Genomic DNA, 54,023 nt, shown 5'->3' on the forward strand with positions numbered 1-54,023 from the left:
TATATATTAATCTGTATTAATTTGAAAATCAATAAAAAAGATTGAAAAAGAAAAAGAACCCGCTCTGTTAACACGGCACATCCCCCAGTGTGAGGGAGATATTGAAAGTCACGTGACAATGAACCCTTCAAATTTCATTTTCAAAATTATTTGTGGAAGTAACTGTTGTCTATCGTCTCCAGTGATGCCGTCACTCTCAACGGAATTTCTAACACTAACTTTAAGTTTTCCTGGATTAGTACCTCTGCTTCAATATTAATTGTGCTGTGCTTTTTGCTTCCTCCAGCGAACATGCTGACGGCTGTGATCCTGTACCGGGGAAACTGCTGTCTCTCCAGAGGAATCGTGCGTTATATGGTGGCGATGGCGATCGCCGACCTGCTCGTGATCATCTTTCACGTGTTACTCCAAAAAATCTACATTTACTATTTCCCTAAATCCTTTCTGTCTCGCAGCAGAGTGTGCCCTTCTCACATTTACATGCGGATCGTCACCCTAGACTATTCGGTCTGGTTAACCGTGTCCTTCACCTTTGACCGTTTTGTCAGCATTTGCTCTCCGAAGCAGAGACTCAAATATTGCACGGATAGGACGGCCGCCATGGTTATTTTGTCCTTAAGCGCGTTGAGCTGCCTAAAGTACATCCCTTTTCATTTTATGTACGAACCAGTCTTCAACATAGATAACGTGAACTGGGGGTGTCGGCCCAAAGCCGCCTACTTCACCTCCATTTGGTGGGTGGTATTCTCGTGGATGTGCACCATCTCTACCTCCTTACTTCCAAACGTTCTAATACTGTTCCTGAACGGGCTCACGGTCAGGAACATCGTAGCGGTCAGCAGGGTACGCCGGCGCCTGAAGGGACAGAGTGGCAAGGACAGTGAGATGGAGAATCGCCGCAAGTCCATCGTCTTACTCTTCACCGTGTCTGGCTCTTACATACTGCTGTGGACAACGGAAACTGTGGCTTTCATCTGTACTCGAGTCACTGTCAATTTCGTGGGCGGCGATCACACAAGCCCCTCTTACATCGCCAATGAGGTGGGAGTCTTACTCATGCTCCTCAGCTCCTGCGTCAACACTTGCATCTATGGAATGACCCAGAGCAGGTTCAGACAGGAGGTGAAGAACACGCTTAAATTTGCAACTCCCTTTACTTGTAAATCCATGAAACTGGCGCTGCAGAGTGCCTAGAACTGGAGGACGAATATGACGTTTCCGTTCCAACCATTCGTTCAAATTATCACGATCTCCTATGTCCTTTGTCCCAGCCAACTGGTCGCATTGAAGAGGAATCCGATTTTATATCGTTCTACAGATCATTCTGAAATGGGGCCTTATACCTTCTTCCCATATTCTGTTTAAAATTCAATGAAGCGTGATTTTGTTGCTGTTTTATTATATTTCCTAATAAGTAAAGAGATATGTTCTGTGCATCTTGCTTTCTCAAACCCATCTGTGCTATAACTTTAGCGGTCAATGAGCAAGCATGCGAAGGCCCCTCGTAACACCCCACCATTCATCCTCTTGCCCTTATTCATACTTGTCGGTCCTGAGTGTGCGCTGTACTGAAATGAAAACATTGCATTGAGTAGTCCGCATTAAAATATATACATTTTCGATAAAACATGTAGTTGGATTAAAATCACTGAAACTGACACCATTCCCTGTTTCTTTAGAATTGCGCCCAGTGTGTCAACATTATTAGTATATGATGACTGACTGAGTGCTTCATAATCTTGGCTATTATAGGGGTTCAGGAAACTAGTGCACAGATTCTATCGCGTTCGCGCTGAGGATACTGTTCAGTTTATTTATGTTGAACGCTTTTATATGCAATATTAAATCATCCCTTCTGCTTTATGTCTTCCAGCCAGTCTTATATAGGCTTGCAGAACCAACACACACACACACACACACACACACACACACGCACACACAAAATGAGCGGGTAAGTGAATTTTCTGTAGCCTAGTAATTTTCAACGTTGCGCACTGTTCAATTACTGTTTCGCCCGCTGCTTACGCTCGCTACACCTGATGTCATCGCTTTGATTTAGGCGTATTCCCAGTTTGCTCTGGGGAGAGTATCGCCGACACGATGAACTGAATTGCCCCATTTTGTGACGTGAGTATTGAATGATTAAACTGAATATTTATTTTTTTCTGCCTTGTAATGACTTAGGTTCCTTCTCACGCCTGTTTTAAACATCATTGCCTTTTGACCTGTGTTGCCAGGCGTTCCGCACCTATACGCTCTTTCTGGTCTGCATTATTTCCCAGAAAGCAGTATATTGATGCTAGCTTCCTCGTTGACATGAGACATGCTGATCATGGACGTAATCCTGAACATATTTCAGACACACTCCCCTCATTGCCTCTAATACTACGGTATGAATGTGCATTTCTGTGTAATTAAATTCGCCCATTATCTTGACTGTAAGTCTCTTTAGATTCGCTGCAAACGTGTACAGCAAGATCCTTCCTACTAATTGCAGTCCAAGAGAGTAGACCCTTCTGTGAATCACACACGTATTGGCTTCTGTCTAAGCAATCGATTCTGTCCCTTCACACCTCAGGACATCTACTCCCTGTACCGCTGCAATATTCCCCACATCAACGCTGCTAGCTCACCGCCTACCCTGCTTTGCCTCTTCTGAACACATTGTATACAGGAATATTTTGAACGCAGTCCCTCCTGGTTTCAGGCAGGTCTCAATTATTGCCACAATATGGTAATCCAATTTTATTAATTGCAATAGCAGCTCATCAGCCTTGTTGAATACACTTCTTGTATTTCCGTGCTCCACTTCAACTCTCTCTCAGGTTTTTGGAGCTATTGGCGGTGTTTGTCTTTCCGAGTGATCAACCCCCGCTAATTCAGTTTAACCCTCCTTCCTCAGCATGTGAACCTTCCTCTGAGCACAATAGAGTCAACTTGCATGAGCAAGTACCAATCCCAAATTTCGAATCCCTCAGTATACTGAAAAAATTCATTCGGCACTCTCTCTCTAGCCCCAGATACATCTGCGCTATCCTCCTATTTCGACACATACCGTTGAACAGCACTGGGAGTAAACCGATGGTTTTTTTTAACTTCGTCATCCAGATAAGTCACTCATATGGCTATTGGTGAGCTGCCCTCACCGGGGGAATCCTGTCCCTCAACAGAAGTGATGATTCTTAGGGGGTAACATCCCCTGAGGGTTCTCATCCCCTTAAAGAATGGTAGGTGGCCAGGATTGGTGCTCGGACATTTGCACGCTGTTAAATGAATTATGTATGTGCGCGTGAATGTAAGATCACCCTTGATACATAAATCGGTGTTGTTGATTGAGAGAACAGTTGCCTTCGACTTTGAAGAACGAGTAGCTCCGGCAGGGTAATGGCAGCTTGAATTTACTTCTGATGTATGTGTGATGATGCACTTTAAGTGGACGAATACGGCTATCTGGATTACGGCACAGTATTAAATACGAAATGAATGGTGGAATATTAGGAAGCAGCGATGAACAGAGGGGACCTTGGTATACATGTACATGGATCCCTCCAAGCAGCAAGAGACACAAATGAATCGGCAGCACGGGTAGTTATGAAAGTAGACAGGATAGTTTTTTTCATTCACGGGGGCGTATAAGATGAGGACTAGGAGCATATGGTACATTAATATTTAAAGCGAGTTACACCATAGATGGAGTTCTGTGTGCAGTTCTGGGCGTCGCACCGTCGATAAAGTAATTTCACCTGAGGCATTGGAGATACACCAAGGTATTACCTGGGATGGATTGTATCATCAGTGAGGAGAGTTGGATAAGTTTTCTATGTTTTCCTTGGAGAGGAGGAGGCTAAGGGAACCTGAATGAAATATAGAACATTAGGATGGGTTAAGATCAGAAGTGGCAGAGGTCAGAATCGTTTATGACCAGCCGGCATAGATTAAGGTGAAAGGTTGGCGATTTAAGGAAGATTTGAGGACCTTTCTCCATTGACAGTGTGATTTGAGTCCGGGTCACCTTCCCTGAGGGGCTGGTAAAAGCATATTGGCTGACAACCTTTAACAGGTATTAAGATAAGTACTTGAAGGAAATCTGTAGGGAATAAAGAGGGTATTATATATATCTCTGTGTGTGTGTGTGTGTGTGTGTGTGTGTGTGTGTGTGTGTGTGTGTGTGTGTGTGTGTGTGTGTGTCTGTGTCTGTGTCTGTGTCTGTGTCTGTGTGTGTGTCTGTGTGTTACCGCGGAGACGGTTATGGAGGCAAAGGAATTAAGGGAAATGAATCGTGATATAATACAACATATCCAAAGTGCAAGTGGAGGTGCTGGCGGTCGTAAACCATAGTAAGATGGATGAAAACTTGGGTCCTCATCTGGTGTATCCCGGAACATTTTGGAGAGCTAGGGAGGAAATTACAGGAGCTCTGGCAGGGATATTTGCATCACTTTAGCCATGAGTGAGTTACCGGACCACAGGAGGGTGGCCATTGCTATGAAATTACTAAGGGCTTCAAAGACAAACCAGGGATCTACAGTCCGTTGAGCCTAAAATCAGGGTGGGAAAATTATTGAAGGGGATTCTGAGAAACAGGATCTAGGATTATTTCGAAAGGCAAGTAATTGATTGGGAGTAGTAAGAATGGCTTTGTGCCAGGGACGTTGTGTCTGAAGGATGAAATCTGATCCCTCACTGCTGTTCTGCCAGTGAAAATGATAATGGCTGAACTGTTCCAGACATCATCTCTGTGCCACATCCCCATGGCCCTCAATTCCCCGATTTTTGAATGAATCTTCTGCTTCCCCTTTAAATAGGCACAATGAACTTGACCGTCATCCACAACCAATGTAGAAAATTCCAGAGATTCACCACCCTCTGCCAGAAGCAATTCCTGCCCACTTCAGTTTTAAACGACATCTCACGCCCATCACATGTGTTTCACACTTCGCTTCATAGAGTTCAATGTTAAGAATTTGGCATTGGATTAGAAGCAACAGTTGAGCAAACCATTGCCAAATGTCACATTCCACTTTATGTTGTTACAAATGAGATGAAGAACGATTATATTTCATATTTCCCTCTGTTAGAATACTCCAAGATCCACTATGTCGACTGCTATATCAATGAAGCCACTCCGTCCCAGGACAACACCATAAGATTGCACTTGTTTCGAAATGCGGGTCAGCAATGAGCCGGCGGACTCCCATCTTTTTGAATCGAGTATCCCTCTATGGAGAGATAGGTGAGATTAATTCACTTTGCGGAAACAAGTATTTTTTGCTGAAGATCCTTCGACTAATACTGTTTCGTCACTCGCAGGTTCCACTGGAGGATTGACGCAGGTATTAATAAGGATCGGAGTCGCGCTGGTTGATGTATTGTGACCGTCGGTTTGCTGCTGTCACCTCGGCTCTTCCAGCATGGGACGTGCTCCAATTCTGCTTGTCAATGAGATAACCTACCCGATCCTGGCGGCGTTTGGCATCCCAGGTAAGCGCTTATGAGACCATTTTTTGCTCTGTTTAAACGCAACAATTCTCTGATAGATTTTATCTCCTTCGCTAAACAACAAACCTGCAGTGCGATTAATACAGCTAAAATATCAGAAACCCCATTACCGGAGCATCACCATGCATAAATAAAATGACAGGAAACTTACCAGAAAATATTTGCACAGATGCACAAAAGCTTCGGCAACGGGGGTGGCTTGAAAGAATCTTTGAAAAAAAAGAATGAATCATAGTTAAGGTGAAATGAAATTTCCAGTGCATGAACGTTTGGAATGATTTAATTGGCGGGCTTCTGTTGATACCGGAATTGAAGAATAATGGCGGTCTCACGTCTGTAGGGCGGGAGGAAGTGACAGGGGTTGCAATAACGAAGGCGAAAGAGGGATTTGCAATGGGAGCGATAACACGATCTTGGAATCGAGCACGTAGAAAGCGTTGCGCGGATCAGGTAGTGACCAACAGAGACTGAAGGACACAAGTGATAATGGTGCCAGCTGAGGGAGGGTGAAGGCAACTTAATGTGAGTCGATATGCCTTTTGAACGTTTATATGTCTCTTTCTCTATACCCTTCCTCCAGGCAGATTAACCCCCGATAACAAACCTTCACCCTGTCTCAGCCGGCACAATCAAACTTAGTGTTTTCAGTTACTGTCTCTCCCATTAGATACATCTTTGATCTCTCTCATGTCAACACTTCTCCGTATCACAAAACAAATCAAATTTCCGACTATTTCCAGTTCTTATGAAACTTCAATAGCCTGAAATATTAATACCCTCCCCCTACTTCGTAGATGCTAACAGAATTGACAGGTATTTCCAACATTAACTGTTTGGATTTCCAATTTCCCGATTCTGTCGCGTTTTCTTTTACTTTTCATTTCAATAAATTGCCAACCGAAACGATTCTTCCTACGCGAAATAGAAGTTGAATCAACGTGGTGAAATACGCCATAAATGCTCTAAAATTGAGAAATATAATGTTTCCGAAAACAGCCAGCCAGGCGGCGTCTGTGGAAGGAGAAAGAGAGTCCACTTTTCAGGTCTAAGACCATTCATCAAATCTCTGATGTTCATCATCAGTCTTCCTGAAGATTCGTGATCCTAAAACGAAGAATATTTACACGAATACTGCCTGACCTGCTGAGTGTTTTCAGAATGTTCTGTATTTAATTTTCTGGGGAAAAGAAACAGACTGAAAGTTTCGGGATGTTCAGCTTGAGTCAAAAGTTCACACGCATTTTGCAATTATGAACTTCTGATACAATCTCTCGCACTAAAGCCCGCTCCGTTAACACAGCGCGTCCGTCAGTGTAAGGGAGGTAATAAAAGCCACGTGACAATGAACCCTTTCAACTTCATTTTCAAAATTATTCGTGGAAGTAACTGTTGTGTATCGTCTCCATTGAGACCGTCACCCTCAACGGAATGTCTAACACTAACTCCAAGCTTTCTGTCTTGGTACTTCTGTTTAAATATTAATTCTGCTGTGCTTTGTGTTTCCTCCAGCGAACGTGCTGACGGCTGCGATTATGTACCGGGGAAAGTGCGGTCTCTCCAGAGGAATCACGCGTTACATGATGGCGATGGCGATCTCCGACCTGCTCGTGATCATCTTTCACGTGCTAATCAAAAAGCTGTACATTGACTATTACCCTAACTCATTTCTGTCCCGCAGCACAGTGTGTCCTTCTAATATTTACCTGCGGATCGTCACTCTAGACTATTCGGTCTGGTTAACCGTGTCCTTCACCTTTGACCGTTTTGTCAGCATTTGTTGTCAGAAGCTGAGACTTGCATATTGCACGGAGAGGACGGCAGCCGTGGTTATTTTGTCCTTGTGCGCGTTGAGCTGCCTAAAGTTCATCCCCTTTCATTTTATGTACGAACCACTCAGCAGTAAAGATAACTTGAACTGGGGGTGTCGGCCCAAAGCGGCCTTCTTCAGTTCGATTTGGTGGGTAGTTTTCTCTTGGATGTGCAGCATTTCGGTCTCCTTACTTCCATTCGGTCTAATCCTGATCCTTAACGGGCTGACGGTCAGGAACATCGTAGCGGCCAGCAGAGTACGTCGGCACCTGAAGGGACAGGGTGGCAAGGACAGTGAGGTGGAGAATCGGCGCAAGTCCATCGTCTTACTATTCTCTGTGTCTGGCACTTACATACTGCTGTGGACAACATCAACTGTGGTTTTCATCTGTACTCGAGTCACTGTTAGTTTCGTGGACGGGGACTACACAAACCCTTCTTCCATCGCGCATGAGGTGGGGGTCTTACTCATGATCCTCAGCTCCTGCGCCAACACGTGCATCTATGGAATGACCCAGAGTAGGTTCAGACAGGAGGTGAAGAACGCGCTTAAATGTTCAACTGCATTTATTAGTAAACCCATGAAACTGGCGCTGCAGAGGGCCTAGAACTGGAGGACCAATATGAGCTTTCCGTTCCACCATTCATTTACAAGAGCACGGTCTCCTGTGCTCTTGGTTCCAGCCGACAGGACGCATTGAACAGGAATCTACGTGGAATCAGATTTTACTTCGGTCTACAGATTATTCTGAATTGAGGCCTTATACCTTCTTCTTATATTGTGTTTAAAAACAATGAAGAGTGATTTCGTTACTGTTGTACTATACTTCCCAATAAGTAAAGAGATATGTCCCGTGAATGTTGCTTTCCACAAACCCATCCGTTCTATCACGTTAGCTGTCGATGAACAGGCATGCTAAGGCCCCTCGCAGCACCCTACCGTTCGTCCGCTATCCTTTCTTCATACTTGTCGGAACTGAGCGTGTGCTGTACTGAAATGAAAACATTGCAGTGAATAGTCTGCACTAAAATGGATATATTTTCTATAAAAGGTGTAGTTGGATTAAAATCGCTGAAACTGAAATAATTCCCTGTTTCTTTAGAATTGCGTCCCGTGTGTCACCATTATTAGTTCATGGTGACTGACTGAGTGCTTCATAGTCTATGCTGCTAAAGGGGTTCAGGAAACTAGTGCACTGATTCTATCGTTTTCGCGTTAAGGATCCTGATCAGTGTTTTAAAGATAAATGTTTTTAAATGCAATATTAATTCATCCCTTCTTCTTTATGTCTTCTTGGCAGTGTTATATTATAGAATATACAGAAAATATAGGCTGTACACACATGTTTACTTATAATTTGTCTTGTGTCTAAGATGGTGCTGGCTACTTCTCCTTCTTTACGAAGGAAAGGGAAAGTCCGCGCTCGGGAAGAGTAAGGGAACTCACGGGTGACTGAGCACAATGACCTAAGTGCGACCCGGTGCCTAGTAATAAATGTTTGTACTGCAGAAATGACTAGAGTATGTAGTGATTAGTTTAGAGATTAACTGTAGCAAGGTACAAGTATGTTGTGATTAGATTAGGGAATATCTGTGAGAAGAACTATGGCGAGGTACAAGCATGTTGTGAGTAGATTAAAGAAAGATTTATGAAGACAATTGTGGCAGACTGCAGGGAGTTGAGGAACGAGCGTCTGTAAATCAGATGTCTCTGCGTTGCTGAAACTGACATGATTGGTAATGCCAACTGGATTAGGAAGGGGCCATAGAAAGAACTGTAAACCATTGTTCACGGGCGTTCAGTGACCATCTCTCTGACAGCCACAGCCTTTGTTAGCAAATAAAGCTTTAACTTCTTGAAGAATCTTCTGCGTCTCCTGATTTTATCGAACCTCGGTAATCCATGACAAATTTGGCGCAGCGAGCAGAGTCGGAAAGAGACCCGTAATAAAAGAGCGACAAATCAAGGACACTCCCGGTCCTTCTTCCCACAGGACTAGCAGAGTAAAGGTGAGCGTTTTTGCTGTTAATTCGGACTAAAACTCTGTTAGGTGTGGGAGGTCTCCGGGACACAGAAGTGTTAAACGATTGTCGAAGGGTCTCTCCGATCCAAAGAATCTCGTAAAAATTGAAATTAAAGGAGATTCAGAGGATTGATCAAGAAAACTGCGCAGTGGGGTGAGTAGAGATAAGACGATAGAAATTGATTAATGTAAAATTCCACGTGGTGTTGGTAAGTCCCTGTGGATACCGCCTCTCGGGTGACCTGAACGGGCAGGGCAAAAAAAAGTCCTCGTGGGTACAGCCTTTGGAAACGTGAGAGTCTGAACGGACGAGGTTTAAAGGAAAGTTCTGCGGATCCCGCCCTAGGCAGAGGTCTGCACAGGCAGAACAAAAGAGGTAGGAATAATTTGATGAATTGAATAAAATTAAATAATACAAAAGCCGGCAGACTGGGTAGTAAAATTATAAGGTTAGGCGTAGAGTAATATAATAGAAATAGTGATACTAATAAGAAATAATCAGATAATTAAGTTGTGAATCTCTGAGAAATACTCCTTCAGACAACATGACGGCGAAAGGGAAGAAGTGGAGTGGGATTATACCCATTACTGATAAAGGGAGGAGGACAGCCACAGTACATTCCCTGGGGGACCCAGGACCTGGAAGGCCTGGAAAGTGCACTACCCAGCATACATGGGGGAGCGGGAAAATTAATTAGAACCTTTGAGGACGAGACTAGAGGACGATTATTAGCAATGGGTGACTTGAAGGCCCTACTGGTGAAGGGAGAGGGAACCTCAAAACTGAGACAGCTGATGTTTTCGGCTGGCTTAAAAGATGTGACGGATGTGACGGACAATCCAATGGTTGACGGTGATTATTTTGACCCAGTGAGACAGATGGTATGGCAAGCCCTCAGAAAATGTTACCCACCTGAAGTTGACCCCAACGATCTAAAAGGGGATCCACTGGGAGATACTGAAAAACCCAGCAGCTTATTTAGAAATCCAGTTCAATAAGTGGAGACTGGAAACAGAGCAAGAGGTGGAAGGCAATCAGTTAACGACCACGATGTTTCAGGCTGCTGTTGTGGATGCAATGCCCCCCCCCCAAGTCAAACCAGACTTGAGGAGGTGGTAGGGCTGACGTCAATGTCCTACCAAGAATTCAGGGGCCACGTAGTCCATGCAGTCGAAAAGTAGAGAAAAGACACAAAAAGGCTGATTGAGCAACAGGAGGAGGTGCAAAGAAAGCTGACACAGACGCAGCTCGAGGAGCTTAAAAAGAAAGAAAGAGAAAGAGGCAAAAGATGTTGCCAATAACAACTGAGCAGATGCTGAAAACCGAAATGAAAGAAGCGCCAACCTACGGAGGAGCCTGTTATACTGCCAGACAGGGGCCAGGAAGTCCCATGCCAATACTAAACGTCTTTAGGGGAGCGTTTCCTCAAACGCCATATCGGGGAAAAACAAATTTAGGCAACAGCCCAGACAGGACTGGAGCTCCCAAGGAAGGGGGCAGAGAGGTAATGGGCAAAAAGGGCCAGTGAAAAAGCAGGTAGAAAGGGGGACAGGAGGATTGTGTTGGGGATGTAATCAGCCAGAGCACATCAGGAGAGACTACCCGTACAAACCCTGGCCCTCCACGTTTCAGCAGGAATTGATGAGTAGAGAGCAACAGTTTCATCAAGGATCAGCCCCCGCAGGTCCAACAGGACCTGTGAACCACTATGGAAGGTGCTAAGGGTTCCCAGAGAACCCGGGTGGTAAGGGACAGTACCCAATGATAACACGGGAGGCGGAAGAGGAACGTATTGTTCAGATTATTTTAGAAGGGCAATTAACACCAATGATGATAGATACTGGAGCCACGTACACTTGTGTACAACCGCAATACGCCTTCCACTTTCACATGTCAGGAAATTTATTAAAACTGTAGGGTTCTCGGGAAAAGCACAGTTAACACGATTTACAGCTCCAGTGAGTTTAAGGATGGGGAACAACCGATTCTTGCCGATTTTAATGTCCAAAGGAACCCCAATCAATTTGTTAGGCAGAGATGCACTTTTAAAACTGGGATTGAAATTGGAATGCACCCCAGATGGGTTAAGCGTGGGAAAAATAAGAACTCAACTGGTGATGCAGGAAGCTAGAGGAGCGAATGTGTATTGGATCGGAGACATAGAAGATCAGATCTGGGAAACTTGGAAAAAATGGAAAGAGGGCGCTCTGGCAATATTACCTAAGGCTAAGCTGCCCAAGATTTAGTTGCATTTTACAGTGATTTTCGATGAGACCCAGTCTAAAGAGATAGATAGACAATGGTGCAATGAAGTAAATGCCCAACAGCATTTAAAAGGTGAGGCAATAATAATAGGAAAGCAGGGAGCAGCCTTACAGATAAAAAGAAATACATTTCTGGAAGGATGGTACTGGGTGCCAGGAGCTGCAACCCATGTATCGCTGTTAGTAAAAGAGGGATACCAGTCCAAAGATTTGGGGACCATGGTGGGGCAAGCGGGAACAATTATTGATCGGCAGGCAGTGACAACAAGTGTCTGGAAGTCTGGGGACAATGACTATATTAAGATAGTAGTAGAAAGAGAAATGGTAGGAAGTCCCAAGGAGATCGAAGTAACCCCTCAACGACATATGACAGTGTTAGCAGAAGAAGAGGGCCAGCAGAAGAATAAAAGGCTGGAGGCCCTGCCAGCCATTTTATGGTCACAACATGATACAGATGTAGGAAGAGTAAGATCAGCAAGCCCAGAAGAAATAACATTAAAACACGGAGCGATTCCACCTAAAAGCCCACAATATCCCTTGAAACCAGAAGCAGAAGACGGAACAGCGCTAACAATACAGGGATTGCTTGAGGTAGGAGTGCTTGAGAAGACGAGTGGCCCTTGTAATACTCCACTGTTACCTGCTTTGAAAGTAGACAAGTCCAAGTTGAGACTGGTACATGATTTGCGAGTAGTGAATGAGGTAGTTGAAGAGTGGACAGCTGTAGTCCCAAACCCGCATACGCTGTTGACTAATGTGCACCGCAAGTAGTTTGGTTTTCGGTAATTGATGTGTGTTAGGCTTTTTACAGCATTCCCCTGGCAAAACTGTGTCAGTACTTGTTTGCTTTCACTTACAGAGGTAACCAGTATACTTATACTTGATGCGGCAGGGATTTAAGCAATCACCGCACATTTTTAAACAGTTATTGAAGGCAGACCTAGAGGGTATACCACTGGAAAGTACACTAATACAGTATGTAGATGACTTGTTGGTTTGCTCCGAAAGCAAGGAACAGTGCGAGCGGGATACCTTGGCCTTATTGGAAAGATTGGCATATGGAGGTCATAAAGTATCCAGAAAGAAGCTGCAATTTTGTAAGCGGCAAGTAGAATAGTTGGGTAGATTACTATCTAAGGGAGAAAAGTCGATAGCGCCTGATCAAATTGTGGCGATAACTAAGGCTCCTAAACCTCAGACGTTAGGACAAATGATGACATTTTTGGGAATGGCAGGATACAGTTCAGAGTGGATTGGCGAATATACTGAAATTGTGACACCTTTGAGGAATATGATGAAGGAAACTGAACATACAAACCTTAAGGGTGTTCTGCAGTGGAATGAGGAGGCAGAAATAGCCTTTAACACTCTTAAGCAGGAATTGCAGTCAGCCCCAGCACTAGCTTTGCCTGATTATGAAAAGGTCTTTCATCTTTATGTGTCTAAGAGACAGGAAGGTTATGATGCTGCAGACGGGCATAGGAAGAACAAAACAGCCATTAACATATTATAGTGCGAGACTGGATGAGTTGGCACAGGGATATCTGCCTTGTTACCAGGGACTGGCAGCGTTGCACTCTGCTTAAGAGAAAGCATCATCTGTGACCATGGGTTATCCTGTAATTTTGTACACGCATCATAAGGTAGCAGAATTATTGGAGAAGGGAAAGTTTTTACTGAAACCAGCTAGGATAGTTGCGTTTCGGATGTTATTGGCATTTCCAGACATAACCATACAAAGGGGTACTGCAAGTAACATAACCGATTATGTTCCACTGGGGTATGAAGGAGAGCGCCACAAGTGTGAGGGAAACGATGATATTTGCCAAATTAAGAGCGCAGTTGCAGTCAGACCCGTCGGATGATGTAGATAAAAAGATTTTGTTTGTGGATGGCTCCTTTAATAGGGATCAAAATGGGAACCATGCAGGGTTCTCGGTGGTGCGACAGGATCAGTCTCAATTTAAATTAATTAGATTGGGAGCTTGTCCGCAACCCTGTTCAGCCCAATTAGCAGGGATTAAGGCTCTGACAGCAGCATGTGAGATGATGGAGAGTAAGAAAGTTGATATCTATACAAATTCAGCATATGCTCATGGAGTATGTCATTTGTTTGGAGCAGTATGGAAACAAAGAGGGTTAAAGAAAAGCAATGGAGACCCTATACAGCATTGTGAGCAAATTCTAGATTTAATAACAGCAATGATGAACCCTGGAGCATTGGCTATTATAAAGTGCCTGGCGCATAAGAAGGGAAATGACGTGGTGATAAAGGGATATCAGGCTGCGGATGATGCACCCAGGAAAGCCTCTGGATGTTGTTTGTCTGTTATTGCACCTCAGGTGAGCCTGAACCCAGAATCCATAATGGAGGACATAATTGAAATACAAGGTAAGGCAACCCGAGCAGAACAAACAATGTGGAGACAAAGAGGAGCCAAGCGGAACTAGGAAGGCTTATGGAGCACAGATGACGGTTTGTTGGTAGCACCAACCACCTTGTTGACTACCCTCATTTCAGAGACACATAGGCTAGACCATTGTGCAAGGGGGGGAAGTGATGAGAGAGATAAAAGAGGATGGATTCTTGTCAACCTACTTACAGGCTTTGGTAGATCACATGTCGCAATGTGAGGTGTGTGCACAAACCAACGTTATGAAAGGAATTACGACTTCTCTAGGTCATATACCCGTACCCAAAGGACCATTCAAACATTTAGTGATAGATTTTGTGGATATGATAAAGGTAGTAAAAGGAAAGAGATATATGTTGGTGGTGATTGATAGATTTAGTAGTTGGATAGAGGCAGTGCCCTCTAAAGACTTAGGAGCAGGAACTGTAGTGAAGTTTTTAACAAACGAAGTAATTCCAAGATTTGGAATACCTTCAAAGATTTGTTCCGACAATGGGTCAGCCTTTATCTAAAAAGTGGTTAAGTTGGCATTGCAAGCTCTGAGGATAAAACAGAGATTTGGATGTGTATATCATCCCCAGTCACAGGGTATGGTGGAAAGAATTAATGGAACTTTGAAAACTAAGCTGAATAAGATCTGTGCAAGCACTAAGCTTAACTGGGTTGATGCTCTGCCGTTATCCCTGATGAGCTATCGCATGCAGACTAATCGTATAACGTGCCTGACACCACATAAGACGCTCACTGGCAGACCCATGCCAGTGCCCAAATGGAGAGTCCCATACAAAGGACCTAGGCTGGAATAATCAGAAATGGAACTATTACAGTATAGGCAACAATTAACTATGATACATAAGTCTATCTATGAGCAGGAAAAACAAAAGAAGCCACAGGCAGATCGGGAGGAAGGACCTCTCTCTCTCTCTCTTTTTTCCCACCCCATTTCTTTTTCCCTTTTCCTTGGAGCAGACTCGATGGACCGAATGGCCTGCTTCTGCTCCCTTATCTTGTGATCTTGTGATCTTGTGACCTGTTAAACCCGGAGACCAGGTTTATGTGAGGGTATTCCGAAGAAAGTGGAAGGAGCCAAGAAGGGAAGCTTTAGGGTAACCAAGGTATAGCCCACTGCAGTTCAAGTGGAAGGACGGTCCACCTGGTATCATCTTAACCACAGCACCAAGGCTGTTCCACAGATACAGCCTGGTGTCGAGCCAGCAGTCAGTGAGGAAAGGACACTGAAAGACGAGCAAGAAGAGCAGAGAATCACTACCCCGCAGCAAGACTTTGACCAGCTAGTAAGTGAGAGTTTAGGACACACTGACAGTTTTGAGAACGATAGTGATGAACTTGTGGAGCATAACCCTTCTCCAGATAGCGGGGGTGGGGATGATTTGGGGACGACCAGTCCCACCCCCGGAGATAATGAGCTTGTCAACTTCTGTGCAGACTTGTAAGCAATCAATTTGGCAGAGTTGGCAGACCTGGCATGATAATACCAGGGCTTTGCGAGACCTAAGACGGAGGGCTGAAAGAAGTGCAACATCTACTTCCTTACCATGGCTGCAGACACTCGCTAATTATTGGTACCAATGGGCAAATTATGCAGCAGCAATGATGACCAGAGCAAGTTGCTACCTCTGCGCCACGGCGACCAATACACCGTTTAGTGATCATGCTATATAATTCATCTATTTGCACACAGTGGTGAAAACAGCATATGGCACAATGATCGCAGCAGTGCCCGAGTGTAAACAGGACTTGTGTTAAAGGTATCTGTGAGAGCCAGAATGATGCATGTTATCGTGATTGCACCAACAATATCCCGCACTGCCCCTTGTGGTGCATGTTATGCCAAGCCACGTCCCAATATGACCAACACAAGCTTGGTAAAAAAATGTAATTATAGCAGACCTTGGGCTACTAATAAAGGGAACTTGGTGCTCCCAATGGAGAAATTCGAGTTGCAGGGGAACTTAAGTTATGAATGTTTCACGCGAAACGGTAAAGTTTCGGTCGGCCATTTCGAAGGAAGATGTCTACAGACTTGGAACGTGGCTAATAAATATGAGGAAGATGCATTGAATACTCAGAATATCCCGTTAACAAACACCTGGTGGCTGTGTAGTATGAAAGGAGGATTGAGGCCGATGCTTCCACGTGAATGGGGATGTACCTGTACGCATGTGATGTGAGTACAGGAAATTGTATTTTCCCTAAAAATGCAACTGCACACACCATCACGGCAGACACTACAACGTAATAAGAGAGGATACACCCCTGACAAAGCAGTTCGCATTGATAGTATAGGTGAGCCTAGGGGTATCCCCAATTAATTTAAGGCAAGGAACGACATTGCGGCTGGATGGGAATCGTTAACCCCTGTTATTGGGATCAGTAAGAACACAGCATGGATGAATTATATTTATTATAATAAACAGCTATTTATTAATTACACTTATGATGCCCTCTCTGCATTAGGAGTGCAATTGGATGCAACCAGTAAAATGGCTTGGCAGAATAGACAAACGTGTGACTGGCTACTGGCAGAAAAAAGAGGTGTCTGCGTACTGTTCGGAGAACATTTTTGTACATTTATACCAAATAACACTAGCTCAGAAGGATCTTTTGCTAAGACGATGGATAAAGTAAGGAATTTGAGAAAAGAGGTCGAACAGAATGCGGGGTTTGGACATCAGTTCTTTGATTGGTTGGAGAGTATATTTGGCGTTTGGGGTACCTGGCTAACCAAAATTGCAATGGTTGCGGGTATTGTGCTGCTTCTTTTTACAATCGTGTTGTGCCGTTTCCTTCCATGCTTTAAGTCTCTTTTAGTGAGGGCAACGGCGAAACAGTTTCCAATGTTTCTGGCACTGGCTGAGACGAACCTCCCGGAAAAGGAAGTCGTGACGACATATTTCTATGACCTGAGTCGGGGCGATGTGCCGCATGATTATGATGGCACTGCAGAAGACAACTATGCTTCTGTTGAAAGTAGTCTGTGAGGGCCTCAGGGTCTTTTTTCCCCCGTCTCCGTTATGGAAGGAAGGGCGTTTGGCCCTCTGGCTCAGGAAATATAGAGTCAATCCATTGGGCCCGTGCACGAAAAACTACATTTTTTCTACATCCCGGTTTTCGGATCATTGGCTTTAGTCTCTGGGTGTTGTGCCATTTGAACTCTCTCTCTATATGAGACAGTAAGGTCTCAAAGGGGGAGAATATATAGAATAGAATAGTGCTTCATGTTTTATGCTGTTAAAGGGGTTCAGGAAACTAGTGCACTGATTCTATCGTTTTCGCGTTAAGGATCCTGATCAGTTTTTTTTAAAGATAAATGCTTTTAAATGCGATATTAATTCATCCCTTCTTCTTTATGTCTTCTAGGCAGTGTTATATTATATAATATACAGAAAATAGAGGCTGTACACACATATTTACTTATAATTTGTCTTATGCCTAAGATGGCGCTGGCTACTTCTCCTTCTTTACGAAGGGAAGGGAAAGTCCGCGTTCGTGAAGAGTAAGGGAACTCACGGGTGACTGAGCACAATGACCTAAGTGCGACCCGGTGCCTAGTAATAAATGTTTGTACTGCAGAAATGACTAGCGTATATAGTGATTAGCTTAGAGAACAACTGTAGCAAGGTACAAGATGTTGTGATTAGATTAGGGAATATCTGTGAACAGAACTGTGGCGAGGTACAAGCATGTTGTGATTAGATTAGAGAAAGACTTTTGAAGACAATTGTGGTAGACTGCAAGGAGTTGAGGAATGAGGTCCTGTAAATCAGATGTCGCTGTGCAGCTGAAACTGACATGATTGATAATGCCAACTGGACTAGGAAAAGCTGTAATATACATAAGAGCCTCTAAAGAGCTGTAAGCCTTTGTTCAGGGGGGTTCAGTGACCCGCTTTCTGACCGTCACAGTCTTTGTTTGCAAATAAAGGTTTGACTTCTTGAAGAATCTTCTGCGTCTCCTGATTATTATCGATTCTTGGTAATCCACGACAATATCAGCTTCCTGAACACACACACACACACACACACACACACACACACACACACACACACACACACACACACACACAATGAGCGGGTTGGTGTATTTTTCCGCATCATAGTCATTTTAAACGTTGCCCAATGTTCAATTACATTTTCGCCTGCTTTTTACGTTCGCTGCAACTGATGTCATCACTGAAAGTTAGGCGTCTCCCCGAGTAGTCCTTGCTGTGAAGCACACAGGTGTTGTTTTTTGTCTAAACAGATCTATTCTGTCCCTTCACACCTCAGGACATCTACTCCCTGTAGCGCAGCAATATTCCCCATATCAGCACTGCTACATCACCTCCTACGCTGCTCTACCTTTTCTGAACACATTGTATACGGGAATGTTTTGAATGCAGTCCTTTCCTGTTTTCAGGCAGGTCTCAGTTGTTGCCACAATATGGTAGTGCCATGTGATTAATTGCGCTCGCAGCTCAACAGCCTTGTTGATGAAACTTCTTGTATTTCCGTACTCCACTCCGACTCTATCTCAGACCTTCCTATACTCTCCCTTCCTCAGGTTCTGCAAGCTTTTGGCGCTATTTGTCTTTCCGAGTGATCAACCCCCTGCTAATTCAGTTTAACCCTCCTTCCTAAGAATGTGAATCTTCCATCGAGCACTGTGGAGTCATCTTGCATCAGCAAGTACCAATCCCTGTTTTCCTAATCCCTCAGTAATCTGAAACAATTCATTCGACATTATCTCTCCAGCCACAGATCCATCTGCTCTATCCCCCTATTTCTGCACACACTGGTGAACAGTAGTGGGAGAAAACCGGTGATCTTTTGTACTTCTTCAGTCAGATGAGCTATTCTTACGGTTATTAGTTTGGTTCTAACTGCACTCCCCAGGGGAAACCTCTCCCTCGACAGGTGAAGATTTCTAGAGAGCAAGATCCCCTGAGGGTTCTCATTGGCTTAAATAATGGTAGGCGGCTAGGATTGGTGCTCGGACACTTGCACTTCGTGAAATGCCTCAATGACTACCGACCAGTGGCTCTGACATCCACCACCATGAAGTGTTTTGAGAGGTTGGTCATGGCACACATCGGTTCCAGCCTACCAGACAACCTGGACCCATTGCAATTCGCCTATCTCCGAAACAGGTCTAAGGCGGATGCCATCTCCCTGGCCCTTCACTCAGCTCTGGAGCATCTAGACAGTAAAGACACTTACGTTATACTATTGTTTATTGACTACAGCTCTGACTTCAATATAGTAATCCCAAGCAAGCTCGTCACCAAACCTGGAGATCGAAGACTCAACACCTCCCTCTGTAACTGAATCCTTGACTTTCTAACAAATAGACCACAATCAGTAGGATAGGCAGCAATACCTCCGGCACGATTATTCTCAACACTGGTGCCCCACAAGACTGCGTACTCAGCCCTCTACTCTATTCCCTATACACACATGACTGTGTGGCCAGATTCTTCTCTAACTCCATCTACAAGTTTGCAGATGATACCACCGTTGTAGGCAGTATCTTAAACAGCGATGCCGGAGTACAGGAAGGAGATAGAGAGCTTAGTGGAATGGTGTCATGACAACAACCTTGCCCTCAATGTCAACAAAAGAGCTGGTCATTGAATTCAGGAAATGGGGCGGTGTACATGCACCTGTCTACGTCAATGATGCTGAACTCGGGAGGGTTGAGAGCTTCCTGGGAGTAAACAGCACGAACAGCCTTTCCTGGTCAAATCACGATAAAGCCACGGTCAAGGAAGCACACCAGCGCCTCTACTTCCACAGGAAGTTAAAGACATTTGGTTTGTCCCCTTTGACTCTCGCCAACTTTTACAGATGCACCATAGAAAGCATTCTATCTGGATGTATCACGGCTTGGTACGGCAACTGCTCTGCCCAGGACCACAAGAAATTGCAGAGAGTTGTGGACACAGCTCAGTGCATTACGGACACCAACCTCCCCTCCTTCGACTCTGTCTTTATCTCTCGTTGTCTTGGTGAAGCAGCCAGCATAATCAAAGACCCACCCACCCGGGACATCCTCCCTTCTCTCCCCTTACATCGGGTAGAAGATACAGGAGCCTGAAGGCACGAACCACCAGACTTAAGGACAGCTTCTACCCCACTGTGATAAGACTATTGAACGTTTCCCTTGTACAATGAGATGGAATATGACATCACGATCTACCTTGTTGTGATATTGCACCTTATTGAACTGCACTTTCTCTGCAACAGTGACACTTTACTCTGTACCATTATTGTTTCTACCTGTATTGCATCAATGCACTCTGTACTGACTCAATGTAACTGCACTGTGTAATGAATTGACCTGTATGATCGGTTTGTAAGACAAGCTTTTCACTGTACATCGGTGCAAGTGACAATAATAAACCAATACAATTACCAATACCAATACTAAATGAATTATGTATGAGTTTGTGAATGTAAGATCACCCGTGATACGTGAATTTGTGTTGTCGGTAGAGAGAAGACTTACATTCGACTTTGAAGAATGAGTATCTAGGGCAGAGTAATGGCAGCTGCAAGTTAACCCTGCAGTATGTGTGATAATGCATTTTAAAAGCACTATTAAGTCTGTCAGACACAGTACTAATTACGCAATGAATGGTGGAATATTAGGAAGCACCGATGAACAGAGGCGACCTTGGTATACATGTACATGGATCTTTGCAAGCAGCAAGAGACATAAATGGTTTGGCAGCACGGGTAGATAAGGCAGCTATGAAAGTAGACGGGATAGTTGCTTTCATTTACGGGGGCATAGAAAATGATGACTAGGAGCATATGGTACAATAATATTTAACGTGAGTTGGACCACAGATGGAGTTCTGTGTGCAGTTCTGGTCTCCGCACCGTCGAAAAAGTAATTTCTCGTTGCGCATTGGATATTCACCAAGGTATTACGTGGGATGGATTGTATCATCAGTGAGGAGAGTTGGATAGGTTGTTTTGTTTTCCTTGGAGAAGGGGAGGCTAAGGGATCCCGAATGAAATATAGAAAATTAGGAAGGGTTAAGATCAGAAGTGGCAGAGGTCAGAGTCGTTTGTGACCAGATAGCATAGTTTTAAGGTGAAAGGTTGGCGATTTAAGGTAGACTTGAGGATCTTTCTTCATTAACAGTGTGACTTATGTCCGGATCGCCTTGCTTGAGGGGATGGTACAAACATATTGGATGACAACCTTTAAGAGGTATTTAGATAACCACTTGACAGGAATCTGTAAGGAATAAAGAGGACATTGTCAAATAAGGTAACAGAGATTTGTAAGCGATTATATCGGCATATTAAGAGCTGAAGGGTAACTAATGAGAGAATAAGTCACTTGAGGATCAACTTGATCTTATATGTGTTGAACCACAGGAAATGGGCGAGGTGTTAAATGGATAATTTATATATGTGTTTACTGCGAAGACGACCATGGAGGCAAAGGAATTAAGGAAAACGGATCGTGTTATAACAGAACATATCGACAGCACAAGCGGAGATGTTAGCTGTCGAAAGCCATATTAAGGCGGATGGATGAATCCCCGGGGCCTCATCAGCTGTAACCCAGAACATTGTGGGAATCCAGGGAAGAAAATACAGGAGCCATGACAGGGATATTTGCATTATTTTACCCCCGCGTTATATACCGGACGACAGGAGGGTGGCCGTTTCTGTGTCTTTACCAAGGGCTTCAAGGACAAACCAGATATCTAAAGTACGTTGAGACTAAAATCCCTGGTGGGAAAATTAATGGAGGGTTTGTGAGAAACAGGATAGAGCAGCATTTCGAAAGGCAAGTATTGATTGGGAATAGTCAGAATAGTTTTCGGGAGGGAAGTTGTATCTTAAGGTTGGAATATGGTCCCTCACTGATTTTCTACCAATCAAAATGAAAATGAATGACCTGTTTCTGACCTCATCTCTGTGCCAGATCCCACTGGCCCTCATTTCCCCGATTTTTGAATGAATCATCTGCTTCCACTTCAAATACGCACAATGAACTTGACCGTCATCCACAACCAGGGTAGAATTTTGCAGAAAGTCACCACCCTCTGCGAGAAGAAGTTTCTACCCACTTCGGTTTGAAACGACATCCCTGAAATTGCAACTAAACCGCCTTGTTGGTGATTTCCCCACGAGTAGGAATATCTGCCTGCACGCGATCTAAATCCCCTATTCCCTGACCGCTTTCTGTTTTCTAAATGCCCCTAAAACGTTGGAGCTTGATCTGCTTCCACCACTTCCCCTGGCAGCGTGTTACAAGCACCAACCAAACTCTGTTTGAAAAGATGTTCCCTCTAGTATATGAAATTTTCATCGTGGGAGACGTAGTGTGACTATCTGCCCTATCTATGCATCTCAGAATTTTATATGTTTCTGTCAGTTCTCCCCTCAGCTATGAACCATAGACAACCATTTCTGCCCCTCCTTGAAACTAATACATGTTAGTCCAGGAAACATCCAGGTGAACCACTTCTCCACCCTGTCCAAAGCCTCCACTTCTTTGCTCTAATGACATGCACTGTCATTAGCTCCTCTTATGTGCCGGTTTCCCATTGCTCTCAATTGCCCGATCTTTCAAAATGTTCGCATCTCTAATTAAATACGGCAGACGATATGGTCACCTTTTACCCCTCTGCTTCCAGTAGTGCACATATCCCGTTCGGTCAATGAAGCATTCAGCCTCTCGGATGGACTGCTGTTATTCAAGCTCCAAAACCCGGTGCAAGATTTCCTCTGCCGAGGACTCCTCCTGCAGCTGCAGCTGTTGTGTACATGGGGAGCATCCTGGAGTTCTCATGTGGGACACACCGGCGAATTGCATTGGTCTGGCGAATGTTGCCGTACCTCTACTTATTTAGCTGACTCAAGTAACAGTGAAAATTTAATAACCGGAAATGACATTGAAATTACGTAATATTTTAATTACACTGAATATTAAAAAAATACGTTTGCCCCTGTCTTGATGTGTAAAGCGTCTTCTTGGTTAAACTGACTGGGACTATTCTCTCATTGTTAGAATTGTTAGTGTGGGATGTCCATGGCGTGATGGCAGTGACTGAAGTCGAAATGGAAGTGCCAAACATCCTCCCGCTCCAGCCCACCACCACCTCACCTCCGATAGAAGTGTGTTAATGATTGCTGTGCAGATGATGCATTCTTCATGGATTGCAGTAAAGCCTCACGTTGGAGAAGTCCAAAGGTGAAAACCCATGGAAACCGGGGCTACACTGCAAATTGGATCCGAAATTGATTCAGAGACAGGAGGCGGCTGATGTTGTCTGAGGGTTGTTTTTGCGATTGGATTCTCCTCTCGAGATCCGTACAGCAGCGATCGACGTTGAGATTTGCTCTTTCTATTTCTATTGTTACGAACCAGCAACAAAAGAAACACCCCGAGTCATGTGATAAATTAAAAACTACGTTATTAATAGCTACTTATGATAATTATAAAAATAAAAGTAAAAATGTTAGAATGTTCGAAGTAAAAATGTTAAACCTTGAACATTAACCTCAAAGCTAAACTCGTAGTGTGTGTGTGGCAATATCACAAACACCAAGTCCAGGAATGATTATTAAACTTCAGTTCAGCAAGACATAAGGTGAAACATGAGCAAAGGCTTCTCCAACAATCACCGTTGTCTGAAGATAAAACGTAGATGTAGATAGAACATAGAGAGTAATTATGAAATCCAAATGTTCTACGATGGAACCCAAACGACACCTCAGTGTTTACTCGGTAGTGATTTCCTCACCCCAAAAAGCATCCGAATCGTGGTCGTCCACAGAGATACCTGTTTCCCTCTACAGGTCAGCAACAAAGTGAACTCCACCGGATTACTCCCAATTTCCATACGTAGATTGTAGTAACAGACACAGTTATTGTTTCTCATCCATCAATAGAGAAACTAGCAGGCTGGTGTCTCTCTCTATCTTTGCTCTCTCTTTCCTGTGACTAACTTCGACTGACTTCTTCAACAACGTCATTACGTCCTTTATCTTAGTCAAGGAAAGGGCGTCCACACTCCCAACCGCCCCCCACCCCCCCCCCCACCCCCACACACACACACACCACTATGCTCTATCTTAAAGGGACATTCACCTGGTCTGTAACACTATGAAGAAAGTGAATATGAATTCAGGGCGCATATAAGTGGGCGCATGTGAGTATGTTGATAAATGACACTAACGGGTGGTGTTGACATTGTTGTTGAGCTTGTGCGAAGAACGAAATTGATGCGTTAGTAAGAAGTTCAGAACCACGGCATGTGAAACTCAGTCCTGGAGTATGTGAGGTAGAAGGACTAACAAGACTAATATATGGACATACATGAGCGGACGGGAACCGAATGCGTGCGGCTGAACTGAAGGGAAGTCGGTATAAGTGCTGCAGCTGCCCAGACGCAGTCCCCAGGCGAGGTCTGTTGGTTATTTCCTGAGTAACCTTTGGAGAGAAACATGAGATCGGATATTCAATGCCGATATTTTTGGAGATGTTCACTGGCTTCCTACTGGTGACAGCTTTCTCACAAACCCTGAAGATGGGTAGTGTTAAGGCAAGAGGTACTGTGAGTCCTTGAGGAGGGTCAGTAAGTCTACAGAAGCCTCAGGGTCAGTTGTTGATCAACCACCTCAGGAGGGTGCAGGCTGATTTCACAATGCACGTGGAGATCATGAAGTTACTGACCGGCATCCGGTGTCCGGACCATTGATATGGGAACAAGTGTTCGGAACCCTCCTGGCAGCTCGGGGATTTCAAGAAGTTACTCCACCAAAAACAGCGAGCTTTGGTAATCTGGATCACTGATATCCAGCCTATTCGCACCCCCATGCCATCAATCACGAGATCGGCCCCTCCATATCTACTAAGCTTGTCACTTTGCCACACAACAACAGGCCAGACTCAACACCTGGTTTAACCATCTCGCCATCAAGGTCCCTCTATTCCTTCAGATGAAACAAGCACTCACTTGTGCTTCTTCCAATCTGCGTTATTGCATTAGTTGTTCACAATGAGGTCTCCTCTACAGAAGGAAAACCAAATTCAGATAGAGTGACCAGCTTGCAAAACACACTTCTTCAGTTTGGAACCCATAGCAGTGAGGGTTGATGCACCTGACATCGTTTGGTTTTCATTTCAGCTTTTTCTTTCCTGTTTGGAACAGAACTGGCGAATTCTTCTGCAAGTTGATCAGCCTCTAATGAGAACTATTTTTCTCTCTCCGCAGACACTGCTAGATCTGCTGGGAATTTCCAACATTCTCTTTTTGCCTTAGGATGGAGCAAGAGAACTGCCCCGAATTCATAACCTTCACACGTTGCTCAGTTTTCTCTCACATGAGCTAGCTGATGAACCTTATCAATCAGACAGTTCATAAAAAGCATGTAACTTTGGAAACCCCAGATTAACTCAATCAGAGATTCTGGTCGTCTATCCATCCCTGTGTACTCCTCGAAACTAACTTTGTTTTCACTTTCACAGTTCTGAATAAGGTTCTTCGATATAAAACTGTTTATCTACCTTCAGAGGTGCTGTCTGATCAGTGGTTCTGTTTTCAGCATTTCCTTCGTTGATTTCAGCCTCTAACTGAGCAATGAGTGAAGAGCCTGGACAGTGTATTGCTTTGGTGAACACTGGATGGCATTGTCGTGATACTGGATTGCTCTGGGACGTGCTGGATGGTCGCAAATGGCCACTGGATGGCAGAATATGGGCGCTGGATTCCTCCGATTTGAGTACTGGATGGCAGTCTCAAGAAAGTTATTTGTTGTCGGGTGGGATTATAGATAGGATGAGGAAAGTTACTTGCGAAAGGAGCTAAATCCATGTAGCACGGAAACAGGCCACTTGACCAAACACATCCATGTCGACAAATGAACACATTGCAGAGCACATCGTTGAGCCTTCTATGCCTGCGCGTTTGAAGTCCTTATTTAGACACCTATTAAATACTGTCAGCGCTTGCTTCCACCACTCTCTAGAGCAGTGCAAGCTTAACCTCACTGCTGAGTTCCTCGAGCATTTTGTGCGTGTTCCTCTATATTCCAGTATCTTCAGATTCTCTTGTGTGACTTCACAATCAACCTGGTTCAAACTCTTGCACCATATTGTCTACCTGCACTGCATTTCTATGCAACTGTAACAATTTATTCTGCACCCTTGTATTGTTTTATGTTGTACTAACCCAAAGCACTGCTGTAATGAATTGATCTGTGTGAACGGACTGCAAGGCAAGCTTTTCATGGTACCTCGGAACACGTGACCATAATAAAGCAATTTACCAATTTAGCTTTGGTGAAAAACTCGCCTTCAGATACCCTCTAAATCTATTATCTCGAACCTTAAACATGTGTCGTCCAGTTTTATGTACCTCTGATAGGAAATAAATATTCCTTTGGTCAGAACTGTTAGTAATGCAGATAATTTAATTTACTTCAATCATGCCCCCCTCAACCTCCTCTGTTGTTCTGGTGTATTGTTCTCAGTATAGGGAAGTTGTTTTAGCTGGAGAAAATGGGCATGGGGCATAAAATACACATTACAATAGAATGTAAAGACTGACAGATGTTACCACCAGCCTAGGATATTTTATAGACGCAGTGTGATGTGGCTTGCGTGGTGGGAAAGGGTGGGCGTAGTATTGGGAGTTATGTCCACAAGTGGTTCGTGTCTCGACAAAACCAGGAGCCGATTGATTTCACCTACACGTGGTTTGAAGTTACCTGGAAACTTCACAGCAAAAAATCACATATATAATCCTTACCTCATCCCTACCTCCGATCTGGGGCAAAAAATCTGACTTCTCCAACTCATCGGGCATATCATAGGATGATCGGATTGTCTCCGTATTTACACTGTTTGCTCTTCCACCGATGGATTTTATACACCAATACTTACCTCTCTCCAACAGAACAATAACCCCGAGCGTATAATTCTTTTCTTTCCTTCAATAATCCATCTTTCTACGCTGAAATTTCCTTCAGTGCTTTGCGCAACAAACTCCGCCGAGTTTCAGACTGGGAGCTGTCGAGTACTCGACAGAGCAATCCAGTATTCACGGAGAGCACCCAGTCCAAGACAGCAACATATCCAGCCTCTATCAAGTATAGCCAGCGGCAACTGGAAACGAAAGAAAACCAGAAAGTTGTGAAAACACGCACAAGGTCAGGCAACAATTGTTCGGATAAACGCCGTCACGTTTATGTCAAAGAGACCTGTTTAGAACTTGGAGAATTGGGAAACAATTTTCATAGATGGAGTGGGAGTGATTAGAAAGACAAATGGAATCATAACGAATTTAAGGTTGCCAAGGTCATTCGCTGATCAGAACACAATGATATCGGAAGATGTGTCGGCAACACGGCCGCTCAAGGCTGACCTTATATTCAAAGCGTTCATGGTTGATTTACCCCGGGCTTCGTATCCGCATTTGTGATGGTAGCATATCGCCCTCAATTTCCTGTTTTTTTAAAGAAAGGACTTGCTCGCTAGATATTTCAAATGATCTACGCTTCACACACATCCAGGGGAAAGATAACACCATTCTCTACGAGAGGAATCACTAAGTACTGCCCTTGTGGTCTACAATATCAGCAGTGCAACACTAGTTCTTCTTTTGCACCCCCGCTCTCATGGATGAAACTCCTAGACCCCGGAACATTGAGCTGCCAGATATACTCTTCCTTCAGTCAAGTTTCTGTGATTGCCAAAATATTATAATCTGAAGTGTTGATCCACGATTTCAGCTCATCGATCTTATCCACGGGTCTCCTTAATTAATGTAAATGCAGTTAAGCCGACTATCCTCCTCATGATTCCCCACCTCCAGTCTGCTCGTGCCAACTGGACTTGTCTGTTCTATTTTCTGCACATGATTCTAACTCCCCACTTGATGCACTGACGTCCTGTGTCCCATCAAACCACCAACGCCACACGAGGTAAAACTTTCCCGAGTGGCACTCGCAAAACTTCCTGGGGAGATAATAGTCCCCCTTAGGAGAACTTCACAGTTTACTCCATGTGCGGCGTAACCAACGTTTCGTATTACTGTGACATGACGCCCCAAATCTTGTGCTCGTGGCTCGACCGATGAAGATAAGCATGCCATATGCCTTCTTCAGCACCTTGTTTCTGGGGCATTATGACCAGTCCTGGTCTTGAAATGACTCCCACATGTCAGATGGCGATTTCCCCTCAAACAGCTGCCCTAGCTCTATATCCTCCAGTTGCTGCCTAGTACTGTTGTAATTAATCTTCCCCCAATTTAGCACGTTCACTCGGGGATCAGTACTATCCTGATCACTAACTGTCTTAAACCTTTCAGAATTATGATCACTCTTCCCAACATACTCCCCACTGAACCTTCGATCTCCTGGGCATATCTCGTGCATTCCCAACGCCAGTTGCATTATCTATAAAGTCTCTCCTGGATGCACATAACAGGTTCTGTACCATCTACGGCCCTAACAGTAAGCCAGTCCCTGTCAATATTGGCGGCGTTAAAATCAGTCACAACAAACCTGGTTTTTATTTCCGTCTTTTGTTGATCTGCCTTCATTTTCCTCCGCCAGCTCCCGTTTCGCATTTGGAGGCCGATATTGTAACTCCCTCAGAGAGATTGTATCTTCCTCAAATTGTAATTAGATTATTATTGTCATATGTAACGAGATACAGTGAAAAGAGTTTGTCTGCGTGACATCCATACAAATCATTCCATACATAATTATATCGAAGTACTACAAAGCCGTAAAAAAACAGAATTCAGAGTATAGTGTTACAGTTACAGGGAAAATGCAGTACAGTTAGACAAATAAAGTGCAAGGGCGGTGGAGAGGTAGATTGAGTGCTCTGAGGACGTTTTTTGTAGTTCATGCACAAATAATGGAGAATGTCGTCCGGTATGCCAATTGTACCGCAGCCTTATGAGGAAGCGGAGGCATTCGTGTTCTTTCTTCGCGATGGCGTCCACATGGTTGGACCAGGAGAAATTTTACTTGTAAGGATTTGATGCTCTCAAATATCTCCACCTCAGAAACGTTAATACTGACAGGGACGTGCATTCCGCCTGATTCCTCAACTCTTTTGTTTTGCGTGAAAGGCTGTTCTCTTGCCACTATGCTACCAGGTTCGCTATCTCCTTACTGTGCTCAGTGTCATCGTTGGTTGAGATCCGGCCCACTACAGTGGTGAGATCTGCACATTCGTGAATGAAGTTCGAACAGAATTTGGCTACAGAGATTTGTGAGTTCTGCCCATATGGCCTCACTGGATGAGCCCTCCAAGATGTCCTCTACTGGCGTAACAGTGACTTTCTCCAGAATCAGTTATGCATCCCATCTCTTCTACATCCCACTCTGTCACGTCGAAAACACTTTAGCATGGAATATCGAGCTGCCAGTCCCGCATTTCCATCAACCAATTTTCTGTCATGGCTATATATCGCAGTTCCATGGACTAATCCTTAACCATGATATTCTTTCCATTAATATTATTACACTTCAGTCCACCATTCCTGTTGTATTCATTGCCCTGGTCCTGCCTGTTTTTACCTTTCGGTTTGCTTGAGTTTACCTCCACCTTCTCAATCACTGCATATGTTGTACTAATGATCCGGTTCCCGCACCCCTGCCACACTAGTTTAACCACTCTTCTATCCAATACTTTAGAGTGGAATGGAAGTAATAGAGGAGGCATGGTTAAACGAATGTTACACATAATGGAATTTATATTAAACAGTGTTCAGTGTCAGAAATGCGAAAGGAACACCCTTATCTTAATTTCCTACTCTGTTGTTTGAAAGAGTATCTTGTCCAGGAAAGTGAAAACATATTTAGCCTCTGCGTTTGAAAAAGAAGGAAGTATTATTCTGAAGCAACTTAGATTCCAGTCAATCTGCCTGGAAGGAAGCGTCAGAGGGACATGCAACATCAAAGCAGGCACTTCGGACTTCCATCTCACTGCCAGCGATCAAGTCACTACCGACACTACTCTCATTTACTAGCAGTTGGTACATGGCCTCCATGTTTTGGAGCAAGTACTCAGTCAGATACCTTTTACTTGTCATTTCGGACTCAACAGCTGTGAAGGCTGTTGAAATCTGCAACAAATCCATAAGCTTCAATCAACGTGATCTCCATGCCATTGGAACCAAGTGGTTGAATTGTGAAGTATCGTGTGCTTTTGGTAGTGCAACATCAAGTATACGTTAAACAAATACAGGCACAGGCGTCTTCACTCTGTGGGCTATAACTAGATCCACGGAACGAAGACCATCATCCTACACCTCGAGGGATAGACACGACGACGGCTTGTTTTAAGATCGAGTGTGAGGAACACATTTTCAGCACAAGGTAATTCAACTGGATTTCCAGTCACACACAGCACTCGGATAATGAACAATGTGGTCCGAGTGAGGGCCATCAGAGTTCACAATGAAATTGTGGTCGCGGCTGATGTTGTAGAGGGTATCATATAGATGACGAAAAAGACGAGGAACTGGTGAGACCACGTGGTGAGAAATCGATACAGGTGTACCATGTCAGTAACTAGCGAGAGAAGAATGGAAGCAGGTGAGATTGGTCCCATCCAGTTGCACGAAAGTGGAGAGGACCCGGAGGAGCAAGGTGAGGTTAGTTACTCCAGAAGTACGAGCTGGGAGGATTACAATTTTCAAAGTGGCCCTGTGATATCTTTGTGTGTTACGTTAACTCGATAAACCGACAAAGAATATGGTTACGATATTTCTACTTGCGTACTGTAAGGTGAACGACATCCCAACTCTTTGACAAAACCAAATTCTTGTTTAAATTTGCTGGGATTCCATTTGGCCTGTTCCATGTAAACTCACAGGACTGGTTTCTCTGGTCCTTTTACTCACGGGACTCTTATTCCAAGTGATCATTTTCTCACTGGGATTGTATTTCTCGCGCTCCTTTTACTGACTGGGTTCTGCATTTCTCACTCCTTTGGCTTCGTGGATTCTCTTTCTCATTCTCTTTTTACAGATCGGGACATTCTTTTCGGCGCTGTTTGCAATGTTGCAATGAATCCCATTGTCAGCTCGATGTCGATCTCCTCGTCTTGCGACCTGACATATTAAAGTCCCGGGAGTAACATCAAAATTTTCAGATAACCGGTCTTCCTGTGTTGTAAAAAAATACCCTATTCTAATGTAAAGTCATTAACGTAAGAAGATAACTCTCTTTTATTTCTTCACAGACACCGAATGTTTGCAACAAGCTCTGCTTATCCTTCCCATTTCAGAATCTACGGTGTTTTCTCTTTGTCGGTTTGTATCTCACCATTCCGGCATTCATTTTCTTTCTCCGCTTGTTTCCTCCCGTCTCTTTCATGCTCCTGCACCAGGGAGGAAGAAGCCCCCAGAACTCTCTCTCATCCGGCACCTCCATTGCATGTGTCACTCAGTTTCTCTCCATCTCCAACCTATAACAGACTTCCCTATTTCTCGACATTCTCCGCAAATTAAGACGTATTGTTTCAGTTTCGCTTCCTTCCGCTGGTTGAGGATGATAACATTGATCCGGGTGCACTTGGGCCATTGTGTGCAATTCTTTTCTCCCCATTACAGAAAGGATGCGAAGGCTTTGGTGAGGTTTCAGAAGAGGTTTACCAGGATGTTGCCTGGATTAGAGAGTACTAGCAATAAGGTGCTTGGACAAACTTAGATTGTTTTCTCTGGAGAGTCGGAGGCCGAGAGGGTATCTGATAGAGGTTTTATTTTTCAAATTATGAGAAGCATAGATCTTGAAACAGTCAGAATGTTTATCCCAGGGTGGAAATATTGAATACTAGACGGCATATTTTTAAGGTGGAGCGGGGAATGTTGACGGAGATGTGTGGGGCAAATGTTTTACACAGAGAGTAGTGGGTGCCTGGAACATGGTGCTAGAGGTGGTAGTGGAAGCAGAAACAATGGTGGCATTCAAGAGGCTTTTAGTCAGGCACATGGATTTGCAGGGAATTTACGGATACGGATCATGTGCAGACAGAGGCGAATAGTTTAATTTGGCATAATGCTCGGTACGGGCATCGTGGGCCGAATCGCTTGTTCATTTGCCGTACTGTTCTATGTTCCAGATGCGACCTGTTCTGCTCACTATTCCCAGTCATACTCAGAAAACTTTGTTTTTATTTTCAATAGAACGATGTTCGTTATTGGTGGAATAGTTTAAAAAAGAGATTTAGCTGGAAGACTCCACTCTCGGTAATCTTTCCTCCCGAATTCCAATGTTGATTTTACATATTTTGAATTAGATATACTATTGTGATTAGCCCCATTCATTTTCTGTGGATATAAATATGATAAAGAACGGATTATATTTCGGATGTCCCTTTATTAAAACATCAGCCATGTTGAGCGACCTGTCAATGACCCGACTACTGCCGCAGGACAAGCCCGTCAGGTTGCACGTTGGATTGAGATACGGTTCAGCAATGAGCCCGCTCCTTCCTATCATTTTATATGGAACGAAGATTCCTCCACCGAGAAGGACATGAAATTACTTCACTTGTGCAGAAATAAATAATTTTGTCGTTTAAGCTGAGCTGCTTGAAGTACATCCCATTTCAGTTCATGCTCGAGCCACGTTTCAACATCGTTGACGTGAAATGGTGGTTTCGGCCCAAAGCCGCCGAATTCAGCTCCATCTGGTGGGTGGCGTTTTCCTAGATGTGTTACTTCTCGATCTCCTAACGCCCCTTAGTTCAAATTCTGTTCCTGAACGGGCTGATGGTCAGGAAATCGTAAGGGTTAACGCCCCTTAGTTCAAATTCTGTTCCTGAACGGGCTGATGGTCAGGAAATCGTAAGGGTCAGAGGGGTTCGCCGGCACGTGAAGGGACAGGAAGTGATGAACAGTGAGACGGAGAATCGGTGCAAGTCCATCATCTTACTCTTCACTGTATCCGACACTTTCATACTACTGTGGACAATGGAAACTGTGACCCACATCTGAACTGCAATCACAGTCAATTTCTTGGGAGGGGATTGCTCAAGCACCCCTTACATCGCCAATGAGTCAGGGGTCGTTCTCAGGATCTGCAGCTACTGATCCAACACGTCTAGCTTTGGAATTATCAACAGCAGGTTCAGACAAGAAGCGAAGAACTCCATTAAACATTTAACTTGGTTTACTATTACACCCATCAAACTGGCGCGGCAGTAGGCCTGGAACTGGTGTCGGATATAACGGCGTCTTTCATTCTATTCCCTCACAAGGGTGCGCTATTCTTTGACCTCTGATCCAGCCAGAGCGGACTCATTGAACAGGAAATTTTATGGAACCAGATGTTACCCCGTTATCCAGTTTGTTTTCACTTTCTGTCTCCTATCTTCTTCCCATACAGTGTTCAAAATGATTCAAGCGTGACTTTGTTGTACTTAAATTTATTAATGTATGAAGAGAATTGACTCGTGCGCCTTGTTTCCCCTAAATACACCTGTTCTATTATTTTAGCTATAAATGGATCTGCAGGACAAGATTCCCCTAAGTACCCCACCATTCACCCTCCATCCTTTGCCTCCTATTTCTCTGTTCTTAACGATATTGCATTGAGTAGTCTTTGCATTAAGTTGGTTACATTGCAGCAAAATATTGTTGGCTTAAAAATTACTGAATCTGAACATATCCCCAGATGCTTTAGAATTATGTTCGATTTGTCACCATATTTGATACATGATGACTGAATGAATGTTTCATTTTCTGGGCTGTTAAAGGGTTTTAGGAAGGAGGTTCATTGTATTCTAATGCATGTAGGAGTCTGATCAGCTTTTCATCAATAAGGACTTTAAATGTAGCATTTATTTACGCTTTTCCGCTTTCTATCTTTCACTCAGTGTAATGTGTACCCCAGGAAGAAACAGACACACACACAAACACACACACACACACAACCACACACACACACACACACACACACACACAGCCACACACACACACACACACACACACACACACACACAGCCACACACACACACACACACACACACACACACACACACACACACACACACACACGGGGCTCAATGGCAAAGTGGAATTTCCTGTGTTGATTTCTAATGCCTCTCACTGTGCAAATACTTTTCCAGCTGTTGAGCTTTCAGTACTTGCCGCAACTCATCACATCTAATGTGACATGTCTCCAGTTTGTTCTGGGAAGCGCCGGGCGGACACGACGAACTGAATTGCCCCATTCTGCGATATCACTACTGCATGATACAATTAAATATATCTTTATTCCCCTTGGAATATCCTTGACCTCTTTTCGTAGCTATTTTAAATATCTTTGCATTTCCACCTTTCGAGTGTTCCAGTTATTCGGATTGTAGCTCACGATTCAGAAGTTATATTTCTCTCTTTTCTTGTTTTCTTCCGTCGCTCTTAATGCTGCTGCAACAGGGATGCACAGACTCTTGGAGCTCTTTCAGACGGCACCCCCCACCACGTATGTCAGTTTTCCCTTATCTCCACATTTGCACAGAATGTCAGATTGTTCCACTTGCTCTGCAACTTAAATAGCATGATTTCCACTTTCTCTTCCTTACGATGGAAAGTTATTGACTTGAAATGTCATCTTCCTCCAGTGATGTCCCCTGATCTGCGGACTATTTTTGGACTTCCATTGCTGTTGTTATTTCAAAATTACATATTTTCAGGTTTGCTGTTTTGCTTTTTAACAAATATACCTGGAATATATTAAAACAGAGGTCTAACAAGAAGATTGCGCAGGTAGTATTACCCAGCCAAATGCAGTAGTGACTGTGAGGTGTAACCGAAGGGTGGAGTAGAATTGGTCAGTCTCACGCCCATCACATGTGTTTCACACTTTGTTTCATGGAGTTCAATGTTAAGAATTCGCCTTTGGATTAGAAACAACAGACGAGCAAACCATTGCGAAATATCGTATTACCATTTGTGTTGTAACAAATGTGATAAAGAACGTATTACATTTCAGATTCCCCTGTGTTAAAATGTTCCACGATCAACAATTTCGACAGATATGTCAAAGATACCACTCCAGCCCCAGGACAACACCACAAAACTGCACCTTGGATCGAGTACGTATCAAGAATGAGCCAGCGGCTCCCAGCTTTTTGCATCGAGTATCCCTCCACCAAGCGATAGATGAGATTACTTCATTTTGCCGAAACAAATATGTTTGTTAAATGCCTGTAACTAATACTGTTGTGTCACTCGCCGGATCCACTAGAGGATTGACGCAGGTATTAATAAGGATCTGAGCCGCTCTAGTTGCTCCATTGTGACCCTCGGTCTGATGCTATCACTGCGGATCTTCCCCAGCATGGGACGTGCTCCAATTCTGCATGTCAATGAAATAACCTATCCGATCTTGGCGGCGTTTGGTATCCCAGGTAAGACCCTACTCGAGGTATTAGAGATAGAACTATTTATTTGTTTTGTTCCAACGCATAAGTTCTCCGATAGCATTTATCTCCTTCTCCTAACAACAAATCTGTAGTGCGATTAATACCGCAAAAATTACCGAAACCCCATGACCGGATCATCACCATGCATAAATATACAGACAAGGAACAGATCGGTAAATATTTCCACCAATGTACAAAGCTTCGGCAACGAGAGGGGCTTTAAAGAAGCTCCCAAAAAATAAGGACTGAATAATGGTGAGGTTGAAATGTAATTTATAGAGAGTGGACGAATGGAATAATTGAATTGGCGAGCTTCTCAAGATGCCGAATTGAAGAAGAATGGCGCTCCCGCGTCTGTAGGGCCTAAGGAGATGATGGAGGTAGCAATAGCGAAGGCTATAGAGGGTTTGCAATGGGAGCGAAAACATGATCATGGAATTATGCACGTAGGAAAGCTTTGCCCGGATCAGGCGGTGACCAACAGAGACCGAAGGACACAACTGATGGTGGTGCCGGCTGAGGGAGTGTGAAGGAACTTTCATCTGAGAGAAATGTCTGTAGGACGTGCAAATAAAGTTCATTTGTCTCCATCTGTATACCCCTCCTCCAGGCAGGTTTCCCACCAATAAATACCTTCACCCTGTCTCAGCCGGAACAATCAACCTTTGTGTTTTCAGTTATTGTCTGTCCCATTAGACATATCTTTGATCTGTAGCATGTCAATCCTTCTCCGCATCACAAAACAACTTAGATTTACAAATTTTTCCAGTTCTTATGAAACTTCAATTGCCTGAAATAGTAACGCCATCCCCCTACTTAGTAGATGTTGACAGAATTATTATTAGTATTTCCAATATTAACTGTTCAGATTTCCTATTACGTGGTTCTGCCGCATATTCTTTTTTTTTCATTTCTATACATTGCCAACCCAAATGATTGTTCGTCCGCAAAATAAAGGTTGAATCCATGTGATGAAATGTGCCGCAAATGCTCTAAATTTCATAAATAGAATGTATTCGAAAACACATTCAGCCAGGCGACATCTGTGGAAGGAGTAAAAGAGACAATGTTTCAGGTCTCAGACCATTCGTCATATCTCTCATGTTCATTATCAGTCTTCCTAAAGAATCTTGCTCCTAAAACGTGAAACCTTTCCATTGATACTGTCCAACGTGCTGAGTGTTTCCAGAATGATCTGTATTTAATTTTGTTGGGAAAATAAAAGACTTAAAATTACGGGATGTTGACCTTGAATCAGTTCTCAAGCATTTTCCAATTAAGAACATCTGATTCAGTCTCTCAGTAAAGCCCGCTCTGTTAACACAGCGCGTCAGCCAGTGTGACGGAGGCATTGAAAGCCACGTGACAATGAATCCTTCAAACTTCATTTTCAAAGTTATTCGTGGAAGTAATTCTTGTGTATCGTCTCCATTGAGGCCGTTACTCTCAACGGTATGTCTGTCACTAAGCTTCCCTGGATTGGTACTTCTGTTTCAATATTAATTGTGCTGTGCTTTGTCCTTCCTCCAGCGAACCTGCTGACGGCTGTGATCCTGTACCGGGGAAACTGCGGTCTCTCCAGAGGAATCGCACGTTACATGATGGCGATGGCTATATCCGACCTGCTCGTGATCATCTTCCACGTGTTACTGCAAAAAATCTACAGTTACTATTCCCCTAACTCGTTCCTGTCCCGCAGCAGAGTGTGTCCTTCTAATATTTACCTGCGGATCGTCACCCTAGACTATTCGGTCTGGTTAACCGTGTCCTTCACCTTTGACCGTTTTGTCAGCATTTCTTGTCAGAAGCTGAGACTCAAATATTGCACGGATAGGACGGCCGCCGTGGTTATTTTCTCCTTATGCGCGGTGAGCTGCCTAAAGTACATCCCTTTTCACTTTATGTACGAACCACGCTTCAGCATAGATAACGTGAATTGGGAGTGTCAGCCCAAAGCTGCCTACTTCACCTCCATTTGGTGGGTAGTTTTCTCCTGGATGTGTAGCATCTCTCTCTCCTTACTTCCATTCGCTCTAATCCTCTTCCTGAACGGGCTGACAGTCAGAAACATCGTAGCGGCCAGCAGGGTCCGCCAACACCTGAAGGGACAGAGTGGCAAAGACAGTGAGATTGAGAATCGGCGCAAGTCCATCGTCTTACTCTTCACCGTGTCCGGCACTTACATTCTGCTGTGGACAACGCAAACTGTGGCTTTCATCTGTACCCGGGTCACTGTCAATTTCGTGGGTGGGGATCTCACAAGCCCCTCTTACATCGCTAATGAGGTGGGGATCTTACTGATGCTCCTCAGCTCCTGCGCGAACACTTGTATCTATGGAATGACCCAGAGTAGGTTCAGACAGGAGGTGAAGAACGCGCTTAAATGTGCAACTGCATTTATTAGTAAACCCATGAAACTGGCGCTGCAGAGGGCATAGAGCTGGCGGACGTTTATGGTCTTTCCTTTCCCACCATTCATTCGCAAGATGACCCTCTCCTGTGCTCTTGGTTCCAGCCGACTGGACGCATTGAACAGGAATCTACGTGGAATCAGATTTTACATCGTTCTAAAGAGTATTCTGAATTGAGGCCTTGTAACTCCTTCCCAAATTGTGTTTAAAAACAACGAAGCGTGAGTTCGTTGCTGTTGTATTATATTTCCTCATAAGCAAAGAGAAGGGTCCCGTGCCTCGTACTTTCCTCAAGTCCGTCTGTTCTATCACTTCAGCTGTCAATCAACAAGCATGGAAACCCCCTCGCAGCACCCCACAATTCATCCGCTATCCCTTATTCATAGTTGTCGGTTCTGAGTGTGCGTTGGAGAGAAATGAAAACATTGTATTGAGTAGTCTGAATTAAAATGGATATATATTTACAATAAAAAAATTCGTTGGATTAAAATCGCTGTAACTGAAACCATTCCCTGTTTCTTTAGAATTGCGTTCCGAGTGACACCATGATTAGTTTATGAAGAACGACTGAGCGCTTCATATTCTGGACAATTAAAATGGTTCAGGAAACCAGCGCACTTATTCTATCGCTTTCGCGCTGAGGATCCTGATCAGTTTTATTTCTGATAACTGCTTTTAATTGCAACCTTAGTTCATCCCTTCTGCTTTCTGTCTTCCAATCAGTGTTATATATGCGTGCGGAAAACACACACACACACACACACACACACACACACAATGAGCAGTTAAGTGGATTTTTCTGCAGAATAGTCATTTTAAGCATTTTGCCCCGTTCAATTACAGTTTCCCCTGCTGTTTACGCTAGTTGCACCTGATGACATGGCTATGAGTTATGCGGATCCCCAGTTTGCTCTGAGGAGAGCATTACTGACACGATGGAACGAATTGCCCCATTTTGCGAAGTGACAGTTGAATTAATGAACGGAATATTTCTTTTTTCCTGCCTTATAATGACCTCGGACCCTTCTCACGCCTGCTTTAAACATCGTTGCTTTTTTGCCTGTGTTTCCAGGTGTTCCGCATGTGCACTTGCAATTCTTGACAAGTGTGATTTCCCAGAAACCAGTGCAGTGATGCTTCCTTGCTCGTTGACATGAGACATGCTGATCAAAGAAGTTCCCCTGAACACATTTCTGAAACTCCACCTCATTTTCTCTTACGTTGCTGCTACCTCTGTCCATTTTCGTGTAATGAAATTATTCCTTTATATTAATTGTGAATCTCTTCAGATTCGCTGCAAACGTGTACCGCAAGACCCGTCCCACTAACTGCAATCCAAGAGAGTAGTCCTTGCTGTGAATCACACACGTATTGGATTATGTCTAAACAGATCGATTCTGTCCCTTCACACCTCAGGACGTCTACTCCCTGTAGTGCTGCAATATTCCCCACACCAACACTGCTACATCATCTCCTATCCTGCCCTACCTTTTCTGAACACATTGTATACAGGAATGTTTTTAACGCAGTCCTTTCCTGTTGTCATGCAGGTCTCAGTTTTGCCACAATATGGCAATGCCATCTGATTAATTGCGCTCACAGCTCATCAGCCTTGTTGATGACACTTCTTGGATTTCTGTACTCCACTCCGACTCTATCTCAGAACTTCCTATACTCTCCCTTACTCAGGTTATGCAAGCACTTGGCGCAGATTGTCTTTCCGAGTGATCAACCGCCTGCTAATTCAGTTTTACCCTCATTCCTCAGCATTTGAACCTTCCTCCGAGCACAGTGGACTCATCTTCCATGAGAAAGAACCAATCCCAATTTTTCTAATCTCTTAGTAATCTGAAACAATTCATCCAGCACTATCTTTCCAGCCACACATTCATCTGCGCCAAGCCCAATTTCTACACACACCGATGAACAGTACTGGGAGTAAACCGGTGATTTTTTTTACTTCTTCATCCAGATGAGCCATTCATTTGGCTATTGGTTTGGCTCTAACTGCCCTCCGCGGGTGTTTTGAGAAAGGTTCTTTTGGTATCTTAAAGATAAAGGTCTGGACACACAGTCTTTGTTAGTTAAAAATAGTTTATTAACAATGACAAACGCGGGGACAGAATGAATGGGAACAGATACACATCACACACTCTCAAGCAGGAGATCATGAAAGTGGAGGAAAATAGTTACAGAGGGTGAGGAAACTAGCGCACTTATTCTATCGCTTACACACACACACAGACACACACACACACAAACACACACACACACACACACACACACACACACAATAACTGGGTACAAAGAATCAAGGAATAAACAATACCATGTTTGGACACCCTGATTCTGGACAAATATTGGCTCTTTGGTCTCGGGAGTCCTTAACTAACTGTCCTGAAGTAGTGCACAGCTTCCCTCAACATCCTCGGAGACAAAAAGAGAAAGAAAAACCAAACATGCTGTACTTTTATGCTGCTGGGCGCTGGGTGGCCCACAAGGACAAAAGTGTTTTAATAGATGTGCCCAGGAACAAAGGTGCTCACACAGACCAAACCGAGTGGTCCAGCAGGACAAAGGTGTTTACCTAATGGGGCGGAGCCGGGCCCCTGATTGACAGTGGTATAGCTTCCGACCTGAAAGGCAATGCTATCATCCGACCATGGGGGTCAGTAGCGTTGTCACTGTCATCTGACCCCTGGCCTTTCATACTACACCGGGGGAATCCATTCCCTCAGCAAAAGTGAAGATTGTTAGAGAGTAAGATCCCCTGAGGGTTCTCATCGCCTTAAATAATGATGGGAGGCCAGACTGGTGCTCGGACATTTGCACTTTGTTAAATGAATTATGGACGTCCGTGGGAATGTAAGATCAGCTGTGATACGTAAATCGGTGTTGTTCATAGAGAGAAGGGTTGCCTTCGACTTTGAAGAATGAGTAGCTCGGGCAGAATAATGGCAGCTTGAAGTTAATCCTGAAGGAAGTGTGATGATGCATTTTACTGGGACCAATAAGGGTTTCACACACGATACTAAATACACAATGAATGATGAAATATTAGGAAGCACCGATGAACAGAGGGGACGTTGGTGTACATGTGCTTGGATCCCTGCAATTGGCAGCACGGGTAGATAAGGCAGCTGTGTAGGTAGACGTGATTAACCCTGCCTTCATTAACGGGGGCATAGAAGATGAGCACTAGGAGCATATGGTACAATAAAATTAAACGTGTGTTGGACCACAGATGGAGTTCTGTGTGCAGTTCTGGTCGAGTCATCATCGAAAAAGTAATTTCACCAGAGGCATTGGTGATTCACCAAGGTATTACCTGTGAGGGATTGTATCCTCAGTGAGGAGAGTTGAATAGGTTGTCTTTGTTTTCCTTGGAGAGGAGGAGGCTAAGGGAACGTGAATGAAATATAGAAAATTAGGAGGGGTTAGATCAGAAGTGGAAGAGATCAGAGTTATTTATGACCCGACAGCATAGTTTTAAGATGAAAGGTTGGCGATTTAAGGTAGATTTGAGGATATTTTTTTCTTTGACAGAATTATTTGATTGAAGATCGCCTTGCCTGTAGTGATGGCAAATGCATATTGGATGACAACATTTATGAGGTATCTAGGTAAGCACGTGAAAGGAATCTCATTAGCTAACATTGTCAGATAAGGTAACAGAGAATCATAAGAGAATCTATCGGTTTATTAAGAGCTTAAGGTTAACTAAGGAGAGAACAAGATAACTTGAGGATCAATGTGGTCTCATACGTGTTGAACCACAGGACATGGGTTATGTGTTAAATTGAAATATTATATGGGTGTTTATCGCGGAGACCGTCATGGAGGCTGATGGTTTAAGGGAAATGAATCGTGATATATTAGAACATATCCACAGTACAAGCGGAGATGCTGGCTGTCGCCAGCCATAATAAGGTGAATGAATACCCGGGCCCTCATCAGGTGTATCCCATAACATCGTGGGAAGCTAGGGAAGAAATTACAGGAGCTCTGGCAGGGATATTTGCATCACTTTAGCCATACGTGAGATACCGGACGACAGGAGGGTGGCCATTACTATGTCCTTAACAAGGGCTTCAAGGAAAAACCAGGGATCTCCATTCCGTTTAGCCAAAATTCAGTGGTTGAAAAATTATTGGAAGGGTTTCTGAGAAGCAGGATCTAGCAGTATTTGGAAAGGGAAGAATTGATTCGGAATAGTCAGAATGGCTTTGCACGAGTGAAGTTGAGCCTTAAGGTTGGAATCTGGTCCCTCGCTGCTGTTCTGCCAGACAAAATGACAATAAATGATTTGTTCCAGATCCCTCTGGCCCTCAATTCCCCTATTTTTGAATTAGTTGTCTGCTTCCGCTTCAAATACGTACAATGAACTTGAGCGTCATCCACCACCAGGGTAGAAACTTGCAGAGATTCACCACCCTCTGCGAGAAGAAGTTGCTACCTACTTTACTTTCAAATGACATCTCCGAAATTGCAACTACATCCCTTGTTGAAGAGTTCTCCACTCGTAGGAGCATCTGCCTGCAGGCGATCTATATCCCTCATTCCCTAACCGCTGTTTTCTAAATGCCTCTAAAACGTTGGAGCTTGATCTGCTTCCACGACTTCCCGTGTGAAAAGCTGTGTCCTCTGGTATCTGAAATTTTCATCCTGCGAAACGTAGTTTGACTATCTGCCGGACCTATGACTCTCAGATTTTTGTCAGATATGCTTCTGTCAGTTCTCCCCTCAACGATGGACCATAGAAAACCATCTCTATCCCCTCCTTGAAGCTAATACATGCTAATCCAGGAATCATCCCCGTGAACCACTTCTGCACCATGTCCAAAGCTTCCACAGCTTTGCTGAAATCATGAAGCAGGACTGCACACAATGCAACAGCTTTGGCCTGACCAACGTATATACGAATGCAACAATACCGACAATTATTCACAGATAACCCCCCCCCCCCCCCCCCCCCCCACCGGTGAAAGCAAGTATGTTTTACGCCTTCGTTACCATCCTATAAACTTCTGTTGCTACTTTCAGGAAGCTTTGGATTTGTTCCCCAAGATTCTTCTGAACGTGAATTTTCTCACGAGTCAGGCCATTTACTGTTAAATTTCCTCTTTCATTTTTCCTCCCAAGGCCTCACACATGCTCGGATTAAAAATCCATCTGCCATTTCTCTGCCTATATTTCCAACTGATCCATATCCTGCTGAATCTTTTGACAACTTTCCTCACTATTCACCGCTCCGTCAACCTTTGTTCCGTCTTCAAATCTATTTGTGAGCCCACCTACAGTTTTCTCCAATCCACTTGTATGTATCAGAAACAACAGAGGTCCCAATACATATTCTTAAGGAACACCATTGATCACAAACCTCTAGTCAGAAGAACACTCATCCACCATTACTCACTGGTTTATGTTTATTTAGCTGACTCAATTAATAGTGAAATTGTAAATACAACAAATGACATTTAAATTACGTAATATTTTAATTACACTGATTAAAACATTTACCCCTATCTTGTTGTTCAAAGCGTATTCTTGGTTAAAGTGACAGCGACTGTTCTCTCATTGTAAGAGTTGTTAGTGTGGGAGATCCATGGCGTGACGTTAGTGATTGCAGTTGGAAATGGAATTGCCAAACAAATCCTCCCCTCAGCTCAACTCAGATAGACCCGTGTTAATGCAGGCCGTGCAAATGATGCAATCTTCATGGACTGCAGTGCGGCCGCACATTGGACAATGGTCCAAAAGGTGAAAACACATGGAATGCTGGTCTACATTGCAAATTAGATCCGAAATTGATTCGGTGACAGGAGATGGAGGATGTTGGCCGAGGGTTGTTTTTCTGATTGTAATCTTGTGTGGAGATTCCTACAGCAACGATCGCCGTTGAAGCTTGCTCTTTCTATATCTATGAAGAAAGTGAATATGAATGCAGGGCGCATATGAGTGAGCGCATATTAGTATGTTGACAAATGACACTAGTTGGTGGTGTTGGTATTGTTGTATGAGTGAGCGCATATTAGTATGTTGACAAATGACACTAATTGGTGGCGTTGGTATTGTTGTTGAGCTTGTGCGAAGAACGGTGTTCAGGAGTTGGTAGGAAGCTCAGAACCATGGCATGTGAAATTAAATCCTGAAGTATGTGAGGTGGAATGACTAACAAGACTAAGATATGGAAATACATGAGCAGACGGGCACTGAAATCGGGCAAAGGAACTGACCGGAGCTTTGTGGACTCTGGATATCTCCCAGCTGTGGACCGAATGAGAGTCTGTAGGACTGTTATAAGGATCGATCAGCGACCTGAAATATTAGGTCTGTACCTCCCTCACTCTTGGCAGATACCATCTGATCTGCTGCGTATTTAATGCAGGTTCTGGCTTTATTTCAGATTCCAACATTTGCAAGCTTTTTAGCTTGTTTTTCAATGGCAATATGTAGGTAAGGGATGGCAAACAATCAGACATTTGATAGCATCACCTCAGGCATTGGCTGCTTACCATCGGCACTGGTTGTGATGCATGGGCATTGGATTCATCTTAATCATCCATAACCATCACTTCCCTTCTGCAACATTCGACAAACACGACGACCTTGCTTAATCTGTTTCATGTACCTCTTGTCACGAACCAGCAACAAAAGAAACACACTGAGCATGATTCAGTGTTAAAAACTATTTTATTAATCACTACTTATGATAATACGTAAAATAAAAGTTAAAAAAATGTTAGTATGTTAGAATTCAAAAATGTTAAACCTCGAACGTTAACCCCAAAACTAAACTCTTCGTGTGTGTGTGTGACAAGGTCCAAAACTCCCAGTTCCTGAATGGTTCTTAAAGTTCAGTTCCGCAAGCCATAAGGTGAAACATGAGCAAGGGCTTCTTCAACAACCACCGTTGTCTGAAGATAAGATGTAGATGTAGAAAAACAAAGAGAGAGTACATACGAAATCCAAATGTTCCATGATGGAACCCAAACGACACTTCAGTGTTTACTCGGTAGTGACTTCCTCACCCCGAAAAGCATCCGAACCGTGGTCGTCCACATACAAATACCTGTTTCCTTCTACAGGTCAGCAACAAAGTGAACTCCACCGGATTACTTCCAACTTCCATACATGGATTTCAGTGGCAAACACAGTTATTGTTTCTCATCCATCGATAGAGAAAACAAGCAGGCTGGTGTCTCTCTCCCTTCTCTCTCTCTCCTTCTTCTTCTTCAACAACGTCATTACGTCCTTTATCTTCTATTGACGTAAGCATGCCCCACACACACATACACACACACTCTCTATCTTAAAGGGACTTTCACTGAGTCCGTAACACCTCCCACCTAAAAAAAAATTTTCCCAAGAAAATTTCAACCGCGCATACAGTTAGTAATGTTAATAATTATCACGCTACACAACTACAGACTATCAGATTAGTATAGGTACATGTTTCCCATTTAACATCGGGAAAGACAATCAGCAATCACATTATCTTTGCCTTTAATGTGAGTTATCATGAGATCAAACTCTTGCAAAATTAAACTCCAGTTTAACAGCCTTCTGTTCTTGTTTTTGACTCGGCTCAGAAACACCAATGGGTTATGATCTGTATACACAGTCAATGGTTTCTGAGCGGTGCAAACATATACACTGAAATGTTGCAAGGCTAAAACAAGCAACAGTAATTCTTTCTCTATGGTGGAATAATTCTTTTGATGCTCATTAAATTTCTTTGAAAAGTAAGCTACAGGATGGTCAATATCATCAAGGTCACCCTTCTGCAACAACACAGCTCCTGCAGCTTCATCACTGGCATCTACTGCTAATGAAAATGGCTTTTCAAAGTCAGGTGTTTTGAGCACAGGATGGTAGCATAAAATGGCTTTCAGCTTCTTAAATGCTTCTTGACAAGAATCTGTCCAAACAAACTTTACTCCCTTCTTCAGAAGATTAGTTAGGGGAAGAGCAATATCAGCAAAATTTTTACAAAATTTTCGGTAATATCCAACCATTCCCAAAAATCTTCTAACAGTCCTCGTACCTGTGGGAATAGGGAACTCAGATATTGCTTGAACTTTTGCCTGAACAGGAGCTTGCTTGCCTTGACCTACAACATAACCAAGATACGTCACAGTGGCATGGCCAAATTCACTTTTAGCCAAGTTAACTGTAAGGTTAGCCTTGGAAAGTCTTTCAAACAACCTTTCTAACGCAGAGATGTGATCCTCCCATGTATCATTCCCAGTCACTAAGTCGTCAATGTAGGCATCTGTATGTTTTAACCCATGAATCACTGAATTAATCATTCTTTGAAATGTTGCCGGAGCATTTTTCATTCCAAATGGCAAAACATTGTATTCATACAATCCAGAAGGGGTTACAAAGGCTGAAATCTCTCGTCCTCTTTCTGTTAATGGAACACACCAGTACCCTTTTAATAGGTCATTCTTTGTAAGAAATTTTGCCTTTCCCACTCTGTCTATGCAATCATCCACCCTAGGAATAGGGTAAGCATCTGACTTTGTTACAGCATTCACTTTCCTGTAATCTGTGCAAAATCTAACAGTTCCATCAGGTTTAGGTACAATAACACAGGTCGAACTCCAATTTGAAGTAGAATGTCTAATAATATCATTTTCCAACATGTATTTTATTTCCTGATCAACAAGTTTACTTTTTTCCACATTCATTCGATATGGGTGTTGTTTGATTGGTTTTGCATCCCCAACATCAACATCATGGGTAATTATCGATGTTCTGTTTGGAACATCTGGGAACAGATTTTTAAATTTTAAAATTAATTCTCTCATCTGTTGTTTTTGTGAAACTTGTAAATGGTCCAACTTCGTTTCAAGGTTCTCCAGGATATTTTGGTTTTTTAGTTTCGATGGAACAATATTTGGTCTAAATTGGCCTTCCTCAACATCAACATCAGGCATTCTAGAAACAACCTTTACACCATCCACCAAGGCCACAACTGAATCCCTCTCATAATAAGGTTTTAGCATGTTTACGTGACAGAGTTGTGTTTTCTTGCGTCTATCTGGTGTTTTGATTATATATGTTAGATCAGTCACTCGAGATTCAATAGCATAGGGTCCAGAAAAACGAGATTGCAATGGATTATTTTGGCTAGGGAAAAATACCAACACCTTTTGCCCCACTGCGAATGTCCTAGGCCGAGCACGTCTATCAAAATATGTCTTCATTCTTATCTGGCTTGTTTTCAAATTCTCTCTCGCTAGCTGGCAGACTCTTTCCAACCGAGTTTTAAATTTTTTTGGACATGGGGAGGTCTCCATTTCCTCATTAACACTCCATTTTTGACATAGTATCCAGTTGGCACTTTTTCAATCTCCTCACATGAGAGTGCTTTTTCTTTCAATTCTGTCAACTCAGGGTCCTTTGTCTGTTCCACCATAAAATTCTTCCTTGACAAAGACAAATCTTTAAATTCAGGCTCACTATAAGGATGTTGATCCTCCAGTGAAGACAGAAAAGTCTCAGATAAGGCATCAAAATTTTCTTCCTGTTTAGGACTGTCACAAGGAACTACATCAGACTGCACCGGACTGTCTGTCTTGGCTAATTCTCTAGCTCTAGCTCGAGTCACCGCACATGATGGGTAAACATCTGGATCATTCTCAGACTCATCAATCCTTGGTTTGGTTGTTAACTGTACCACAGGATCACTTTCTCCATCTGCAAGGTCATTTCCCAATAACAAAGAAACTCCTTCCACTGGCAAACTAGGTCTTATCCCTATCTCGACTGGTCCTTCTATGAACTTTGACTTTAAAATCACCCTGTGAAAAGGGACAGACATGGTCTCACCTGTAACGCCTCGTACTAGATTTACTTCACCAGTGTCACTTTCTTCTCCAATATTTAAAACACTGTCCAGCAAGAGAGATTGACTAGCCCCAGTATCTCTAAGAATTTTCACTGGCACCTGGGGTGACTCATCATTCAGTGAAACAAAACCCTCTGATACATACGAACGGAATTCTTTTCTCACCTCCTCCAACTTTTCCGCTTTTACCTCTTGCAAGGACTGATCTTTAACAGCATCTCCTAAACCTTTTCGATTTTTAATTGCCTGAAAGCAAGCATTGGGCCCAGCTTCCTTCTTTTTCTTCAAAAGGGCACAATTAGATATCACGTGGCCAGGTTTCCTACAGTAATAACAAGTACGCTCAACAGGTTTCTCCAGCCCTGGCTTCTTTTCATCTTTTCCTTTTTGATTACCTCCCAATTTAATCTCCGGTTTACCTGGATTGTCTTTGTAACTCTTTTGAAAGGTTTTAGGTTGTCCCCATTTGGATTTATGGGTTAAAGCATAATCATCTGCCAACCTAGCAGTTTCTTGTAAAGTTTCCACTGCCTTTTCATTTAAATATGTTGTTAATTCAGCTGGAACACATCTTTTAAAGTCTTCCACTAGTATCAATTCTGTCAATTTATCATAATCCCCATCTACATTTTTAGCCAGGCACCATCGTTCAAAACATATTCTCTTTCCATTGGCAAATTCCATATAAGTCTGATCTGCAGATTTCCTCAAGTCTCTGAATTTTTGTCTATAAGCCTCAGGGACCAATTCATAGGCCTTCAAAATAGCTTGTTTTACCTTGGTATAATCAGCTGCATCCTCAACAGACAAAGCAGAATAACCTTTTTGAGCTTTACCTTTAATCACACTCTGTACCATAAGAGCCCATCCTTTCCTTGGCCAGTTTGAACTCACAGCAACCTTTTCAAAATGTTGGAAATACTGATCAACCTGATCTTCTTCAAACGGAGGGACTAATCGAACCTCCCTGCTGGCTGAAAAACCATCATCAGAATCAGATTCCGAACTCCTACGCTTCATTTGTAACTCATGCTGCCTCTTTTTCTCCTCGTTATCCAGCTCCATCCTCTTCAATTCCATCTGCTTCATTGCTAGATCAGCCTCTATCTTCATCTGAGTCATCTTTTGTTCAGTCTCTAATCTCTTTTGTTCGGCCTCTAATTTCTTTTGCTCTCGTTCAGCTTCTAATTTATTTTGCTCTCGTTCAGCCTCTATCTTTGCCAGCTGCACCTGTGCCTCAGAAATTGCTATTTCACTGCCAGGAAACTGTTTTAACACTTCCTTCTCAAACACCTTCTTTTCCACATAATGGCCAGCTATCAGTCTCTGAATATCTGCCTTTCTCATAGACTGCTTTACTTCTGTAAGGTTTAGCCTTGTAGCAATCTTTATCAAATCATCCTTTTTCGCCACCTCCAATCCCTTCTGGGTTGGTGACTCCAAAAATGCCTTAATATCCATTGCTGCTGGTTTCCACACACACAAGCCAATTAAAAAGAATTTGGATTGAATCTCGAACAAATCTTGTCAATCTGGGAAACGATCCCAGACGACACTCGTTAACCTTGGGAACTATCCCGGACGAATCTCGTTAACCTTGGGAACAATCCTGGACGAGCCCCCAATTTTGTCACGAACCAGCAACAAAAGAAACACACTGAGCATGATTCAGTGTTAAAAACTATTTTATTAATCACTACTTATGATAATACGTAAAATAAAAGTTAAAAAAAATGTTAGTATGTTAGAATTCAAAAATGTTAAACCTCGAAAGTTAACCCCAAAACTAAACTCTTCGTGTGTGTGTGTGACAAGGTCCAAAACTCCCAGTTCCTGAATGGTTCTTAAAGTTCAGTTCCGCAAGCCATAAGGTGAAACATGAGCAAGGGCTTCTTCAACAACCACCGTTGTCTGAAGATAAGATGTAGATGTAGAAAAACAAAGAGAGAGTACATACGAAATCCAAATGTTCCATGATGGAACCCAAACGACACTTCAGTGTTTACTCGGTAGTGACTTCCTCACCCCGAAAAGCATCCGAACCGTGGTCGTCCACATACAAATACCTGTTTCCTTCTACAGGTCAGCAACAAAGTGAACTCCACCGGATTACTTCCAACTTCCATACATGGATTTCAGTGGCAAACACAGTTATTGTTTCTCATCCATCGATAGAGAAAACAAGCAGGCTGGTGTCTCTCTCCCTTCTCTCTCTCTCCTTCTTCTTCTTCAACAACGTCATTACGTCCTTTATCTTCTATTGACGTAAGCATGCCCCACACACACATGCACACACACTCTCTATCTTAAAGGGACTTTCACTGAGTCCGTAACACTCTGCTCTCTGTTCGCCACAAAGCAAGGATGGAACGACCCGAGTAATCACCGTCCACCTCACCGGTCTTTACAGTCAGTCAATGGATCATCCATTACAATATCTGCTGCCTTCAATTAGAGTTCACCACTGCACACATCTTCCGCACAAGCACCTCACTCTCCTAACAGATATCGACTTCATTGCAATTTCAAGGTCGGCCCCCCTCATCCCCACTAGGCTTGTCACTTTGCCATACAAACACAGGCCAGATACAACATGTGGTTTTACCATGTCACCATCAGTTGAAACAAAGACTCATTTGTGCTTCTTCCAATCTGCATAGTTTCATTAGTTGTTTACAAAGAGGTCTCCTCTGCAGAAAGGAAACCAAATTTAGATAGAGTGACCACCTTGCAGAACATACTTGACCAGTTTGCAACCCTGAGCAGTGAGGGCTGATGCATCTGCCATCCATTGGTATTCATTTCAGCTTTTTCTTTCCTGTTTGGAAGAGAACTGGCCAATTCTTCTGCAAATTGATCAACCTCTAATCAGAACTCCATTTTCTGTCTCCGCAGACACTGTTAGATCTGCTGGGAATTTCCAACATCCTCTTTTAGCCTTAAGGTGGTTGCAAGAGATATGATCCGGAATTCATAATCTTTAAACGTTGCTCAATTTTCTCACCTTTTAGCTGCCCAATGAGTCCTATGAATCAGACAGCTCATAAGCAGCATGTAACCCCAGTTTAACTCAATCAGAAATTCTGGTCGCACTGTGTACTCGTCAACTTGAAACTAACTTGCTTTTCTTCACTTTCACAGTTCTGAAGAAGCGTCTTCGATCTAAAACTGCAGATCTCCCAACACAGGTGTTGCCTTTTGAGCTGTTATGTTTTCAGCATTTCCTTCTTTTATTTCAGCCTCTAACTGAGCAATGGATGCAGTGTCTTGTAACTGGATTCCTTTGGCGAGCATTGGATGGCATTTTCTGGATACTGGATAGCTCTGGGATGTACTGGATTGTCGCAGCTGGCCACTGGATGGCAGAATGTGGGAGCTGGATTCCTCTAGTTTGGGCAATGGATGGCCGTCTTAAGAGAGTTCTTGGTTGTCGGCTGGGAGTATAGATAGGTTGAAAAAAGTTATTTGCGAAGGGAGATAGATAGCATGGAAACAGGCCCTTTGACCAAACACATCCATGTCGACGTGGACACATCGTAGACACATCGTTGAGCCTTCTCTGCCTGGGCCATTGAAGTTTTCATTTAGACACTTATTAAGTGCTCTCAGCTCCTGCTTCTACCGCTCTCTCCAGCAGTGAACGCTTCATCTCACTGCTGAGTTCCTCAAGCGGGTTGTGTGTGTTTCCCCAAATACCAGCATCTTCAGAATCTCTTGTGTTATCTCACAATCTACCTGGATAAAACACTTTCACCTTATGGACTACCTGCACTGCATTTTCTCTGTAACAGTAACAATTTATTCTACACCCTTTTTACTGTTTTACGTTGTACTATATAAATGCACTGATGTAATGAATTGATCTGTATGAACGGAATGCAAGGCAAGTTTTTCACTGAACCTCTGAACACGTAGCAATAATAAACCTATTGAACACCTTAGCTTTGGGTGCAAAAGTCGCCTTCGTATCCCCTCTAAAACTCTAATCTCCAACCCTAAACATGTGTCGTCCAGTTTTATACACCTCTGATAGGAAATAAATATTCCTGTGGTCTACGCTGTTTGCAATACACATAGTTTAATATACTTCAATCATGTCCCCTCTGAACCTCCTCTGTTGTTCTGTTGCATTGTTGTCAGTATACAGAGTTATTTCACATGGAGAAAACGGATGTGGCGAATAAAATACACATTACGAAATAATGTATAGACTGATAGATACTGCCACGAGCCTAGCATATTTTATAGACTCAGTGAGATGTAGCGATATTACCCGAAGGCGGAGTGGGGAGTGTGGGCGAAGTATTGGGAGTCTACAAGTGGTTCATGTCTCGACAAAACCAGGAAACCATGTATTTGACCTAGACGTGGATGATCGGATTGTCTCCAAATTTACAGTTTGCTATTCCGCAGATGGATTTTATACACCAATAATTACTTCTTTCCAACAGAACAATAACCCCTCGCGTATAATTCTTCTCTTCCCTTCAATAATCCATCTTTCCACGCGTAAATTTCCTTCAGCGGTTGGTAAAACAAACTCCGCCCAGTTTCCGACTGGGAGGTGTCTTGTGCTCGGCAGATCAATCCAGTGTTCACGGAGAGCACCCAGTGCAAGACAGGAACATATCCAGTGTCCCAGAAATCCGCAGGCTCATTGTTGACCAGATCTCCATCCAAGGTGCAATTTTATGTGGTAATCCTGGGGCGGGAGTGGCTTCGTTGACACAGCTGTCGGCATGGTTCATCATGGAACATTTTAACACAGGGAAGTCTGAAATATAATTCGTTCTTTATCACATTTCTAACAACCGAAAGGGGAATGCGACATTTCGCAATGTTTTTCTCCACTGTTGTTTCTATACCAACGGCGAATTCTTAGCATTGAACTCCATGAAACAAAGAGTGACACACATGTGACGGGCGTGAGGCTGACCAATTCCATGCCACCCTTCCGTGACATCTGACAGTCACTAATGCATTTCTCTGGGCTATACTGCCTGTGTAGTCTTCTTGTTAAACCTCTATTTTAATATATTCCACATATTTGTTCAAAAGCAAAATAGAAAACCTGAAAATATGTAAATTTGCCATAACAACAATAATGGAAGTCCAGAAATAGTCAACATTCAGGGGACATAACTGGAGGAAGATGATATTTCAAGTCAATAACCTTCTATCGGAAGGAAGAACAAGTGGAAATACTGAATTTTAAGTTGCAGAGAAAGTGAATCAATCAGAAATTCTTTGAAAATGGGAGATGAGGGAAAACGGACACAAGTGGTGGGGGTGCCGTCTGAGAAAGCTCCAGGGTCTGTTCGTCCCAATTACAGCAGCATTGAAAGGGACGGAAGAAAACAAGATAAGAGAGAACTTCTGAATCGTGGGATACAAACCGAAAAACAGAAACACTCAAAACAGCGGTGGAAATGCAATGATATTTAAAATGGCCATGAAAAGAGGTCTATGCTATTCCACAGGGAATAAAGAAATACGCAATTGTGTCATGCAGAATTGGGAAGTTCAGTTCATCGTGTCGGCCCGGCTCTCCTCAAAACAAACTGGAAACATGTCACATTGAGAGTGATGAGTTGTGACCAGTCGTGAAAGGTGGTGGAACAGTATTTGAACAGTGAGAGACTTCAGCAATCAACACAGGAAATTCCTCTTTGCCACTCAGCACAGTATTTGTGTGAGTGTGTGTGTGTGTGTGTGTGTGTGTGTGTGTGTGTGTGTGTGTGTGTGTGTGTGTGTGTGTCTGCGTTTGTGTGTGTGTGTGTATCTGTGTGTGTTTGTGCGTGTTTGTGTGTGAGATGTTTGTGTGAGCATGTGTGTGTGCCTGTTTATTCCTAGGGCACATATTACACTGAGTGTAATACAGAAAGCGGAAAGGCATAAATAAATGTACATTTAAAGTTATTATTGATGGAAAGCTGATCAGAGTCCTACGTGCGACTGAATCGATGCACCACTTGCCTGAAACCCTTTAGCAGCCCAGAAGATGAAGTATCCATTCCGTCATCGTGAATCAATTATGATGACAAATGGGACGTAATTCTAAGTGATATGGAGATGGTTTGAGATTCAGTTTTTTTTAAGCCAACAGTGTTTTTCTGCAATGTAACCACTTTAATGCAAATATTACACAATGCAACATCGGCCTTCTAGTGCGGCGCACATTCAGAACAGTGAAATAGGAGGCAAAGGATAGAGGGTGAATGGTGGGGTACTGAGAGGGGCCTTATCCTGCCTGTCAATTCTCTTTACTTATGAATAAATATAAGTGCAAAAAAGTCATGCTTGAATCATTTTTGAACTG

The 54,023-nt window shown here is 43.4% G+C and overlaps 2 protein-coding genes across 2 annotated transcripts; both read left to right on the forward strand.

Moving 5' to 3' along the window:
- The first annotated feature begins 291 nt into the window (after positions 1–291).
- LOC127585973 (probable G-protein coupled receptor 139) lies at positions 292–1,194 on the forward strand. The gene has a single exon (XM_052043731.1). The coding sequence runs from the start codon at positions 292–294 to the stop codon at positions 1,192–1,194; it is 903 nt and encodes a 300-aa protein (XP_051899691.1).
- Positions 1,195–5,411: 4,217 nt separating this feature from the next.
- LOC127585974 (probable G-protein coupled receptor 139) lies at positions 5,412–7,916 on the forward strand. Its single transcript, XM_052043732.1, has 2 exons — positions 5,412–5,481; positions 7,009–7,916. The coding sequence occupies exons 1-2, from the start codon at positions 5,412–5,414 to the stop codon at positions 7,914–7,916; spliced, it is 978 nt and encodes a 325-aa protein (XP_051899692.1).
- The last annotated feature ends 46,107 nt before the right edge of the window (positions 7,917–54,023 follow it).

The sequence above is a fragment of the Pristis pectinata genome, chromosome 34, assembly GCF_009764475.1.
Source record: "Pristis pectinata isolate sPriPec2 chromosome 34, sPriPec2.1.pri, whole genome shotgun sequence".
NCBI lineage: Eukaryota > Metazoa > Chordata > Chondrichthyes > Rhinopristiformes > Pristidae > Pristis > Pristis pectinata.

Coding starts and splice junctions, on each gene's coding strand:
- LOC127585973 (XM_052043731.1), top strand. CDS start 292: ATGCTGACGGCTGTGATCCTGTACCGGGGAAACTGCTGTCTCTCCAGA.
- LOC127585974 (XM_052043732.1), top strand. CDS start 5,412: ATGGGACGTGCTCCAATTCTGCTTGTCAATGAGATAACCTACCCGATC. Junction 5,482..7,008: donor GGCGGCGTTTGGCATCCCAG/GTAAGCGCTTAT, acceptor TGTTTCCTCCAG/CGAACGTGCTGACGGCTGCG.